General features: G+C 34.2%; 4 protein-coding genes and 2 long non-coding RNA genes across 8 annotated transcripts in view; 2 read left to right on the top strand and 4 right to left on the bottom strand.

Moving 5' to 3' along the window:
- Nucleotides 1-8,470: 8,470 nt before the first annotated feature.
- On the bottom strand, nt 8,471-9,904 carry LOC125578149. The gene is made up of 2 exons (XM_048740466.1): nt 9,229-9,904; nt 8,471-9,168 (listed from the first exon to the last, which is right to left on the bottom strand). Exons 1-2 carry the CDS (start codon nt 9,902-9,904, stop codon nt 8,471-8,473), a joined length of 1,374 nt encoding a protein of 457 aa, XP_048596423.1.
- Nucleotides 9,905-18,231: 8,327 nt separating this feature from the next.
- LOC106367114 (probable inactive heme oxygenase 2, chloroplastic) lies at nt 18,232-19,991 on the bottom strand. Its single transcript, XM_013806822.3, has 4 exons — nt 19,509-19,991; nt 19,204-19,430; nt 18,634-18,741; nt 18,232-18,529 (listed from the first exon to the last, which is right to left on the bottom strand). The coding sequence occupies exons 1-4, from the start codon at nt 19,960-19,962 to the stop codon at nt 18,437-18,439; spliced, it is 882 nt and encodes a 293-aa protein (XP_013662276.2). The 5' UTR covers nt 19,963-19,991; the 3' UTR covers nt 18,232-18,436.
- A 200-nt stretch (nt 19,992-20,191) lies between these two features.
- Nucleotides 20,192-21,887, top strand: LOC125577582. 2 transcript variants are annotated; one of them, XR_007315995.1, is made up of 4 exons: nt 20,192-20,539; nt 20,772-20,845; nt 20,945-21,326; nt 21,553-21,887. It is a non-coding gene; the product is annotated as an uncharacterized LOC125577582 (long non-coding RNA). The 2 variants fall into 2 exon arrangements; XR_007315994.1 differs by having other exon boundaries at nt 20,199-20,539; nt 21,145-21,326.
- A 1,741-nt stretch (nt 21,888-23,628) lies between these two features.
- On the bottom strand, nt 23,629-24,859 carry LOC125577583. The gene is made up of 2 exons (XR_007315996.1): nt 24,462-24,859; nt 23,629-24,126 (listed from the first exon to the last, which is right to left on the bottom strand). It is a non-coding gene; the product is annotated as an uncharacterized LOC125577583 (long non-coding RNA).
- Nucleotides 24,860-41,240: 16,381 nt separating this feature from the next.
- Nucleotides 41,241-42,987, top strand: LOC106363131 (crooked neck-like protein 1). Of its 2 annotated transcripts, XM_048739026.1 has the most exons (4): nt 41,262-41,574; nt 41,660-42,316; nt 42,413-42,469; nt 42,555-42,987. In XM_048739026.1, the coding sequence occupies exons 2-4, from the start codon at nt 41,997-41,999 to the stop codon at nt 42,643-42,645; spliced, it is 468 nt and encodes a 155-aa protein (XP_048594983.1). In that variant the 5' UTR covers nt 41,262-41,574; nt 41,660-41,996; the 3' UTR covers nt 42,646-42,987. The 2 variants fall into 2 exon arrangements, with proteins under 2 accessions (XP_048594984.1, XP_048594983.1); XM_048739027.1 differs by lacking the exon at nt 42,413-42,469 and having other exon boundaries at nt 41,241-41,574.
- Nucleotides 42,988-63,466: 20,479 nt separating this feature from the next.
- The window catches only part of LOC125578148, a 4,652-nt gene continuing 3,756 nt past the window's right edge, over nt 63,467-64,362 (bottom strand). Inside the window, exon 5 of the mRNA XM_048740465.1 lies at nt 63,467-64,222. Within this exon, the coding sequence (XP_048596422.1) occupies nt 63,467-64,222 (756 nt within the window). The remainder of the gene's footprint in view (nt 64,223-64,362) is intronic.

Below are 64,362 nucleotides of genomic sequence, written 5' to 3'. Positions count from 1 at the left end.
CATGTCAGATTCCTCGTTTTTGCTACATAGATGGTAATCAACTACCAAATAAAATGACACATCTTCTTAAAAGCTGTTATTCTCCAAACAAAGGCTTGTAGGACGGTGATACTAGGCTCGTAATAGACTTTCCTATCTCAATTTTTAGGAAATTCCGAGGTTCGTCGATATCACTTCTCTCAATCAAGGGTTTCTAAAGAGGAAGAAATCAAAGTTGGGGATTTTTGTTTTTGGGTAAATAATTAATATTGGATTTAAATCGGGTAATAATGAGTTAAATCCTACTTTTTGTTGGATAATTTTGGTTTAATTATCTATTACATTGGTAAATAGTAAATTGTGGTTAACCCACGTCTGTGTGGAAACTGGTTTTAAACGACTAATATCTAGGGAAATGGGATTCGAACATTTATTATATGGGGAAGCTAGATTCAAACTTTGTTTGATGGGGAAACAGAACTATGATTAAAGTCTATGTAGATTTGGTAATATATGATAGTTTCAGTCGGAAAATAGAGCTTCACCCCTAGAAATTTTATAGAAATAGTGAAATACTTTGAATACATTAAAAATTATTTTCAACTGTTGATTACTTTTTAAATCACAAAATATTATTTTGCCCAGGGGCCCCAAAATATTTTGAGCCGGCCCTGGGTGGTGGAAAAGTTTTAGAGATGGATTTTGCACTCTATCAGTATTCAGTCCAATTTAAGGAAAAGTAAATTTCATTTCGAGATCCGAAAAAGGTTGTAGTGTGTATTTCATGGGAACACAAAACCTGACAATGAAAGAAACGTTTCGAACATGAGCCCATGCTCCTGATACCGCCCACCATGGAAGCGTGCTCGATAAGTCAACAAGTACATATGATACAGTCTGACAAGCATTAAATGTCTTAAGACGAAGTAAACTGCATCTGCATCACATAGAAATATATGACCTCATCAGTCATAACTTAATATGTGACCTCATCAACGAAGGACGACTAATTATGTTTTGTGATATGCCATTGATTTTATATGCCCTATTTGGAGTCCATTATATGTGTTTGGAGTCTGCTTTATTGTGTTTTCATGTTCATGTACATTTTGAAAACTTTGGTGATTTTGAAGTCTTTTGAGGAGCAGAACTGCAAATATGAGTTAGAAGTTTAGCTATGGATGAAGACCTTTCCACGGTGCACTGAGCCCAGATTTTGACACAAGATAGAGCTTTAAGTTAGATTTCCAATGCAGCAAGTTTGAGGTCCATCTGGCGGTTAGATCTAAATTTATGCTTGTTCTACTACAGAGTGATACATCTGCCTCACGAAAGGAAGCTATCGAGGATTAGAAGGAGTGTGGATAGAAACTACACCCTTGGTGTCGCTCAACACTGATGCCATAATACGGGCCGAGTCTATTTCAAGACCGATATGGGTCCACAAGTCACCACATATTACCAGAATGCCCCAGGCCGACTCAAAATCCTATATATGTGTTTTCTAATCCATTGTTTAGACAATGCTTTTATTTTATTAGTTTTTTTCTATTAGGGTTAGGAGAGAAGAAAGGTACTTCTTCATATTCCTCTTGGAACTCCTTTGGTTATTTTGTTGGTTTTATTATATATATTCATCTATGATTTTTGTGACAACTATCATGTTTGAGTAGATCCATCTGTTAGATTTAGGTTCTCTAGGGTTTTGATGTTCTTCTGATGATAGATCTCCTAGGGTGATTATTAGATAATAACTGATCATATTTCTTGGTTTTAGAGCAGCTAACTAGAATCCTGAACTTGGGATTATAGACAATCACGAAAGTGAGTTCATTACATGATAATAATTCTAGCTAGGTTGTTAGATAACATGCGAAAGCTGGTATATGAATCTAGTGAACATATAGAATATTAGGTCGTTAATGCTTGTCTAAGGAAGTATTGTTCGATACCTAGTCATTAGTATGGATTGACACTCGATCCTTGTTCACATGGAGAGCTGGAACAAATACTTAGGGCCCGTTTGTTTCTCCATCCGGATGAGTCATTTAGATGAAGATGAGAGTTTTGTTTGTTTAGGCACTAAAAGTGCAACTCATTCAGATGAATCATCCGAATGACTTTTGGAAATTTGGGCTTAATTTTAAAGTTCATTCAGCTGAACCAATTTAGATAATTTGAATGGAGATGGTTCATTCAAAATGTTATAATGTCTATTATGCCCCTTATGTAATTCACAAACTACAAACCTAAAAATATATAATTTTTGTCACATACGAAACTGACAAAACTACAAAAACACGTTTTCCCGCGAAAACCTAAAAACTATTTTTTCACGCCAAAACCCCAAAAACGCAATTTCCTGCCAAAATTGCAAAAAAGTGTTTTCCCGTCAAAATTGCAAAAACGTGTTTTTTCGCAAAAACCGAAAAAGTGTTTTCATGCCAAAATCACAAAAAACATGTTTTCACGCTAACACCTCAAAACACATTTTTCCACCAAAACACAAAAACACATTTTCCCGCCAAAATTGCAAAAACGTATTTTTCCGCCAAAACAAAAAAAAAACGTGTTTTCCCGCCAAAACCGAAAATCTCGTTTTCCCGCCAAAACCGAAAAATCTCATTTTTCCGCCAAAACCGAAAAATCTCGTTTTCTCACCAAAACCGAAAAATCTTGTTTTCCCGCGAAAACCGCAAAAACGCAAAAACGCGTTTTCTCGCGAAAAACGTGTTTCCCTGCCAAAATTGCAAAAATGCGTTTTCCCACCAAAATGTGTTTTTCCGCCAAAACCGTAAAAACGCGGTTTCACGTCCAAACCGCAAAAATGCATTTTCCGGCCAAAACAGCAAAAACACATTTTCCCGTCAAAAACGTGTTTTCCCACCAAAACCGCCAAAACGCATTTTCCCGTCAAAACCGCAAAAATGCGTTTTCCGGCCAAAACAGCAAAAACGCATTTTCCCGCCAAAAACGTGTTTTCCCGCCAAAACCGCAAAAACGTGTTTTCCCGCCAATAATGAAAAAATCTCATTTTCTCGCCAAAACCGAAAAATTTCGTTTTCCTGCGAAAATCACAATAAACGTGTTTCCCTCCAAAATCGCAAAAAAAAAACGCGTTTTCCCGCTAAAAACGTCTTTTCCGCCAAAACTGCAAAAACGTGTTTTCTCGCCAAAACCGAAAATTTATATTTTTCCGCCAAAACCGAAAAATCTCGTTTTCCCGCCAAAACTCAAAAATCTTGTTTTTTCCCACCGAAACCGAAAAATGTGTTCTCGCTAAAACCGGAAAAAAAAAAATTTCCCGCCCAAATCGCAAAAAAAAATCATTAATTTTGAAATAATTCTAATGTAAATATATTAAACTAAATAGTTAAATGTAATATAGTTAAAATTAATATCAAACATATGATTAAACCAACACAAGGGTATTTTGGTAATTTATTTACTAAACTCATTTGAATGGAAATGAAAATAAAGAAACAAACATAAGATTCATTTAGATGATTCATCTAGATGAGCCATGTGGATGGACAAACAAACAACCACAAAAATGTGAATGAATCATCTGAATAGATCATACAAATGAATCATTTGGATGGAAATGACAAATGGTGAAACAAACAGCCCCTTAGTCATCTAATTAGTAATTTTATGCGAGTGCGAGAGCTATATTACTTGATTTTTGAATTTGAGTTCAAGGATCATACCCTTAGCATCTATAGACTGAGTTATGATATCCTGATTGAAACCTTAAGTCTATCACGCTTCTTCCATCACAAACAAACAACTCTATTTACGTTACTTCTTTATTTACTACTTTAATATTGTTTGACCTAGCTTGATCTGAAACTCAAGTCTATTGTTTGAGATATCGAGTCTCTGTGGATACGTTCCTCAAATACTACAATTGATTTCTTATTTCAGAGAGTTGCTCTTGGGGTAGTTGAGCACATCATTTTGTCATATTCGAAGCCTATTCGCCTATAAAAGGAGACTTCTTTTGATAGAAAGAATATCCAGTTTTTTCTCCCAGAGCTTCTATAGAGAGATTTTAGAGAGATAAACTTGCAAGCTCAACATTTATTCATTTAATGAGCTTAATTCGATAGTTTAGTTCGCATTGTATTTGTAACGCATTTTAAACCTGATTTACTTCTAAATTAACAAGACTTTCAACCTGCTTTATCTCTAATTCATTAATTAAACACTTGATCACATGCCACTTTCAACATTTGGTGCATTTGTGGAAACAAATTAGGAAACTCTCTATGCAAGAAGTACCTTGAAGACGAAAAAAATATCTCAAACCTTTCCAACCAAGTGAGACCCTATTTGATAAGATTTGGTGGGGGCGAGTTTGGCACCCAATATCCATATCTATTTTTAGTGGGCTCATGGAGCTCCGACACTAAGAGCATCTCCATCTCCACTTCATAATTTACTGCAAAATGGAGTGGAAAATGGAGTAGTGAAAAAACAAAAAAGTGATTAGTCCATAAATGGAAAGATTTTTTATTTTTTGTTCATACTCAATTTTCCACTCCATTTTTGAAGTAAATTATGGAGTGGGGATGGAGATGCCCTAACAATACAACCTCAGATGGTGATTCCAGTCTTTTCTTCGCCATCGATCTGCACAAGAAAAAAAAAGCTATGGCGTTCACACAAGATTAGATTTACTCTCTTCTCCAAAAACGACAAAAACATGAGAAAGGTGAGATTAGTTTTCTTTCAGTTAGATCTTCAAAGGGTTTATCTGCAATTTGTTTATATATTTTACATAACTTAGGTATTATATTGAAAACTAAATGGTTAGTCAATATTTACTTATGTGTTGTGCTTTGATGTTTAGTGTATAATGACTTGGCCTATGGAGCAAAAAACAAGAGAGTGAGAGTGAACAGATAAATAATGAATATTGTTCCCTATGTAGTTTAGGAATAAGGATTATTAATGTTGATATTGTTTTGTGTTTATATCGGTTTACATTTGTTCTGTTCTAAAGCAAGTATGATATTGTTCTTGTTATGTTTTTTTTTTGCAAATTTTTGCGTGAATTGATAAGACATTGCGTGAACTAAAATGGCTTGTATTCATCAAAATTATATGAACTTTGTTGTTTGTTCTCATCATGTCAGTTGTCTTTTAATGTTCTCATGACATGTGATGACTGATGAGTCGGAGTTGTAGTTTGGAAGTCAAGTCTGTAAATACATGTGATGACTGATAAGTTGGGTTGAAAGATGCATTATTATGTGTTACTTGTTATGTTTTGTTGTTGTAATTTACTTGTTTTGCTGACTAGAATTCAAGATGCAATGTTCTGTTAAACATGGATGATCCTGATGCTTGTATGATGTACATTTTAGCTAATATGGTCGCAATGTTCTGCATTTTATAAAACTCAAGATGCAATATTTTGTTCTTCATAAATCCGATCGTTTAGGATGCTTGGTTTTAAATGGTGATTGCAATGACTACCATGGCGTTTGGCGAGTGAGTTACATATGGCGATCGCTTTAGCTCGCTTTACCTGCGTACAATGTGTCGACCAAGGTGTCGCCTCGTTTTTGACATACAAACTAAATTGGTTTCACATAATTTTGGTACCTAAGCCGACAATGGTTAAGTAAAAGAGGCAATACCGTGTAATATACTCTAAATATTCTCTAATTATACTTTAACATGATCATACTCCATCGAAAAATCCTATGTCATTTTTACTATATAATAGTTACACACAGCTCCAATAGTTCTTCATGTTTTCTCCTTAACTATGTTCACATCATAAGATTTCTTTTCTTTTACTAGTTTGTCTTTTTTTCTTTTGATCATAATTTTTTTAATTAAAAAAATATCATTTTGACAATGTTTCATAGTTATGTTAGTTTAAGTGTTTTGTTTTTATCACATACCAACCATTCATCTTTGTTTTTCTAGTTTACGTGAAAAGAAAATCATGTTTATCTGATAACATATCAGCTGGACGGTGTGCTCTGTCCACCATTCAATAAAACGGGCATAACTTATGATACATGATGCTGATTGACCTCAGACCGGTGGCACTGGAAAGCTAACTCAAAGCTATATCTTGTGTCCAAATGTTGGCTTAATCAAACCATGGAAAAGTCTTCATCCATAGCTAAACATCAGCAACTTCAGTGTAGTTCTGCACCTCAAAAAGTCCGAACGAACGAGTTGGACTGCTTCTTTGGTTCTGTGATCAATTTCTATCAAGTCCTTTGCTCAGGAACTTTTGTCGAGAGTGTGTCGAGAAAGCTTTCGTATAGAAATGCAATTTTTGGATGTTTATTTCGAGATAACCGTTTTTGACCCCAACAATGTTTGCTTCTTATTGCCGATAAAATAATTCTAGAACGTCGTACAACCATTTCAATAAAAATTATATGAAATTCACAAATCGACAAATATTTTCCGGGGACTTTGAGAAATTGATTCCGTCGTGACCGATTTTTACTCCAACAAGAACTATGAATTAAAGAAAGCTTAGATAGCGTAGCCGTCAACAACGCCTTAGAAATAACATAAGTAGGATTTCTGGTCGTCCTTGAGTATTTTGGTAACTTTGTGTGGCTTCTTGGTTTCAGTCGGTCTTGAAATAATGTTTGGCCCACGTTCTGGCATCACCGTCGATCGATGGCAAGGATGCACCATCGATCGACGGCAAGGATGCACCATCGATCGACAGTCCTTCATCTCCTCGACAGCTTCCTCTCGCGAGGCAGACTGACTACGCTTCGGTAAAAGAGGCATACCTTCTTCTATAGGATGCTGATTGACTTCAAATCAGTGCATTGGAAAGCTAACTCACAGATATATGTTTTTTCAAAATATGGTCTCAATCTAACGGTGGGAAGGTCTCCATCCATAGCTAAACATCTGACGCGTCTGTGCAGCTCTGCATCTCAAAAGGCTCTAAAATCACCATATTTCTCCAGAACGTACCTGAACCTGTAAATACTCTAAAAGGACTCCAAAACATAATAATTATATCTTAAAACACTTTTATAATATGGCTGAAAGTGGGTAAAATCTATGGTATATCATTGTAGCGCAAAGACCTGTGAAGTGTCCCTAAGCCGACACAGACCTAAACCACCTTCTTCTTTAAGATAACAAAAATCGTCCCATGAAACCTTGGCTTTGTTAGTGATTGTCGATGATCCCGACCATAAGGAAATAATACACATACTTTGTATACACTACAGGAAATGTGGGTATTAATAGCTGGCGATAAACACTATTAGTACATTTTAATAGTGTTCCCTAAAACGCTCTGACAGTGCCCGTTATCGTAGGTCCGACCCTTTTGGTAGCGAATCTGTTGTATGTTATAGTTAAGTAAGTAACGATAGCGTTATTATCTATGCAATTGTTAATAGTTATAATAACGTGATATAAATGTTATTAAACCCATCAATATGATTTTACATATAGCAATTTGTTATACATAGATAGCAAATGTTTCATGTTATTAAATTGTTTTAAATTATCCGAATATTTAACTAAATATAATTACGAATGGATTTTATTTATTTTTAATTAATTTTTATTTAGAATATTTTTAATAAAAACAATAAATCATATTATAAAAATTAAAAAAATATTCAAATGTTTAAAAACCCATAATACATTTCCTTGCTTACACAAACCATCAACACCTATCAAACATACTATCAATCTACCACTAACAATCCTTCAAAATCATCCCTAACATAAACACTATCATCATCAGAAGCTTCACCACCCAGATCATCGACTTCTTGGACACGCACATGTGCAGCACCTAAATCCTTTTCTGTTTCCAACTCATGATAGCCTCTAGGCGGTGCTCTCATAACAACATACCAATTAGAATTATCATCTTCCCCAGAGTAGAAAAACCTGTTTTGCTTGAGAGGGCAAAATGAACGGATCTTTCAGATAAGCTGCTTGGTTCATGTAAAGGTTAACAAGAGTGAAGCCATCTTCTTCCTTCACACTATGCCCTGTGTTCGCCAAATTGCATCTAAACAACGGTACTTTGAACATGTGATAGTCCAAAATTAAAATCTCCTTTATCAGTCCATAATATGTAAGCATATCAACAACTTGTCTCATATCTCAAGCACTTGATCTACACATGATAAATGCTTCATAAGTTACTCCACTGTTTTGAGTCTTCCGCTTAATTAACCACATCCGTATGAAACCGCTGCCTCGTGATGATAAATCCTTTATGTGCTAAAGCAACATTTCTTGCTCCAAATGCCAACCACCTTATCTCCTTCGAATGACTATTTTTGAGTCTGAATGTACCTGCCGCATGAAATCAGAAAATGATCATCAAGCTAAAGTACTTCATGATAATCACAACATAATCATGAAGCTAACAATCTATACCAAACAACCAGTCATCAAGCTACAAGCTAAGCAGTACTCATCAAAATACAAGCTAAGCAGTACTCATCTGGACATGTTCATCAATCTAACATCCTCCTAAGTATGTCCTTGATTCCTCGCACTCTTCTTCTTGAACCATCTCATCATCTTCCAACTCTGATCCTTTTCTTTTACTTTCCTTATCTAGAGATCTTCCAAAATCATTCCTAAAAACTTGTAGTGTCTCATATATTTCAGCGCCAGTTTGTATTCTATTGGCATTCCCTTCCTCAACAGTTTTGTCAAACCAAGCTTTTTTATATCTGTAACGATGGCCAGGCGGTAGTTTATTTCTATTTCCCATGTAGACAAACTTACGGCTGAACTTAAGCCACCTAGAAGGTGTATCCTTTCCACATACATTGCAGGCTTGTTTCCCGTTCACTTTACATCCATACAATGTACCTAAGCCTGGATAGTGACTGATACTCCAAAGCAGCAAGGCTCTAAGTGTGAAATTCTCCTTCGTAAATGAGTCATAGACTTCAATACCCGCAGCCCACAAATATTTCAAATCGTCTATCAATGGTGCTAAGTAAACATCTATGTTATTACTAGGATCTGTTGGACCAGGGATCAACAAAGTCAACATTATATTCTCAGCCTTCATACACATAGTTGGAGGTGTCTTGTAGTTCACTAACAACACTGTCCATGTGATGTGATTGGTGTTTTGCATAGAGAAAGGGTTCATCTCATTTGTAGAAATTCCAAGTTGAAGATTCCTTGGTTCTGCAGCAAAGTCTGGTCATTTACCATTTACTTGTTCCCAAGAGATAGAATCAACGAGGTGTCGTATTGTACCATCTTCAGTGGCATTGGTATAGTGCCAACACAGATCTTCAGCCATCCTTTTTGATCTAAAAATCCTCTTAAGTATGTCCTTGATTGGAAAATATCTAAGGACCTTAGCTGGAATCCCAACCTTTAACTCATTGATGTTCTTATCCTTTTCCCATCTTGAAACTTTGCATCTTGGACAGCATTCTAGCTTCTCAAACTCCTTCATATAGAGTATGCAATCATTCTTGCAAGCATGAATATTGTCGTAGCCGAAACCAAATATCTTCAAAAATTTCTTGATTGCATCCATACTCTTCGGAAGAACATTGTCTTCAGGTAGCATGTCTTGAAGAAAAACCAATAGCTGATCAAAGTAGTTCTCAGACACACCACTTTTAACCTTGAATCTGTAAAGTCCCATGATTGCTGAAACCTTTGTCTGCTTGATACAATCCGAGTACAATGACGTTTCAGCGTCTCTTAACGTTTTCCTAAATTCAGTTTCCTCTGCTGCTTCATCATCATCATTTGTCTCCACCGCAATGTCATTCGTCTGATTCGGACCACCTTCATCCATAGAGAATGATGTCTTAAACAAATCAAATGCCTCCGTATCATATTGAAGACCACTGTCTTTTGTAGATTCTCTTGTCTCACCATGAATACTCCAACAAGAGCTCTTATACTTCTTATCCATACCCCTAATCATTAGATGCTCGACTATTTTAGCGAGTAACAGATGGCTTAAATTGCGGCAGTCTCTGCAAGGGCATAGCATTTTAGACAGGTTTCCCAATCTTCTTGCTGATGAATTTACGAAATTAGTTGCTCCTTCTGAGTACTCGTGACTATTCCTACATGGTAAATCAGACAAAAGAAGTTAGCTCGAGAGATTTTAGGTTATACCTTGGCAGCCAAATCCACGTCTTATCCATATGCTTTCTTTCAATCAGTGAATGGAAGTAGGATTCGTTGTGAAACGAGTTGCTCGAATCAAAGCTCGCTAGAATAACATGATTTGTTCTGAAAGAAAACACAAATTGGTCTGAGTTGTGTTCTGAATTTTTGGCCGCGAAATGAGACAAAAAAATGAACAACTCTGATCAAAGTTAGGGAGATAAATCAAACGGTCTAGGATTAATCAGTCTTCAATCTTAGAGGTTACTCCTCATTGGCTCAGAACAAGAACGGCCTAGATCAAAGCTCACGAGACAAATCAAGGGTGTAGGATTAATACTTCTGCAATAAGAAAGAACGGCTCAGATCGAATTTGGCGAGACACATCCATCGTTGTATGACTCGCCACGTCTGTTATCTTGGAGGTTGCTTATCATTGGCTTAGAGTATTAATTTCGTTTTAAATGGGAAAATTACAATATAAAATAGGTTATTAAGCAAAAATATAAATTAAATCTTAATAATTTAAATATCTGAATTCCAATTTTTCAAATATTATTTTGATAAATATAAAAATTTTATATGAGTTTTTATAAAATCCAAGAATCTAACTTATATGTTTATAAAACTATCAACAAATGAGTTTTATAAAACCAAGATTACAGTATCATTTCTTATAAATTCAAAAAAAAACTGAAATCAAGAACAATTATTACAAAGATTTGGGATCAAAGACTTTAGGGTTTAGGGTTTGAACTTTTAGGGTTTTAAATTTAGGGCATAGGGTTTTAATTTTTAAAGTTTATGGTCTAACTTATGTTACAACTTATTGTTTTAAATTTTAAAATTTTGGATTTATTACACAATATTTTACTACACATAAACCTTCATAATATTATACATAATATTTGTCTTTTTATCTGTGAACATACACATAATATTACACATATCTTAACATAAGTTCGAATTAGAAATACATAACGGACAATATTATACATTGCTCCAGAGCATATATAAGTTGTAACACCAACTTGACATTGTTTCACATGAACTTGAGTTTATCATTTTGCCATGCCACAACTGAACATATTGCATCATATATGTATTCAATCTCTGAATTTGGCCTCCAGACCTTTGCATTATCAATCTTAGCCACTTCAACCCAAACCTTGATTGCATTTGGACCTAGGGGTACAAAGTAGCACAGCTCTTTCGGATCCGTCGAAACTACTTTTCCTTCAGCTACCTTACGTCCAGAGTTGCTGCAATATAAGAGAATACACATCTGCTTTTCACTTCTGGTGGAACAAGTGCTGCATGGACTCTACAACTCAACAAGTTCCAACGTCAATCAACAGACAAACAAATAAAATAACTTCATGTCAATAACATACCACTGCTTTTTTCTTGGCTGGTTTCGTAGGTGATGTTGTTTTCTTGGCTGCAGTTTTTGTAGGTGTTGCATATGTTGTGGTTGAAGCCATGACTTCAAACTTGAGGATTGGCCATGCGATTTTCTCGTTAACTACATCACCCATCTCCGCAGTTGGCCTCCACAAATGAGCATGATCTTTAAACACCTTCACGACTTCAATGCTAACAGCATTTGGACCCAGAGGTATATTGTTAACCATATCTCTAGAATTAGACGTGCACACGAGACCTTCAGAAACAACCTCCTCCTCTTCAGTAGTCCAATCATAGATTTTGCATCTTCGAATTTCACCTTCCTTGGGTTGCTAAAATGTAAGAAGCTAATGATTAGAGACATATACTTATGCAGAAACAACAAGATTGGCAAACTTTACCATGGATACATCTTAAGAAGCAACTGGATTCCTGTGCAAAATCACTTTATTTATTGGCAAGCTACTTTGTAGCCCACAGCGTCCTCAAGAGATAACACATCTGTTGGAGGTCTCCTGAGAGAAGCTTCCGAACTTAATGCAGACGTCACAATAACAGCCGCTGCATTAGGACCAATCGGTACACGGCCAATTTTGTACATCGGTTCATCAGGAGAAAAATTCTCCTTCACCAACAACTACATCTTCTGCCTCAAACCAATCCAGTATTTGTACTCTCACTCCTTCTTTGAATCCAGCACTAGTCTCGGATGTTTCAGTCTCACCATTACTTTTCTGTGAGAAGGAAAAAGAATTATTAATGGCATAAGACCGGTTGAGTAAATGTAAGGAAAACAATAAGCTTCTTTCCAGCTAAGTTTCAGACCATGACCTTTAACTCTTCAATCTCACTAGCCATATCAGCAATCTTTGCGTCTCTAGATTGCAGGAATGCTAGCTTAGTAGCGGTAACCCCTCTACCAAACCCCCTTACTCGTCCATTTTTGTCTTTTCCCAAAATCTTGGTCACAGCATCCTTCCTTATGTTATCAGCAGCTGATGTAGAGTCCATTTGACTATCAAGTGACCGTATACACAATATAACATATTGTATAATCTATTAATCATACACAATATAACAAGTTCCAGAATTCTTACAATAGTCTCCGCAAATTGAGGCTTCACGGGTCTACCATCATCATGAGTATGTCCCGCAATCCATACCTTACTCCTACTTACCTTACTTGGGTCTTGGCTCTTTTTTTTCTATATAAAATACAGACATATCTCAATACCAGTTTATTCTAACAAGCTATACAATATATAGATGTTTGAGGTACTCATTTTACCATATCATAAGCTAAACGAAGCATTCCTTTGCGGCTGGTGGTATGAGGAATCTGTTTTTTTCTCAGCTCTTTGTACATGTTACTTATTTCCTACAATATAAAAATGAGTGTGATTAAATCTATAAGACATGACATATAAACAAGAAAGTTATCACTTAGTTGTGGATAATTTACCGTGAAAGTTGTGGTCGTCTTGCTCCTTACCCAAGAGTTCCACAATTGAATGGATGGGACGTTGCTGGGTTTTAAATTTAATCTCTCAGCAGCAGTCTTCGCAGCACGTACTTGTGACACTAGCCTTGACTTCCCAGCCCTCCACAAGCTTCCCAACTGCTTGAAAATACAAGCTTTCTGCCACTCTTCTTGAAAGTTAAACCTCCCCTGCATCAAAATAAGCAAAGGTCAAACATGTTTATAGTTTCATCTTGCGGCTCAACAAAACATATATATACAAACCAGGATTTCTTCCCACATTGTTGTTTTAGTCGCTGCTTCAAGTTTTCTCCAATCATAAAGTGTTACCGGAAAATGTTCCTCACAAGAGGACCAAGAAAAGATGACAATGTAACTGAACCAGGTTCATCATGATCACCAAAGTCATTGAATGTGACCACAACCTTTTCATTAGGATTTTCAGCCACTCTACGCATCTTTGTTGGTCCTCTTCTATTTTTTTTCTTTCACTTTATCCGCTGGTAGCTGAATTCCGTCAGTACTAGGAATCTCATCATCTTGAGCATTGGTAACTTCATCTTCTTCCATATTGAGAGCTTCTTCTTCGTTTCCTTTCTCATTGTCGTCATTCTCATTCTCTATGTCTTCCTCTTGCTCTTCACGTCCAGTCAAACATGCTTCTCCGTCTTTCTCAGAATCTTCTTTATCATCTTCCTTATCTTCCCCCGCAACATCATCATCTTCCGGTGTTACATCTTCCAGTGTTACATCTTCTACCTCATCATCTTCAGGTGCTACAGCTTCTACCTCATCATCTTGAACAGCCAAATTCTTGATTCTACTACTTCTTCTCGTTGGCGTTAGAACTAAATTCTTTTTTGGGGAAGCCACTTTCTTTGCTGATCTTTTATTCACCTTAAGTGTTGTTGCAGAAGCAACTTGTACCTCCAACCCTTGAGTACGTCTACTAGAACGACGAGAACCAACTCGTCCTCCTCCTCTTGTCTTTGCCATTTCTGAAATCAATCAAGGTAAAATCGAAACCCAAAATAAAACGAAGAAAATGTTCAATCAAAGTAAATTTGAAACCCCAAATCGAAATAAAAACCCAAAATCAAACATCGAATCCGAAAATCACAAACTTCGACATGCATGTTCACACAAACAAAGAATCGAAACCCAAAACCGATACCCAAATTCACAAACTTTCACATGAATGTTCACACAAACCCAAATCAGAATCGTTTTTCTTTCTTTTGTTGATAATTAACAATGAAACGATCGATATCGATGAGATTAAACAAATAAGCTAGGATTGAATAAGATCATACCTATTGAAGCTTCAATTCAAGAGCACAGTCTCGATTTTCTGAGAAACAATGAAGAAGGAAGGGTTTCGAGTCAAAGAACTCCATGGATTCTCGGTTTCGAGTAAAAAGAACTAAGTGCGAAGAAATAGAGGAATCGAGGAGTATTTTTAAACTTAATAGTATTTTTTTGACAAAAAAATTAATATATTTTTAAATTTACGATAGCTATTAATTTGGGATCTGCAATAGTAAGGCGCCTACACTTAGCAAATTAACGCGGCTAAACATAGTGTTTTAAATACAAAAACGCTATTAGAAAAGCAAGCATTGGTATACAATAGCAGAATTTTTTTAAACGCTATCCTATGATGCTATTAATACACACATTTCCTGTAGTGATAGCATCAAGACACCCCTTAGGCAAAATGAACACTGAGCTCCAGAAATTAACCGTACTAGTAATCACTAATTTGATCAATTGAAGACGACCCGCGTATATTAGAGCTCTTTGGGTCCCGTACATGAACTTTTTCTGAATTTAATCGATCAGAGGCTCGTAGTCTGTCCTGCTCCAGACCTTTGATGTCAAAGGCAGTCCAAGATATCTAATAGGTAGTGTATCTGCCTTCAAACCCCGAGCAGTAGATGCCTGGTTAAGTCTCAAACTATTCTTCCATGCTGCAAAAATTGACGACTTTGAAACATTTATATTAAGTCTCCACATGTCCGCGAATCGAGCAATAACTTCCAGAACTCCGTTCAATGACTGCTCATTGCCATCGGTAAACACCAGTATATCATCTGCGAAGCTAAGATGGGTGAGTTACACCTCCTTACACTTCGGGTGATGGCCAAACTTTGCTGCTTCAATAGGTTAGATAGAGAGCATTACTCACTATCACATATAGATATGGAGAGAGGGAGCACCCTTGACGCATTCCCCTGGCAGTAGAGAAGAAACCTGCCAATTCCCCATTGATAGCAACTGAAAAGGAGGCAGTGGAGATACATAGATAAATCCAACGGCTGAATTGGCTTGGAAATGTCTAACTTTATGGTGCAGCGATCTGAGATAAACATGTAACCAACTCCGTTGCACGTAATACATTCTCCAATAGCAATCTACCCTTCACAATTGCACTCTGATTTGGCTATATAGCGGAAGGGAAGAAAGCTTTAAGTCTTATTGCTAGAATCTTCTATATTATCTTATATAAACAAAGTTATACACCAATCTAGAATCCTGCTTTTGTGAAAGGGCGACTTCTGGTAGAAAATGTGCTCCTTGCCACTGAAATGGTACATGGGTTCGGTTCCAAGAATAACTCTCCGCGAGGCTTGCTGAAAGTTGATATTAGGAAAGCATTTGATTCTGTTAGCTGGCCATTTCTCCTCCAGATTCTTGAAGCGGCTGAGTTCCCGACCTTCTTTGTAAACTGGATAAGGAACTGCATCAGCACAACCTCCTTCTCTGTAAACGTAAACGGTGAGCTCTGTGGGTATTTCCAAGGGAAGTGCGGTCTCAGGCAAGGGGACCCTATTAGCCCAGCTTTGTTCATCATAGCCATGGAGGCTTTCTCTGTCCTTCTCTCTGAAAAATATGATGCTGGGTTAATTGGGTACCACCCTCTAGGTTTTAACCCAAAGGTCTCTCATTTGTGCTTCGGCGGATGATCTTATGATATTTTCGATGGTAAAGGTAGCTCGCTCAACGGCATTGTAAAGGCCCTTGATGACTTTAGAGATCTCTCCGGTCTGGGGTTAACCAAGGAAAATACTTCCCTATTCCACTCGGGTCTGGAAAGAGAGGAGGAGATTGCGCTATCAGACAGTGGCTTCCATCAAGGTACCTTACCCATTAGATATCTTGGCCTCCCTCTCCACAGTCGGCGGCTCAGGAAATCAGAGTACTCCCCTCTCATCGATAACATTAAAAAGCGGCTGCAGAGTTGGCAAGTTAGACTTCTCAGTTATGCAGGCAGGCTGCAATTGATAAAGGCAGTGATCTATAGCATGGTTAATTTCTGGCTCTCTGCTTTTGTTTTCCCAAAAAGTTGCTTAAAGGAGATTGAAAGCTTATGCCGGAACTACTTGTGGTCTACAAACCCAAATGCCCATAGCAGTGCAAAAGTTGCGTGGAAGGACTTATGCCTTCCAAGAAACGAAGGAGGGTTGGGTCTGAGGAACTTCTATCTCTGGAACAAGGCGTTAATGCTGCGACTGGTTTGGTGGCAGTTAGGCAAGCAAGGATTATTCACTAAATGATATGAGAAGAGTTTTCATGATGACACATAAGTAATGACAATCTTGATAATAACACATGAGACAAAGGTTTATTATTTAGAATGCTTCTCAAATAATAATAAAGATATATTAATCGCCCCTCCATATTTACCGTAAGCTACGTTGGATTTCGTCAACACTTATGTATGTTTGGAAGCTATTAGTTTTGATCAATATGATTTGACTTATCTACAACGAATTAACTATTATAAGTTTATAAACCATGTCGATTTTACCAAAATACATTAGAATCAGTTATTATTTTTTCTTAAAAGAATCCATTCGGTTTATATAGTGCAATATATGTTGTTTAACTGATATATGCATAACTTCTGTTAATGTATAATTTATATGTTTTACATTTGATCATACAATCTATTCTGATAGAAGGAAGTTTGTTGATATTATAATAAAATACAATTATAGAAATTGAAAAATGTTAATTAACTTCCATTTCAAAATGTATTTTGATAGGATGAAGTTTTTTATAAGTTTTTTAATATTATTTTTAAAATGTATCATGTTTTAATAGTATAGATGTTTTACATTTGGTCATACAATCTATTATGATAGGAGGAAGTTTGTTGATATTATAATAAAATACAATTATACAAATTGAAAATGTTAATTAACTTACATTTCAAAATTCATTCTGATAGGAGGAAGTGTTTATAATTTTTTAAAATATTACTTTTAAAAATGTCTCATGTTTTAATAGTATAGATACATTTAATAAAATTAAAAAGGATGATTCAACTAAAAAATCACACATGAAAAAAATTGTGTACTTCTCTTTAACAAAATAGATTTGAAGTATTATTCATGATTCATGGCATATATATATATATATCTATATAAGGAAACCCAATCGATTCTTATATGCAAAATCTATAAGCCCGAAAAACCAAAATCGAATAGGTACTTAGTATTCAAAATATAATAAAATATTAATCACCCAAATTCAGGTTTTTTGGATATTCATAAGTAAAAATATCTAAAAGCCCTGAATAAATTTTTTTCGAGTTTTCTGGATTTTAATTCGGGTTTTTGGGCGTTTTTCGGGATTTTGGTTTTAAACTTGAATCAAACCCAATCTATTTTTAAGTCAGTTCCACTTCGGGTTTTTAAAAATAGAAACCGATCTAAACCTAACATTATCCAAACCGATCCAATCCAAATAAAACCATTAAGTTGTTATGTTTTGAACATTTCTATAATTATCGAAAAACAAACACTTGTGCGGACGCGCTGGATCAAAAACTAGTTATTATTATTATCATTTCATCTCATGGCTGCACTTGGTCATTAAGAGACTCACCAAAATGCGAGAAGAAGGGTCTCCGTTGTTGTTGTCTCAAATAAACAAAACAAAAATCATCACAGAAACAGAAAAACAAAGAAAAGGAGGAAATTGTAACCGAAACAAGAGATTGGTGGTTGAGAAAGACCTCGACTTTGAGTTTAAAAATTGGATTCTCGATCTGATTTACAATTTTTGCGGTATATTCATTAGGAGAGAGGTAGACTTAGTCACATGTTTAGATTTAGTTGAGGAAGATAGTTTAGTTTGAGAGAGTTAAGAAGAAGGGCATAAGGGACAAATAATATGAAAAAAGTATCTTTCAGGTAACAAGTGACTCCACATGTAATCAGAAAGACAAAAAGTGACGATGAATGTTAATTTTTCATGATTAGATTGTTACTGCAGTTGGTGCTTGGTTTCAAGTGCAAAAAAGAACTTAAACTAAGCAACAACAATATCTCATCAAGCATTCCTGAGAGTAAGGCCCACAGACTCTTTGCCTACGCCTTGACCATAGTGATTAGTGAACAGAAGTCCTCTCTGGTACTGGGAACGATTTTGTTTTTCTTACAAGACGATCAAGCGAACTATCTGCCCCATATACTTAAATGCCTTTGCAGTTTCCTTCAAGCATTTGTTTTTCTCGTCCCGAGTCCAATGCTTCATCATTGACCAAAACGTATAACAAAAAAAACAAATTGAGAGAAACTTATTATAGTTTTATCAGATGGAAGAGTTGTCATAATAGCATTTACACTCCTCACCTCCCCGAGCACGTTGAGCTTCTCACGGACGCCTTTAAGCAAGTCTTGCGCATCCCCTTCCCACCTAACAAACTCCAGCTCTTTCCCTTCTAGAAGCTTCTCCGACACCTTTAACAAATCAATTTTCTCTGTTACATTTTGAAAACCACACATATTCATATATACTGAAGAGCAACCAAGCAATTACTACGAACGATTAAAGTCGAAAAAACTAGATATCGATTGATAGAAGTAAAAGCAGGAATATGTTCCCATTCATTTATGTAATATAACCAAAATAACCTAGGATCATTACATATGTTCAGAACTGAAGACAAAAGGAGCAAGCTATGTCTTGATTAGTTTGAGATCTCATTTTACTTTTGTTAGTCATGTCTCAGTGAAGAAGAAACAAAATATCTTATCGCATTCTACTGTTCTCCCTCTCATTCATACCACAAAACTCTCTCGATAACCCCAAGCTCTCCTGATTCCTGAATTTACTTATATCTATACTAATCTTTAACTTTAAAGAAAACAGTTAGACATATGAACACTTTTATCAGATAATTCGATTCTCAAGAAACTTACCCGTTTTATTATAACTTGACCACCAGCGATGTGTGAGAAGTAGATACTGTAAAAATGAGAAAGAAACAAAGCTGCATTCTCTTTTGCCTCTTCTTCCAAGTACTTTGCGTACGATACTCCTACCTGGCTTGGTTCCGGTATTGCCAAACCTTGTGTTGTTCTAAACCATTCTAGATCTCTCTCAAGACTTTCACATCTCTCTAACCCAGTTCTCCTAAAGTAAGCATCTGTACAGTTGCCAAAACCCCATAAGCCCAAAATTCATTAACAAAATTAAGAGGCTGAGAGAAGAGAGATTTTCTTACAGGACACATCCTCAGATTCGTCTGCAATTCTTTCGATAGTGTCGAAGACAAGCTTGCTATCCACCAAGAAGTTAAGAAAGCCTTCCTTGCTCGGACTCCAAGTCTCTGCCTCCAATTCATCACCATCTTCTCCTTCTTGTTCCTTGTCGTTTGCGGGGTCCACTTTCTTTCCATTAGCGTTGCGTAATCTCATGGCGACGAATCTCATTTCCTCGGTTATCCCAACGCTCTCTCCTGGGTACTGTTTCCTGTACTTTGTTCTCTTCTTCTTTGGGCTGCTCGGCACGGTCATGGGTGACGAGCAACGACAGAGACTGAGAGTAAGATTGGTTGGGTTATTTCTCTGAGTCGGGAAAGATATTATCGAGGTGAGAGGATGGTGATGAAGAAGAGATAGAACGAGCTTAGGAGGTGAATAAGGTGTCTCAGGCGTTTGCCTCATGAGAGAAGCCATGGATTCTTCCGACCAAACAAACAAAGATGGATTGAGTACTTTATATTTTCTTGTCTCCCTTACGTTACTGAAAATTAAAGCCCATATGGCAATACAAAACTGTAGAGGCTAGGCCCAACACCATCTATAATACATCTAACCATTAGCATATTATCCGGATCCGAGGATTGATCAGGGATCGGTCCGAAAATTTGGGTTTCACCGAATATACCCGATCTATACTATTATTTTTGGGGAAATTTTACTTGTACACTTTCTTTGGTACCACATTTCAAGTATACCACTAGTATGGGGACATTTTCACAAATACACTTTTCATTAATGACCAAAAGACCATACTAACCCTAACTTTATCTCTCTCTCTCTCTCGCGACCATCTTCTTTTCCTCTCTCTTTCTCTCGATCTTTTTTCTTCTTCTCTGCCTCCGATTCACCGGAGATCCACCGTCTCTCTCTCGCGATCTTTTTTCTTCCTCTCTGCCTCCGATTCACTGGAGATCCACCATCTCTCTCTCATTCCACCGGTTCTCTGCGGTTCACACTGTCGACTCCTACTTCTGTACAAGATTCCCAACTGGTATGCATCTAATTTCTCATTTTTTTGTTTGTGTCGATTAATTTTGCGAAATTTCGATTTTGTGGTTACTCTAGTCGAAAAATCAAACAAGGTTGCTTTAGACTTCTAATATGTACAGGTCGATCAAAGATAAACAGTTTTGATTGTGAAAACATTGAGTTTTTGACAACTTAAGACCCTTTATAACCCTTTGTAAATCTAAGTTATTTTGTAATGTAATTGATATGTTCAGTTCCTGAGAAGCTGTGTTCAAGCTTATACGAGAGCCACAACCCTGCCAGCACACATTTGCTTCGATGTACAATGGTAATCACCATTTTCATCATTGACTCTTGTTTTTCTCTTAAATCTTATTGAACAATCATTGAGATTTTTTTTTGTTTCTTCTTGTGTCTAAAATTGCAGAATATGTTCCCTTTAGCGAACTAATCTCCTCTGATTCCTTGATTGTGAAACCTCTGTTTCTCAGTTGTTGATTTTGTTCCATTTACTTTTTTACTTGCTCTCTCTCTCACATACAAAGACCATAGCTTTTCCACAAGTTTCGTGGCAGAAAATTTTCAGGCATTCTATATCAGATTTTGAGTGTTTGGTTACTTTAACAGCCTGCTTCTGCTGATGGATCTGGAAACTGAAAATCGAATAGCTTCGGTTCTGTTGAGAGAAGCAGCAGAGTTGAGGAGACAAGCTGAAAAAGATGGTGTCCGAGCTTATCTTGAGAAGCCTAATGTAAGGCATCGACCTAACTCGAGGTTTCTCACAGCAACTGTCCTTGGTGTTCAACAATGTAATGCTTTTCTTTCCATCTTTTACTTATTTTCGTTTTACAAAATTTAAGATTGAAAAGGATAAGCCTTTGCATTGCTATAGTGTGTGATATTTTTTTGTTCGTTGAAGCAATAGCTGTATGTTTTTGGAAGAGGATTATTTTAATTTTTGGTGAATGGTCAATTCACAATAAGAAAGTTGGCAGAATCTGAAAGTTTTGTTTTGGGTTCTGCGTTTCTTAACAGTTCAGTGTTGGAGAAGTCTCCGGAGGCGGCTTTAGATGTGGATCAGACGATCTTCGTGGTTGTGGCGGAAGACGTGGAGAGGAGCAAAACAACGGTGTTATGGGCGGCAAGAAACTTCTCCAGCAAGAAGATTTGCTTGCTTTACGTCCATCGTCCTGCTCGGCCTGCCTCTTGCAGTGAGAATCTTTTGTTTCTCTTTCTCTCCGACTTAACTGTTTTGTGGTGAATTATAGAATATTTATGGATGTTGAATTGTTCTTGAGTGTAGATTTGCTCATGAATCATGATTGAATCTTACCGAGTCTATATATATATCGTTTAGTTGATTGTGGATGATGTTAATGATGTACCTCTGTTTGCTAAGAAAATCTGAAAAATGATATAATTGTTTTATAAAGAAGAGGCAGAGAAACCATATCAAATTATATCATCATAATAAAATCCTTATAAGGCTTTATAAAGATAATTAATAATTTATAAATGTTTATAAATCATTTATGAAAATTCAGAAATCATTTATAAACATTTATCAATAGTTTATATATATTCCTATAAATGATTTATAAACCTTTATAAAATCACTTATAAGTATATACCAAATATTTATAAGGTTTTATAAAATCATTTATAAATATTTAGAAAGGTAATTTCATTTATAAAGTCTTAAAAATAATTTATAAGATTTTATAAATCTTTACATTTAGAAGTAAAATATTCATAAAGCTATTATAAGTTTAAAAAGTTTAAAAAGTAAAATCGGTGATATAAATACATGATGATGCTCGTTACTAATTTTCTGAAAAAAGAAACTAAAGTAAATGTAAAGTACAAATGATTTACAGCTTACAATCACTTATAAGAACACGTGTTACACATATATATTACAGAAAGACATGTGTCTTGTTTCTCTTATATGTGTCAAGAACATATATATTACATATAAAAATACGTGTCTTCTCTCTCTTTCTGCAACTCCAATCTTCTTGAAAATTGTGTTTCCCTCTGAAAACATAAAAACATAAGACTAAATATATATATATATATATATATATATATATATATATTTTTTACGGTTTCTTTTATAAGGCTTTATAAACATAAAAATTGTAATAAATACCTCAAGCGGATTACCTTTATAAAATCACTTATAAATTTTATAGGAGCTTATAAAACCTTGTATCAACCATCTATAAAGTTTTTAAAACATATATAAATATTTATAAGATTTTATAAATCTTTTTCAAGAGTTTATAAATCTTTTGCAAGAGTTTATAAATCTTTTATAAGATTTTATAAATCTTTACATTTAGAAGTAAATATTCATAAAGCTATTATAAGTTTAAAAAGTTTAAAAAGTAAAATTGGATATATAAATACATGAAGATGCTCGTTACTAATTTTCTGAAAAAAGAAACTAGAGTAAATGTAAAGTACAAATGATTTACAGCTTACAATCACTTATAAGAACACGTGTTACACATATATATTACAGAAAAACATGTGTCTTGTTTCTTTTATATGTGTCAAGAACATATATATTACATATAAAAGCACGTGTCTTCTCTCTCTTTCTGCAACTCCAATCTTCTTGAAAATTGTGTTTTCCTATGAAAACATAAAAACATAAGGCTAAATATATATATATATATATATATATATATATATATATTGTTTTACGGTTTCTTTTATAAGGCCTTATAAATATAAAAATTGTAATAAATACCTCAAGCGGGTTACCTTTATAAAATCACTTATAAATTTTATAAGAGCTTATAAAACCTTGTATCAACCATCTATAAAGTTTTTAAAACATATATAAATATTTATAAAACTACTTAAAAGGGTTTATAAAACTATTTACAAGAACTTATAAGCTATTTATAAGAGTTTTTACATTTATTTATAAGTGTTCATAAATTAATTTACAAGGTTTATAAATTTATTTATAAGAGTTTATAAATCACCAAATTAACCAATTTCCACCATTTCTTTGCTTATTAAAGAACATCATTCTTTTACAGTTTATTTTATAAGGCCTTATAAAAATGTATAATTGAACATTGAGATGATTGAGCATTGAGAGATACTTGGGGTTTCTGAATTTATAATAGTTTATAAAAATTTATAAAGGGTTTACAAAACCACAATGTTAGATGAACGCCTCAGTTCTGCAGATGCACATAATGTATCCAGACCAGATATATAGCCTTCTAGGACTTTTCTCACAGCAATAGCAAAAGCCTGATTAACAAGAGTATAGCAGCTCTTGTTATTGGCTTCTTCATTTTCACCTACTTTACAGCTCTCCCCTGTCCCTCAACTTCCAACTTGAAGTTCATGAAATGGGTCTACAAAGTTATGGAGAAGAAAAACCAAAGAACCAAAGCATCATATGTTTCAAAGAATCTGTCCCAAGGCGTCAGTGCTTGATAACTGATGCCACAAGCTCAGACTTTGGTGGGTTGTCCTATCGGCTGGCTCAGAGCATAATACATAAGAGAGCTTATGTATGCTAATAAGAGAAGACTCAACACCTTGCAGAACATTCAACGCCAACCTAACCAAGCTTTATTCCTATTAAAAAGCAACAAAATTGTCAGAGAATGTGGCCAAAAGTATAAGTAGTCTCAATAAACGTCTTTCATCTAAGCACTAAAGATATTCCATTGTTCTGCAATTAATTACTAAGAATAGAAATCTAAGAACATCACATCTTAATATTCCCTAAGATAATGATTTCGCTGTAACTCAATACAGTACATCGAATACTAAACTCAAATCAATAAAATTGATACTTCTTTTTCCCCAAATCATTCCCTATTAGGTTTCTGATCCTAGCCACTCAAGCAAAATGCAAAGCTCATGTGTTCCACGCATACAAACATGAAAAACGTAAATGGTGAACTTACAGAGACAAAGGAAGAAGATAGAGGAGAAGCACGAGTTGGTGGAAGGTAAAGCTCCTCCTGTTTGAGCTTCTCCAGAAGCGAATCAACGCTCGACGCCACCGTCCTTATTTCTCAAGTAAGAGATCGTCTCAGCTTCGTCGGAGAATTCGTCAGCGCCGTCAAATCCGCCGGAGAACTCGCCAGCGCCGTCCGGAGAACTCGTTAGTGTCGTCGGATTTGATCACCGTCGAATTCGAAATCAATTTAGGAACTCTCAGATTTGGAATTAGGGGAGAAAGAGAGATTTAGGTTTATTTATTCAAGGGTATAATGGTACTTTGTCTATTAAAATTTTAATGGTAAAATTGAAAAGTGTAAAGTTGAAAAGTGGTATTAGTAAAATGGTATTAGTGGCAATTCCCCATTATTTTTGAAGTGATATAGTTTATGTGTTAGTTTTTCCATGTTTTTAGTTTTTTTTTTCATTTATTAATATTTATTTATTATATTATATGGTATATATATAATATATATTACATAGAACTTAAATGTAATTTTAGATATAATATCACTAAATCTCATATTTTTAGGTTTTTTTCATTTATTAATATTTATTTATTATATTATATTATATGGTGTATATAATATATATTGCATAGAACTTAAATGTAATTTTAGATATAATAATACTAAATCTCATCAAAAATATATTAAATGTTAGGCTTATGTATCAGCTTTTTCATATTTTTAGGTTTTTTTCATTTATTAATATTTATTTATTATATTATATGGTGTATATAATATATATTGCATATAACTTAAATGTGATTTTAGATATAATATTACTAAATCTCATCAAAAATATATTAAATGTTTAGAAAATATAAAAATAATTCCATTGTGAGTATAAAAAATAACAATAATAGATTCTTACTTATATAAAATATATATACAAATAAATTATTAATTTATAGTATTTACGGGACTATCTATTTATATAGAATTTTCTAAAAAAATATTATCTTATTATTTTAATAAGATAATAAGATAAACATGTTCACACGTTTAAAAAAAATATGTAGAGGTTTATAAAATTTTAATACAACAGCAAGCATATATTTTTTAATAAAAATATTTCATATATAAATAATTTTATTTTTTGATTAATCGTTATGAAAACATATATAATTATTTATTTGGTATTTGACTTAATAAAACATAAACTAATAACTATTCGTGAAAAGATTATGCCCGCATGTGCGGGCAAAACACCTAGTTGGATATGTATTTCAAATTAATTTGGATACCTATTCGAGATCCGATAAAGTACTTGAATATATCCAAGTGTGACATATGCCCTTAGTAACTACTAGCCTTAAATGTCTTTATTAGTTCTAATAATCTCTATTCACCTTGTTTTTTTAGAGGTGATTCCAATCCTGACTTTTGATATTTTCAGTTTCTATTCTACTTTTGGAGTATAAATTCGTGAGAAATCATGCTTGAAACCCTAAAGAAATTGCAGTTTCTGTATCCACCTTTAGAGACTTCGAGACATTGTTTTGAAGTAAGAAATCAATTTTTTTTTGTTGTGATAACTGATTTGATTTCAGTTCTTCTTCTCTTGTTATTCTTGATGTTAGAATCGTCTCTTTCACTGGTTATGTTGACTTGTATCGATTATGTCTTAAGATAGTATTGTTATGATATGATATAGAATTGTTATGAATTGTATATAGGATTATGTCTTGATATCTATTTTGATATAAAATTGTCTCTGTCACTGGTATTTTCTTGTTCATCTTCTTGTTTATTAGGTGATCATTTTGATTCATATTAGAATTTTGATATCGATTCTCATATGTTAAGTTCCTGCACTTATGTATCTCACTGGTTATGTCTTACTCTCATGATTCTTGTCTTACTTTTTCATGTGTATATGAATATTTTGTCATTTCCATATAACATTGAGATTGAGACAAATGATGAAAATCAAGAAGAGTATGTGTGTACTAATAACTGAAAAATGGAAAGAAGGTTCAGGGAGGAATGCAAGCATGTTGCATCCACCTAAATCAAAGAAGACAACTACAAGATTTCATATATAGGAACACTACTTAGCAGAAAATCACATGCTACCATTGTCAGTGTATGTTTGGTTCTGCATCTTTAGCAGGAACTTCAAACTAAGAATCATCGATTGTTATGTAAGTTCTACTTGGTGTGGAATCAGAGTCAAGCTTCTGGTGCAATAACCATTAACAATGAAGGATGTCTAATGAATGCACAAGTGTATGAAGGTGTGTGTAGAGATGCGAGTAATGAGCTGCTAGTGTTGGCAGAATTTCAACTTTCATTCTCTGAAAGTATTTGTTGGAGACACTTTTATAGCCATTGTAGCCTCTTCAAACCTCAAGAAGAACTGCTATAATGGACTTTTTCCAAATGTATGAGAAAGAAGGCGGCTTTTTGAGGGAATGGTTTAAGGTTTGTAAGTAGAGAGTTTCACTTACAACAAACATTTGAGTGGCACAAACTACAAGAGCGAGCTACATGGTGGTTATAGTTCATTTTGTTGATGTGAATAGGCATTTAAAGAAGCTGATAATTGGGCTTAAGCATTTATGTAACCATAAAGGCTAGACAATTGATATTGTTCTTCTTGGCTGTATTGTCGAACGGGGAATAGAGAAGGTATTCACCATCACAGTATAATGCTACTACTTACACATCTGCCCTAAAGCGGTTTCAAATGGAGTTCAAATTGGTTGGCAATAAGGCATTGGTGTTCGATGGAAAATATATGTATATGAGGTGTTCACCTCACATCATCAATATGATAGTAAGAGATGATATGCTTCAAATAAGTGAGAATGTGGAAGAAATTAGACAATGTAGTATGTAAGGTATTCAACTCCAAGACAAAAAATCATATGAGCTTACAGTTGAGTCGGGAAAAATGGCAAGAGCACAGTGTGCTTTTTAACATCAAAACGAGGTGTAATTAAACTTATCTTATGTTGCAAAGGGCTATTAAGTTTAAGGTGGCACTAGATAAAATGAAAGAGGTTGAAAATGGAAACAAAAGGATATGACCTCTTGGTAATGGTACCGTTAATTGAAATGTTGTGGAGATGCTAGTGAAGTTTCTGATAATTTTCTACATTAGTTGTCCCAGGTTCCATGTCTATTTGCTCGCATAAGTGTTATATTTAGACAGAGAGTTGACAAGAAAAGTTTATGACACGAGATCTAAGTTTGAAAAGTATTGGAAGGGAATGAAGAACATCAACAAGTTTCTAGTTATTGATTTTGTCTTTGATTCGAGTAAGAAAATGCAATTTGCTAAGATATGCTTTCAGGAAATCTATGGAAATGAAACACCTAAAGCTAAGGATATGTATCAGTCAGTGCATAATGTTATGATTGATATGTTTAAGGAGTACACTACTCATTATAAGAAATAGTCAACACAAATGTCATCTCAGTCCACACAAGCATCATCATCTACTGGAAAAGATCAAGGCTTAGGAGATTCGATTGATGGAATGGATGTGGCTAATGATGATTTCGGTTTCAGCAACCACTGAGATGGCTGCTGAAATTGGAGTTGAAGAAGAAAGGGATGAGTTGGAGTTGTATTTGATGGAGAAAGTAAAGAATCCGAAGACCCTTCTTGGAACATAGTATGATGTTTTTTTTGTGAAGGCTTAATAGTCCTAAGTACCCAATCCTAGAAGAAATGTCCAAAGATGTAGTTCCAATGCAAGTGTCTCTTGTTGCATCCAAAAGTGCTTTCAGCACAAGTGGTACAATTATAAATCCATCTAGGGGTTGTTTAACACACTATATGATTAAGGTCTTGATGTGCGTAGAACAGCGGATGAAAGCTGATATTAAGCTAAGTGAAAATAAGTTGTGACAAATGCTTAAATGCTTGTTGATTTGAGTTACATGAAAAGCTAGAAAAAGGTAAACAACATTTACTTGGCTTATAAATTCTAGTTTTAAGATTAAGTTTCATACTAGTAATACAATTTTTTTATATTTTGGAGTTTGGAACTAGGTTCAATATGGACTAGAAATCTCTGAAACAGCTTAGATGCATTAAGAACATGGAGAAGAAGAAGTTAGTCCGAACCAATGTTATGCTGTTTCTGTTTTTTTTTTCGTTTTGAACTTTTGAAGTTTGAATTCTTGTTTTATTATTGCTTCCTTTGCTTGTTTGACATTTTCAATTCTGGATTTCATGCTTGTTTTGGATGTTGCTAAACTATGGTACTTGTTAATCTAGATTAATTATGGTTTCGTTTGATTTTGTCTTAGTTTAATATTGTTAATAATTGTCCATTTATAGTTGTGTGTTTAGGCCTAAGAATCAGATTTTCTTAGTTAAGCTCAATTTCATTGAATAAATTTTGACTTCATACCCGTAGAACCAAACCAAATACTATAAATTTTTGGTTACTTAGGATGTAACCGTGAATTGTATCCGAACCGATCCAATTTTTTTAATATCCAAATGATACCATTTTTTCTATATCGAAAATACATGATCCGGATCAGAATAAGTACTTGTATGCCCATGGCTAATTACATCAAAAACTAAATTATAACCAAATTAATTAATCAGAAATCTTATAAATATAACTTTGTAATTTTTGTCACAAAATAGTACTCAAAAATAAAATTTATCAATCACTCAAAATACGAAATTAACCTATATCATAAATCATAATTCTAATCTCACCATAAAAATACTAAGCTTTAAGCACTAAACACTAAAATATAATTGCTAAACCTAAATACAAATAAAAATAAAAAGTGATTTTATTTTAGATATTGCGATTTTGGTGATTTCCATTTTTGTATGTTATTTATTTGCTTTGTTTCTTTTTTTTGTCAACCAAACGATTATAATAAAACTAAAAAGGTTTTAAGCGATTACATCCGGACCTATACTCAACGGTAACAAGATAATAACCGGAGGGATCCTCGACGGTTTGATGAACACCGTAAAACAGAAGAACATAACAAGAAATAACAAGTTAATGAGAGATAATTGCTCGACAACAAGAGAACCATGGGAAATCATCTGATGCATCCCTAAATAGGTTACTAAGCATGAAATAGTCGGAATCAACGTTGATTAAACCAAATGGTAAAGTTTGGAAGGAGGCGGAACAAGCAAGAACATCTCTAGCTCCGACTACAAGGCTCCCCGAAGATACTAGGTGAATCTCAACAGAAACAAAGAGTATAAGGGTCCCGGATTTGACAATGACGAACAAATTGGATGGACCTTGAAACTGAATAGTGCTAGTGAAAAAATAAAGCTACTACAAACTATACTGGCCTATGATGGCTGGAAAAATAGTGGCCTTAAATTAAGTACAACATCACGGCTTTGGGCTAGGTGAACCATGTATACTGAGGCTAAAGTTGGCTCCAATTCCATATATATATTTGACGTTGATGGACATGATATGGATGAACTTAAGGTAAGTAGAGACCAATGGACATAACTGGTCGTGTCGGTTTTATTCATGGGTTTTAAGTAGAAAGCATGTAGTAAGACCAACAAAATTCAAAAAGAATTACGAAAAACAGATATCAATAGATGCCATAACATAACATATAACTTTAAAGAAAAAGAGAGATAACAAGTAACACATAAAGCTTCTGAAAGTAGTTGTATTACCAAAGTGTAAATTCCAGAAAGAACAATATTTATATCTTGAACTCTGAGAGAAGAAGATAACCATGTTGCCATGGCTATATAAGACTGATAATAACGGTCTTTAGTGACACTTGAAGCAACAGTAATAGCTATCAAATTAGTCTCATCATTGACCATCATTACTTGGCATTGGTAAAAACTATGCAGAGAGTATTGGATTCTTGATAGATCCTGAGAAATATTGGGAAAGGATAGAGGATCCTCAGAAATATTGGTAAAGGATAGAGGATCACTGAGAGCCCTCCATACTGTCCTCAAAACACTTTGATGATTATTATTTTGCTTGACTATCATAGCTCATGATACCCTCCACATGAATGTTTTATTTTGGGAATTGTTATGGTTTTCCATATATATATATTTCCAAAGCATTATTTCCACTGGAGACAGACCTTGACCATGTAGAGTTTCAGAAAATTTATAACCACTTCGCATTATAAATACCATAATTTGAAAAACACACCCTTTCATCTTGACATGAGAAATTAAATTTCGTATTCGAGATCAAAGTTATATCCTCATCACAAATGATTTCTCTGATCAACTGCACATTCCAGCCATCTATGTAGGGATCAAGCAAATCATTTATAGTGTGAGTAAGGTCAACAACAACATCTTGATCGTAACCAAGGGACGAGGGCTCTCACCCATAATCCAGTTGTCAGTCCACAAATTTGTCCTTTTTCGTTGCCAATCTTGTAAACCAGAAAAAATTTCACATGCGTAACATAGGAAAAGTCAAGAGAATTTCATATTAACTAATTCATCTAAATCACCATGATAAAGGCGTTGTGCATGTCCATTTGATGAAGGTATCATTTCTTAGCAGTAGATACAACCATCAGAGTTTGAATTGTTGTCATATTAACATAAGGAATAATGTTTTCTTGTGATCAATTATCTTTTCTTAATGATAATCAAGTATGACGACACAAGCTTTATATCGTTCAATAGAGCCATCCAAAAAATTCTTCTTAAAAATCTATTTGCTAACAGTTACCACTATTTACGGAACAATGTCTCTAATGTCTCAAGTGTGTTGTTTTTCTAATTACACAACCTCACTCAAGTAGTATCCCAACACAATTTAAACTTTACAACATATTTGAAGTGAACCATATCATTATTAGAAAGGAGAGTAGAAAGAAACAAATGTTAATAAGAGAATAATGATCGTATTACACACATATGTTACCAAAGAAAATGTATCATCATGAACAATAACATACAAGAGACAAATGTCTAACATTGTTTAGCGTTACCACCAACAATTCCTTTTGATCCATTGGATGACAGAGAAATAAGAACGGTCATTACGATTCTTGAACGTATCCTTGTTTTGTGATTCGCGGTGGACAAAACTAAGAGTATCAAAAGTACGAGGATTATCATTTCTTTGAGCTTGTTTTTGATGTGTTATGTCTTTTTACAGTATAATTTAGCTTGAAGTGATTCTGCTTACCATAACCATAACAATCAAATTTTTCCCTTGTTTAGATTTTGAGGTGTCTTTGATACTAACTTGCCTCTCTTACTGCATTCCCCTTAATTGATTAAAACTTACATAAAATCTATCACCTTGAAAATTGTCTACCACAATAGTATTAGTCAATTTTCATAATAAGATTATGGTGGAGAACAAAATGACTCTAATCCAATAGTGTTTTTATCGATTGTAACAATTATCAATAAAATATCATAATCGGATGGGAACACATCAAGATTATGGCCTTAACTTCATCATCAATTTTCATATCACACTATTCAATTGATAAAGGTCGTAATGCCTCCCGATAATCTTATTGAAGTTGTTAACATGAACAATAAAGTTACCAGATTCTGACATCTTTAACTCATACAAATTCTGTTTCAAATATAGCTTATTCAACAATATTTTCGACATGTACATTTTTCTAATTTACTGGACATCACACTAAAAATTGTGATGTATATTACTTGATTGGCAAATATCATTAGATAGACAAAGTCAGATAGTAGAAACTACCTGATCATGTATCTTTCAAACCATCCTTCAAAATTTGTTATGGATTGGTCTCAAACAACACTTTATTCTTCTTCTCATGGTTTGTTGGCAGATCTAGCAAAATAGATTTTAGAAAAGAAAAGTAAATAACCGCAAACATGACAAAATCAGCCCACATTTTAAGATCTTACCGTTTAAATACCGAAGAAGTCACCCTGATCAGGAGAACAACCACCACTTGGATCTACACAGAGACCAGAGAAAAAAATTTGGGACATGAAACCCAGATTTGGTCCCTTCAGATATATGATAATGAAGTTTTTAATCCTGAAACTGCCGAAAACCACCATAAACTCACTGTTGCATCGTTAGCCACCATAAATTTGAACAACTTCAAACCTAAGAAACAACAGAGAGAATGCAAAGCGAAAACTAGAAAACATGGAAAAAGGATTTTTGAACGACTAGTTTACAAATTGGCCACCAGAGAAAAAAATATTATATAGTTTTGAGTAATGCTATCTGAAAACTAACACTCAATTTATAAAATTTGGATAGAAGGAATATCATGTAACTTTTTTTTCTATCTCTCGTATTGATTTGCTTCTAAGAAAATGGAGTCTTGTTCTCGAAAAATGTAAAACTTTATATCATCCTTTAAACAAGATTGGTATTCTTCTTACTCCAAGGCATTGTAGTTTCATATTTGTACAGAAAACCGTGGTTAATACTTAATAAGATAACCATAACTTGTTCATTGATGGTCACTAACGTGTTAGGCGAAAAATATGGACGCCAGCCACGTGCATTGTCCCTTCCGAGTTTTGATTTTTTTTATTTGGTGTTTTCTTTAAGGAGTTTTGTGATTTTCTCTTTAATCTCACTCGACCGTCTCTCTCACTCAAAATCTCTCCAAACTCGTGTTCTCAAATCTCAAACAAAAACTCAACACAAACTTTCTCCGACAATGGGTTGCGTTTCCTCCAACCTCCTGAATCAAAGCGATGACTTCTCTCAACTCGCCGTCTGCCACCACCACTTGGTCCAGCTTACTTCCTCCACTTACGGCCTTCTCAATCTCGACCCTCCGCCTCCTCCTTCCTCCTCCGTTATCTCCGCACCAGCAACACCCATGACTCCGCCTGAGAGTGTTGAGGAATTGAGCTCCGTCAATTCCACTCCGATCGATTCCGGCGAACTTCACAAATCAAGAACACACTCGATTTCACCCGGTTCGCGGTGTTAACGAACCGCTACGTCCGGTTAGGATCTTTCGATCCCCAACTTCCATAGATGAATCGGAAACCACCTCCGACGGGTTTATACACGAAGGTCACTCACCACCGATCACACTCTAATCGGTTTACAAGGTTAAGAGAATCCTAAAGAATGAGACTACCCAAGACCCCAAGAACATACAACCTCTCTGTATTTCTTCTCTCTTGATCTCTCTCTATCTCTCTCTTGAAGCCCCAACGAAGAAGACGATGACTCTGCGTCTCTCTCCGTTCTTCGCTCTCTCTTCATGGAAGAAGACTTCTGCTTCTTATAAAGGGTCAACTATTAATCCTTGCACATGCCTGTCACGTGCTCATAATAGATACCTCTAATAAGACCTTCTATCTCAGCTAAAGTGTTTCCCATACTTGGCTAAAACCAACGTATCTTCCACAATCTTCAAGCTATTCTTTATAACTTCATCAGGTTGAATCACCATCTCACAATCTCCACCTTGATTCAAGCTTGAGAACTTCCTTGTAAGAGCTGCCTTTCGAACCCAATTGACCAGGCTCTAAACTTGGCATTTTTATCTTCATGTACCTGCATAAGTCCCACTTATACAACCCAAACACATAGTAAATTTAATCCCTAAACTTACTGCACTATCAATGACACTAGAGACATTAGTCAAGCTCAATCTCAGTGATCACCAAAGTAATCACGTCCATTCTTGAGTTCCTGACTTCCCTATGTCTCCTCCTGAGTTTTACCAGCTTTGACACATTCTTTTGCAAAGCTAAACTCTCATTGATCCTGTGTTTTCATCACCTGGATACCTGAGTTAAACCACTCAGAAACAGAACATTAACAAGCAAAATAATCATCTCAGGCTTGTTAACATCCAACAGAAACCTTCCCTAAGCATGACTGCTTATTAGGTTAGCCAACCACACAGTTACCACTATGGTTTCTGTCACAACCATCAGCATGTTAAAGTGATTGAGAAAACTTAACCTTTCTTCCTGCAACATGATTCTTGTGCTATAGCCGTTTGTTTCTTGTCATGTGCACTGACCTTAGAAACAAACTCCCATGAATCATTTGCAATAGGTCCTTGAATCACACATGCTTCAACCTGAAGCAATCCTTGATTCATACCTGCAAAACAATCTCAACCAACTATATGTTAGTTTAATTCAAACCTGAGATTGTACTTACAGTCACTTGTTTGAACTTTAAGCATCACTCTGCTCCGCTATTGTTTCCAATAGAACACGCCGTCTAACTCCACCTGGCTAGAAAGACTTTCGAAACATTGATCTTTGCTTAACCTTGTCCAAACCCCTTTCTGTCTCAGACTTGTTTGTATCAGACTTGCTGGGAAATCTTCTTTGTACCACCATTAGTACAACGAAACCCAACGTCCAACTGTTAACCTTGCTAGACTGATTCTGGATGTACCTCCAGCTCAAGCAATCTTCCAACAGACCTGCATCAACAGCTTAAACCTTCCTGCTGACATCTTCTTTCAACCTTGTCTCACACCAACTGCCTCTTGTAGTGTTCCTGAGACTTCCCTGTGCATCAGCCTTTAAGATATCTTCTCTAGAACCCTGATATCTTCTCTCTGCTATGCCATCCTCTAACACCTTTACATGTAGAAGAAAAAACCACACCAGACTTGGTGTTTGCATCACATTCTGTCTCAGACCGAATCCATATCTCATTCTGATTCGCTTCAGTCTTTGAACATGCCTTCAAAGCCTGTAAATCTCCCGTGAGTAACAATCCTCTGTTATCCCTGAGCAGAAACTTTCCTTCGCTTCTTTGTGATGCTCCCAAAGACACAAGTAGACCTCACTTGTTCTTAACCCCAATGCAGTTTTACTCCTCTGCATTTTCATTCAATTATGAATGCCTTCAGTTGCTTAACCTTCTGAGATGACCATACTTCCTTATCCGTTGACCCTGACTTTGAAGCTATCGTTCTTGCAGGCCCTGCAACAGACCCTGCAACTAGCCTTTCTTCAACGTGTCCTCATCTCAGATACTCAAACCATCTCCTTATCCTTGAGATGCCTGCAACTGACCACTAGATGTTCTTACCACCATCAATCACTCCACCAGACTTGAGCAGCCTCCACTTTTACCTCTGATGAAACCAACCTGTGACTGAACCTGTTGACATCTCTTTCTGACCTTGGAACTTTGTCTTCTTCAGATACCAATCACCATGACTCCTAACAAAACCAGTGACACATTCCCTATTAACTCCTTCTCGCTGTGAGCTAACCATCCTCTGAAACCGTCTTGACTTTAGTACTCCACCTGCAGTTAAACCTCTTAAATGGCTTATACTTTATTTACTTGCAGAGACTCCACCTGAAGCTTGAATCCTTCAACAAACTCCAAATATTTCTCAACTTAGCTCCACCTTGAGAGTTAAACATCACTGTCTCGTTATTCAACCATGGATCATTGCTTGATACTGTGTCTCAGCCTCATGACACACACTCATTGTCTCTGCAGCCACTGAAAAAAAAAAAATCGCTTATACCAGAAGATCACCACAATGCTTCCATTTGCTTCTTTGTGCCACTTAACTTGAACTGGCTTTCACTGCTGCAAGCATTCCCTCTTTTGAATGTGTAACTTGTGTCAATCTTTGAGACATTTCTCATGTTGTATCTCTTTGACATCTTGACTCTTCCTTGTCACTGAACTCTGACCATTCAGAACAGAACTCCTGCTGCCATCTTCAAGTACTTCATTACACTAACAAACCGAGCTTTTGGCCGTTAGGAATGTACCATTTTAAAGCCCACTGTCAAGTAAACTAGAAAATACTTCCCTTTCCATAGGTTTCTATACCACTGATTCCACCATCAGTTGCACCAAGAGTAATCATCTTCCCAGCCAAGTTAAGACACTACTTCCCTGTGTCACAACAGCTCTGACCTGAGCTTGTCTCAGTTAATGCAATACACCACAAGAGCTTCTTGCTTCAGCTCCCACATGAGCATTTATGTTTCAGCAGATAAGACTGTCTATTTGCTTTACACACATCTATTCTGCTCCAAACTGATTCCCTCTTGACTTTGATAACACTCTTTGCCTCCTTCTCGCTACTGATCGAGACCTCCTTGAGTTTGTTCAGCTTGGTTATCCCCTCACACAGCTCCACCTCGAACTGTGCTTCTTTCTTGTTTTGACTCTGCCTTAATGTCTTTGTAATTCATATCCTCTATGAAGAACCCATGCTGACTGCCGACATCCTCTTCACATATGATAACCACACGCTGAAGCCTTCATCTGATGAGACCATGCTGAACCTTGAACTCGTTGATACTCTCTGGGCTTTCTTCTCAGAAACTCCTCTGAAAATAACACTGCTCCACAAGTTCTTCTTGCTGCCACTGAGAACTCCAATATGATCTTGCCTCAGTCTCTGTCCAGCCATCTTTTGAGAACGTTCACGTTCTTCATGTTCTTCCCACAGACATGAACTTACCCAGATGTATTCTACCTCTGGAGCTTCCTTGTGTGAACTCACTTCTGGCCTTTTACAATTTTTCCTTCATTCCTGGATCATATCTCCAAAGCTCATCACGCCTCAGAACTAACCATCTGAACCTCACAGATTTCATGATCAACCTCTTGACCACATTCACCACGTTCTGTAGACTTCCCAGATTTTGAGCTTCTGATCCTTACACCTGAGACTAATCAAACACACAAGCTTCCCTCAAATCTGAACCATAACTTGAAAGCCTTCAAAGTTATTTCCCTGCTCTCATAAACTGATTTTCTGATCTTGATCCATACTCAAAACACCATATACTTCTCTGAATTCTGAAAACCAAAACTGATGTAAAAGCTTCCACCAACACACAATAGTCAAACCACCTAAGGCGTCCCCTAGTTCTTCGATCTAAATGTGTTACCTCCTGCTTATTTCCTCAGCAAACACTTGAACACAAGCAGCATGTACTCCTTTCACACCAAGAATTTAACCAAAGAAAACAACTTGAACCTAGTACAACTTTGGCTATCTCCTTATGCAAAACCAGTATGCTCTCTTGTGTTCCAAACCAGCTTTCAATTCCTTGAGAATCACCAACCATGAGTACCAAGAACATCAACGAAATACATCACACGATGTACCTTGTGAGTGCAGCTAAACTTGACAAAAATCCCTGATTTGAGCCTTACTTTTGCTTGATTCTTTCTTATTGCATAACCCTGCGTCGAAAGCTCTCAGCGTTGAGACATCCTCCTCTCGTTAGCTGCCATGATTTCACCTTTTGAAATCATCACCAGGGATGAGTTTATTCCCTGAGACTCTGTCTTTCTTCAAGACCTGTGATATCAACATGAACCCAGCTGATACCTTCTCCTTCCTCAGCTCGAGACGTCTCCGTAACAGTAAACCATACGGCTCGTCTTCTTTGAAACTTGACGAAGAGTACGTTATCTTTGATTCTCCTTCCTCTTTCCAGAACCTGCAATCTCCATCACATAACAGATTCCAGACTCCATAATTAATTGATCCAAGATCAATCACCAACTTAGCTCGTGATATCGCAAACCCGTAACGATTCATCTTTCTTCTTCCTCCGGTTCGTTTCTTGAACGAATCACTTGAAGATCCGAAGCTAATCCACGCATCGCCATAACCTTGCGCTCTGATACCACTTGTTGAGGAATTGAGCTCCGTCAATTCCACTCCGATCGATTCCGGCGAACTTCACAAATCAAGAACACACTCGATTTCACCCGGTTCGCGGTGTTAACGAACCGCTACGTCCGGTTAGGATCTTTCGATCCCCAACTTCCATAGATGAATCGGAAACCACCTCCGACGGGTTTATACACGAAGGTCACTCACCACCGATCACACTCTAATCGGTTTACAAGGTTAAGAGAATCCTAAAGAATGAGACTACCCAAGACCCCAAGAACATACAACCTCTCTGTATTTCTTCTCTCTTGATCTCTCTCTATCTCTCTCTTGAAGCCCCAACGAAGAAGACGATGACTCTGCGTCTCTCTCCGTTCTTCGCTCTCTCTTCATGGAAGAAGACTTCTGCTTCTTATAAAGGGTCAACTATTAATCCTTGCACATGCCTGTCACGTGCTCATAATAGATACCTCTAATAAGACCTTCTATCTCAGCTAAAGTGTTTCCCATACTTGGCTAAAACCAACGTATCTTCCACAATCTTCAAGCTATTCTTTATAACTTCATCAGGTTGAATCACCATCTCACAGAGAGATTCACCTTCGTCGGTAAGGAGCCAATAACCGTCAAGTCAGAGCCGGAGGTTATTAACTTCTGGGAGCTGATGTCCGGTCTCGACGCAGATACTTGCCGGTTCTCTCCTCTTCCGGTGAAACGCAATGTCTCCTCCGTCGGAGTGAACAAAGAGAACTCGGATCCTAATTGGAAAAACCCTGGAACTCAATCCAACAACGACGCCGTTCTGAAACCGCTAGATCCGAAAATTGCGGAGGAGGAACCGGAGAAGCTGTGTCCTCCCGGCGACGGCGGAGATAACCGCGTTGTGATCTACACAACGTCGTTGCGCGGCGTACGGAGGACATTCGATGCGTGTAACGCCGTGAGAGCTGCGATAGAGAGCTTCGGTGTAGTAATCTGCGAGAGAGACATTTCCATGGACAGAGGGTTCAGAGAAGAGCTCACGAGTCTTATGTCCGGAGAGTCTGTGCTGCCGCCTAGGGTTTTTGTGAAGGGGAGGTATATTGGTGGAGTAGAGGAGGTGATGAATTTGGTGGAAGAGGGTTTGCTCCGAGATTTGCTCAGAGGGATTCCGAGGAGGAAAGATCGAGGCGGCGGTTGCGACGGTTGCGGTGGTTTAAGCTTCTTTCCCTGTTCTGAGTGTAATGGAAGCTGCAAAGTGGTGGACGGATGGGGAAGCGACGTTGTAGTAGTGAGATGTAATAAGTGTAACGAGAATGGTCTTGTTCTTTGTCCCATTTGCAGCTAAATATAGTTATTATCTCTCAAACTGGAATCGTTAGCTAGTACTACTTCTGTAAGAAAACTTATCACCCTCTCTCTGTTTCAAGATTATGCTGGATCAAGGCAAAGATCTTGCTCCGGTAGAGATACCTTCTTGTTAGATGGTTACATAAAATCAATACAAAAGCCTTTGTCTTCTTTGTTAAGGGTAGGTTCCAATTGGTGAGACAGAACGGTTATAGAGTTCTTTTAGCAAGAAATATATATTTAGCTGACGAATGGTTTGGAGGGAAACTTTACAATCTGGGAACGTTGTACTCTCTAGTCTAGGAACTTAAAAGCCAAAACAATGATCATTACTTTAATCGAAATGAAACAAGACTACCTAAAGTGAATTGATTATATCGTTTATGGTAAAACATGAGTGTAGATAATGTATTGTATGGAGTAATATTGAAGAGAACAATGCTCTAAGTCGATACTAGACATTCCTATTTACGAGGAATAGTAGTATAAGTGTCTTTTCTAAACCCCTGCAATATGAGCGACTGGTAAAGAATCTAATCTTGGAATTGCGTTTTCCAAGTAGCAGGTCGGGGTTTTAAGTGTGTCAGCTAATTAGTCTTTTGGAAGACACATAGGAAGCCCAAAGGAAGCAAGACTGAACAACTGATAAACAAAGTGATAAAATAAACCTACATGTTTAATACGAGAATAGATGACCTGATCAGCCACATTAAGCTGAGCACAAGGAGGGATACCTACCTATCTCCGTCATCAGTAGCATTGTCAGCAAACAACCGATACTGCCTCCATTGAAGATTGAGTCGAAGTTATCTACTTCTTAAAAGACCAAACAACTTTGACCAAAAAAAAAGACCAAACAACAGGATGCGAACCAAACCAAGATAATGTATACCAGATCGTTAGCACAACTTGAAATAATCATGACCATTGTGTTAGAGGTCCCCGATTCAAATGATCGCTAAAAAATTTAATATTACATGTGGTTTTGGATCGGGAGGGATTACCTGTTTCGACTCCAAACCTTTTGATATCCAAAAAAATGTATGCCTGTAGAGTTTCCAGTCCAATCAGCATATGAGAAAGCATGTAAATTTAAGTTGTTGCGTAGGAGAAAGATACCTTGATCTCGAGTGCCTGAATGAACACGTGCTTATCAATGATATTCATGGTAGTTCATGAACTGTAATAACTTGGTCACCGCAAAGGCCACATCTAGCCTCATGGAATGTAGATAATGTAAGCTTCCAACAACAGTTCAATATTCATGATCATCCACAAGAGGTGAATCAGAATGAAGCTACAAGTATAAATTTAATGGCATATTAGTGGACACATGATTTGCTTACATTATGTTGGTGTGAACTAGTAGATCAGTTATGTAGTTCTGTTAAGTTAAGAAAAGGACCTCGTTAGTGCGATGTGTTTCGATGCCCAGAAAGTAGCCTAGTGCACACATGTCCTTGATGATGTTTGATTTCCCAATAACTGAATAAATCGCTTGATCACATCAGAGTCGTTTCCGGTTATGACTATGTTATCAACATATACGAGGCCTTGACGATTCAAGATGAAGAGAGATGCACCAGAGAAGGGGTTTTCAAAACCTGAATCCATAAGAAATGTGCAGAGATTTTCGTAACATGCCTTTTGAGCCTATTTGAGGTTGTACAAAGCTTTGCGGAGCTTACAAACATAGTGTGACAGTGAAAACTTATGTTTCCATTTTTAACTCTACTAACTCAAAATGGGTAAGCATTTGCGACGTCAGTAAATAAGGTAAATAGAGAGTCATGTGTCCCATCATTTTACAACGATGTGTTTCATTAACTTACTCCCGCAATATATGTGGGCTTTGTTGTGTGTTGTTAGGGGTCGATAATGTTTTCAAGTACCCAGCCTGTTATCGTGAAACACTGAGACCCTTCATCCGCACCGTTTTGGAATTTAGGGTTCATCACAATCTTTGATCTCAGCCATTAGAGAAGCTGAGATGGAAAGGTCGTCGTTACGATTCCGTTTGTTGGTGTTTGTTCACGACCTTTCGCCCTCTTTACCTCCATCGAAACGAGACAGCATCCAGATTCATCACATTAAACATGTTATTAACTATTTCAGCCACGATCTACACTTCAATGTGTGTGAATCTTCTTAGAGGCAGTGTTTATACGGATATAAAAAGGTATGTTTTCCTCTTCTCAAAATCATCCTCTCTCTCTCCTTCGAGGGTTTCTCTGAGATTCTAAGTTCTTGGTGTTGCTGTACAGAATGGTAACTGTTTATGTATCTGAGCATTCAGAGCTAGATACGGCGGTTTTGGGCCATTCCACAAAGCAACAGGTCTTGAATCCTTCATCTCGGCGGTGGCATCTTCGGCAACTAACGATGCTAACGATGCATTTTCGGTGGTGGTTTCACTGTCGTTGCTTGAGCTTCCACCTACACAAGCAGTGGAGTTTCTCCATTTCTCTGATTCGTCGTCTTCGTCTTTCAAGCACTGGCCTGTACCAGAATCGGTTTAGATATCTCTCCACCGCAGCTTCTGGACATTGACTTTTCCTTCTAACTCAGCCCTCTTGGAGCGAGCATCTCACTTCTCGGTACATGTACAAACGCGCCACTAAGAAGCTTGCAGAAGCCGAGACGCTCTTGGTAGCATTTACTGAGTTTGAAGAGCGATTCAAGGAGTCGGAACGTGCTAGGTTTATCTATAAGTTTGGTCTTGATCATATTCCTACATGGAGAGCTGAGGATTTGTATAAAAAGTTTGTGGCGTTTGAGAAACAGTATGGTGATAAGGAAGAGACTGAGGACGCCACTGCTGGGAAGAGGAGGTTTCAGTATGAAGATGAAGTGAGGAAGAACACTTTGAACTATGATTCTTGGTTTGATTACGTTACGTTGATCATACTACGCATAAGAAGGTTAATATGGGTTTGGTGTGGTTGATTTACTCAGATATTAGCTCTTATTGAGTTTTAAGCTGCACATTCAGGTCACAAATTGATCTATTGAAACAGATTGTTGCATTTTGTGGAAAGCTATTGTTGTTGTTTTTTTTTGAAACAAGTGGAAAGGTATTGTTGTTTGTTTATCTTTTATTAGCATATTTTGCTCTGTGATTTACTGAAACATTGACACAGATATAACTTATTGGTGTAGGATTAACTATGCATTGTATGGAGATATTGAAACAAAAGATGTGGAGCGTACACAAGATGTATACATGTACACCAAAGCCTACCTGTTCTGAAACTTGCGAAGTTACTTTCATTTATGTTTCACTCTAGCATTTTAGTTTGACTGTCTGTATTCGTCTTACCAAACATTACAGATAATGTCTCGAGCTTATCCCCCATTCTAAATTCTCCTTTGCCAAAATATGGTTGCTTGCTGCTCAGTTTGAAATCCGGCAATTGGATCTCGCCGGTGCTCGGCAGATATGAGGAAACGTGCCAGATGTAACTTTAAAGCTACACTAGATTTTGACCCGCGCTTTGAAAACGCGGGTTTTATGGGTTATATACGAAGTTGGATATGAGATATTATTTTGAGTAGATTGTGTATTATTATGTTATAAAGTCGTATTATATCACATATATATATTTGGTTAAAATTATATAACTTATGAATAAGTTTATTCGAGATTTTTTATATACACTCTTATGTAACGCTTTCTTAAGTATAAAATTTTTACGTAAATTTGATAAATGAACCAAACCAATACGAAATACAGGCTCATGTTCAAGATTGAGAAAAAGTACCTATTAGATTTTTTTTGGACCTGCGGGTCTTTGTTGGACTACGGGTATCCAAAGTACCTAGAATGTTTTGTTCATATTATGCATATTTGAGTAATTCATATATGTTCTCAGTATAAAAATATTATTGTAAATTTTGGATTCGCGTTTTCTGTTATAGTTTCAGGTTTTGGGTAAATTTTAAATTGTAAAAATATATTTAAAATATTGGATATTTTTGGTTCTCGGGTAAGATTTTGGTCTTTTAGATATTTAGCTATTTTTGGTATATGTTTGATTTTGAGTATTTTCGTGTTTTGATTTTTTTGGCTTTTAGGATTCTTTAGATTTTTTTGTCCTAAATACTCGAACCGAGCTAGACTCATTACGTAGCCAAATTACATAGTAAATTTTACAAATACTTGAATATTGACTCAAACTTACCTGGAACTAAAAAGAACAAATCTGAACAAAAAAATATATTCAAATACCTAGTTGGATATAAATGCCAAGACCCAAAGAACTTGGACCTGAAAAAAATCGATTTATATTTGACCCGAAGACCCGAATGCCCAAATCTCACATTTCATTATATCTTTGTGCATTTTATAAAAGTTACTTTTGATTAGTTGGTGAAACTTAAAATTTATTTGAGAGGTTTTTGGCTAATTTAACAGTATAGATTTGTAGGTTTTTTGTTGAGCAGAAGATTTGTTGAGTTTTTGATAATTTTAAACTTATCTTTAATATTAAATTGTTATTTATCAATAAAATAAAATTAACATAATATATCATTTTTAAACTTATTTTAATTATGAAGTTAATGAGACATGTTTAGAGAAGAGTATAATAAAGTGTATGTGATAATATTTTCGTGAACCAAATTTATGTGATCGTATATATATGGTATAATCTTTTCGTTTACAAAAAGATATGGGTCCAATAAATAAAGTTTTGACTAAATGATTGTTAGAGAAATTTAAGGCAACATATTGTTTGTCCAAATAATGTAAGACCAAAATATTATTAGTTAGTGAAAGGGTCCAAACAACTTTTTAAGTAGATTTATTAAAACTCCTTCCCTTTTAATAGTATTGATGTTATATGAATTTTGATTATAACCGTGAGACATGTTTTAACTATTTCTCTCTCTCTCTCTCTCTATTTTCTTTCTTCTGCTCAGCTATTTTCGAGAGAGCCAACAGCTACTACAAAGATTCCGTCACAAATACAAATTTCTCCAGACCTTTAACCTCAGGAAATTAGTCATCTTCATATAAGAACAAAGACAGCATTCCGTGCGAAGCGCGAACCGACCCTAGTTTTTAATAGTTTTTTGGAGAGAAATGAGACATTTATTCATTTGAATGCAAAAATTATTTACACAAATTACGAAACTAAAAGACCCCCTGTTCCAAACTACGCTAGGCGCTAGTCGGGCGGCAATTCCGGGCCTAGCGAGTTACCCAAAAATCGGGGAGTAAGCGGGGAGTAATCGAGGATTTATAGGGCATTTTATTGTTTTGTGGTTATAGGCTATATATATCAAAAAGAATTTAATAAAGACTACACGGCGTAGTGGCTTAGTGGGCTTTTTAAATGCCTAGCATCCTAGGTTCGAGCAGTCTAAGGTGCATTTTTGCCTGTTTTTTTAAGTTTATGTTTAATAAAGGGTATTTACGTCATTTACCGGCCGTCTTCTTCCTTAGATTCCTAGGTTTTCTGCGATTGGAACTCGACGGCTCCTTGGTTTTCTACGAGTTTTACACCATGTTTCATCGTTTTTTTTTTGCTGATTTCGTGTAAATTTCATGAATCTTACGTCTATCAATCGATTATAGGCTGAACTGAGTTAAAAAATTAAGTTTTTAAGAAATTCCCGATTTTTTGAGCGAATCACCCCAACTCGTCACGGTTGATGGCCGTGTTACGATTTTCCGGCGACTATGCGGTCCTCGGCGCCGCGTTTTCGAACAGGGAAAAGACCCTAGGTGGCTGTTGCCTTTATTCGTTTTTACTTTACACCGAGAGACCATCTGCCTCGACAAAAGAAACTAGATTTTAGCCATGCATCTGCACATATATATTTTTTAATTTAGAATAGGGAAATTCTCTTAAATAACCGTTTTAAGTTTTCGTCACAAAAATAGCCCTCAAAGAAAGAAAATGACTAAAATAGTCCTTTTTATTTTGTAATTTTTAATATTTTTTATTTTTATAAAAACTTTGAAACCATATCCTTAAAACTCCACCCCTCAACTCTAAACTCTAAACTCTAAGTCTGAATTAGTTAACCAAAAGGTAAAAATATATTTTTCCCCTTTAATAAAATTTATTTTAGTCATTTTCTTCATTGACGGCTAATTTTGTGAACATAAACTAAAAATAGTTATCCTAGGGAATTTATCTTTAGGAATATGCAAAATTTATTAAATACTCAGTTTAAAATTTGGTGTAAGATTGTGTAATTGTATATTTTTAATTTCTATATGTCTTGTTCTTTGTTGTTGATATAGACTTTTAATGTTTTATATATAATAAATAATGTCATTAGTTATTATTGAGTTTCAATTTATTCTATTAAAAGGGAAATACAAATTAAGACTAACTCTTAAATTTGCATAATATTTACAACCCAATGCCATTGAGAATTCAATAAACTTATCCCCTATATATTAATAGAAAAATATTTTAAAAGTTATAACATGTAGTTTGTACTAATTAAAAAAATGCTCAGCTGAGTTTTCAGTTAATTAACATATCAATTAGTCTGACGTGGCAGTTTCATATTCAATTGAAAAACAATGTTGGTCCAAAATCTAGGTAGTGGTTTTGCTAGGGATATATTAAAATCGTACTTAGGGTAAGGGTATTATTTATATCTTCGTGAGTTACGTTAAAAATATAAATACATTCGACTAAATTGGAAGATTGTCTTATTGAAAGTAACTTAATGCACCATTAGTTAAGAGAAATATTCGCTCATGAATGGGGAATATCTATTGTATACAAAATTTTAAGGGAAAATTGCCAAAAGAGAACAAATAAAAACCAGGTTGTTGTCTCTTTGGTATAAAACTAATTTTGTTATTTTTTTCTCCTTTTTACCCTTTGTATTTCTGAAAACTAATGAAATAAATAATTTTGAGAATAAAAAAAAATTATTAAAAATATAAACATAAAACATCCATATACACAAGCTGATAATTTTCTTTTGTTCAAAAACTTGGTAAATAAGATTATTAAGATACGTTCTACTAAAAGTAGAATGCGTCTTCAACGAAAAATGGTATAGTAGAAAACAATTTCTAAAATAAACACGTTCATCTACTTTTTTTAGAACGCCCATTTTACTATTTACTAAATTTCTAAAAAAGAGGAATGCGCATTCTACTAATCGTAAAGGTATCCACTTTCCTTCCGAATGCATCTTCTACGTTTATAAAGTATTCTAAATTTCGAAGAATGTGTTTTCTACAATGTACTCTTACGTCTACTCAAAGTAGAAAGTGTATTCAGAATTTTTATCATTCTTCTAAACTTTTAGAAGTCGCCTTCTACGGATAAGAATACTTGATTTTTTGCGAAAATTAATGAAATTTCAGTTAAAGAAATATTCTTAAAATGTCCTAAAAATATTTAAACTTCCTAAAACGTGTTATGGTCGATTTTACTTGAAAAAATTAAAGAAAAACCAATTCTCCCTTTTCTTCTTCATCAATCTATGGTTTTTCCATAGTTTTTCTTTTGATTTTTCTCACAAACTCTTGTTCTCTATGATGCATATCTATAGCTTTTTTCTTCTTTTGTTTTCGATTGCCTTTCAATTTTTTTTTCCTTTTTTCCATTAACTTCTTTTTTAAATTCAAATTAACTTTTAAATTGTGTTTAATTAGATTAAATATAGGGAAAGTTTTGGGATTATGAGAAAAATTATACTATTGAAACAACTTCATGTTGGTTTTATGCCAAAGAGACAACAACCCTGTTTTTTTGTTCTCTTTTAGCAATTTTCCCAAATTTTAATATTCCTTATAAGATGAACCTCATAATATTAGTTCCCTTAAGAGTATACTAGATTTTAACCCGCACACCCGTGCGGATAACATTTCATTTATAAATATAAAATTTTATATTATTTTGTATATAATAATTTATGATAATATATTACTGTCATTTTAAAAATAATTAAATAGATTATATATAGTTCTAAATATTAAAATTTAACATATGTTAACAATTTTATTTTTTGTAAACATTATTACATAATTTATGAATATTAATCATTTTAAAAGGTGAATGATATTTTCGTCACTTTAAACGGTGAATGATATTTTATTTATTTATCTTAATGAAAGTATTTTTTCAAAATATATTGGTTTACCAATTCAACATAATTTTAATATGTTTGCAAAAAAAACATAATTTTAATATGTAATTCATTAATTACTTCTATTTTAATATAATGTAGAATATACTTATAAAATTAGCAAATAATTTCATTATTAAATTTATAAAATTAGCAAATAATTTGATTATTTTATTTATAATAAAAATGCAACTAAAATTAATTTATAATAACATTATACTACTAATTACGAAATTAATCAGTGCATTAATTAAAATAATATTTAAAATTTTAAAAAGATTTTTTTAGATTTTTTCTCAACAGATTTTGTTATTCCTAAAACTAAAATTTAAATTTATAGTTAAAATGGATTTGTTATTAATATCCTTATAATTATTTAGAAATGTTATACATTAAATAAACTAATGTAAACAATAAAAATATTATTTGAATATATAGATCTAGACTTCTAGTATGACTACTTTGTAGTAGATAAAATGGTACTTCTCAAGATACGTGTTATGTATTCCATTAAATGGAAATCTCATCCCTTTTTTTTTTGTCATCAGCATAGTATTAAAAGGAATTGGGTTGTATAACCTTTAAACAAATTATAATTTATTAGATAACTAAAATTCCTAACTTTTATTTTATGTAATAACTAGGTGGATGCCAGCAATTTTGCGGGTTTGAATATTTTGTAACAAAATATTTATTATAGTTTGTCAAATTATGATATTTTTTCATCATCAAAAATTGTATATGTGTTTACTGTTAAATATTTTTAAAGAATAATTATTTTTGAAAAAGATGATTATGATTATTTTAAATATCTGTTGATATTTTGTATTGGACATTTTTACTAAAATTAGTTATAGATAATATTCATAATTGAGTTTTTAATAAAAATGAGTTTTGAAGGTATGTAGTTTTGAAACATTTTATTTTTAAATAATTTATAGCTAAAGTCATATGTCTTTATTAAGATTAAAAGATAAAACAATATGAGTGTTACACATTCTCTATATATTCATATTCAAATACATAGGAATATAAACTACTATATCAATTATATAAATTACTTTTGAAATATATTATATAGTTTATAAATACTTGAGTAATAAAATGATTTTATGAGAATTACATATATTTTATATAAATCACATATTTAATTACCATAAATTATACTATGAAATATATTTATATCGTTTGGATACTGATAAAAATTGATTCTAGAAGTGATTTTTTTACTCATAAAATAAATAAAACAGAAAATCTATTAATGAATCAAATTATAATAATTTTTCTAAAACTCAAAGACACCTAAGAAAAGATTAATTAAGTGAGTTCTCATTTAATATAAAATAAATTTTCAAAATACATTTTATAAATTAATATATAAGCTTCTATAAATGACTTAGAACCTCTTATAATAATTTAAAACATCTGATAAGCCAATATAAATAATTTTATAAATTTATTTATAATTTAATAAATGATTTATAAAGCATGCATGAAATTTATTAGACAATAATAGTTATTATGATATTTTATATAAAAATATAAGGCTTTCTATACAAATATAAAATCATTATATCAATTCAAATAAACATTTTTTCTTATTTTATGTGATTTATAAATATATAAAAAAATTGATCACATTATTACTCTTTCATAGTTTTAACAACTAGTTACCATAAATAATTATTTCTAAAATTATGTAGATTATTTGGAAAGTGATAATTGAATTATCCTTTCCTTTTAGATATAATTATAATAAATAAAATTAAAAATCATCGGCCAATCGAATTATAATAATTTGAAGAGTTCATTTATGATCAACACGTAATAAAAAATCACTTATGTGACTTATTAATCAATATATAGTAGGTTATATTTTTATAAATAATTTATAACATTTTATAAATTAATTTAAAATTCTGATAAATTTATTTTTTAAACACCGATAAATAATTTAAAAATAATATTAATAAACATGTTTGTATTTTGTAATATTTAAAATAGTTATTCTATTTTTATATTCGAATACAATTCATCAAATAGAGTATAAAACTATTATAATTATCTTATATAAAATTTCGTTCATTATATTTTATAATTTATAAATATTAAAAGTAATAAATAAACATTATTGATCTTTCTATAATTTCGAGAATTAGTTTCCCTAAATTGTTATTTGTAATATTCTTTAGATTATATGGCAAGTGATGTTAAATGATTTTAGACTTACCTTAAATTTTTAGATCTAAATTAAATAAATAAAAATTAAAAACAATCGACCAATCAAATTATAACAATTTTTTGAAACTTCACCTATGAGCGACACGTCACGAGAAATCACTAAAGTGACTTCTCATTTAATATATAGGGGGATGCTATATTACCCTTCAATTCAATCTGTGTAACCTGCTGAGAATTGTTTATTAACAAAAATATTAAATAAATGATTTAATAAATTGTGGTTATCATTGGTGCATATTTTTTTCTCTTCTTCCTCTTCTCCTCCAATCTCTTTTTCATTTTCATACATACGAATACAAACCACTTCATCTCAAGACGAAGAAAAAGCATGTTGGGCTTGTGAAATTGAGTTTGGAGGAGAATATGGTACCGTAGAGAACGACGAGGTGACGTCACAATCTCTTTTCTTTGAGTTTCTCTAATGTTGTTGATCTTGATTTTTTTTCATTGTTATTTAAATTGTTATAGTATGTTGTATTGATATGATATGGTGAAAAATAATGAGAAAAGGACTAGAATAGCATTAAACCAAGTTTTTGTTCCCAAAGTAGCACTCAAGGCTCAAAGTCACAAAAATAGGTTTCATTAAAGAGGTAAATATACACTTATACCCCTTGGGTTAATTAATCCAAACCTTAGGGTTTAGAGTTAAGGGGTGGGGTTTTGGAATTAGGGTTTAAAATTTTATAAAAAATAAATACTAAAATAAAAAATAAAAATTTTAAAAACAGTTTCAAAAAATATTTTTAAATTATAAAAAGAAAATTTGAAAAAAAAATAAAAAAAAAATTCCGAAAAAAAAATTTCAAAAAAAATTTATAAAAATTTCGAATCTGAAAACATGTAATCTGAAACTATAAAAAAAATTTCTTTTTTTTTATTTTTTTATTTTTTATTTTATTTATTTTTATTTATTTATTTTTGTTTATTTAATTTTAAACCAAGGGTATTAGGGATATTTTACCCTTTAATGAATGTCATTTTTGTGACTTTCTCCTTCTAGTGCTATTTTTGAGACATAAACTTCAAAAGGTGCTATTATTGACAATTGCCCAAAAATAATTACTCTGGACCAGTGAATGCGTGTATCACCATGTCTGCAAAAAGAGAAAGATGTGAAAAAGATGAACTCGCCGACTATACTATATGTAGTGAAAGAAAATTATAGTCTAGTACGATTCTTATATTTTTGTACCGTTCACAAGTACTAAACTAAATAGTATGCTATGGTTCTTGTATTATTGTACCCTTGATTGTTTGATAAATTCATTATTTATCAATTTCTAGTTTACAACTATATGTACTATACTATGTATTTTGTTCTATACTATTTGGGTTTAGAGTTTATACTTGGGTTTAGGGTTTAGTGATTAAGATTTAGGGCTTAATATTTGGAAGGCGGGCGTTGAGGTTTGGGTTTAGTAAATGTATTATGTATGTTCCATTTGACGATTAATAAAGAATGTTCTATTTACTCACCAATTTGTACTATACTATGTATTTTGTTCCATTATATTTGCGTTTAGAGTTTATACTTGGGTTTAGGGTTTAGTGATTAGGATTTAGGGTTTAGTATTTGGAAAGTGGGAGTTTAGGTTTGGGTTTAGTGATAGCATTTTTGGGTTTAATATTCAAAAGTTAGGTCTGAGTTTAGCATTGAGGAGTTGTGTGTTGGATTGGAGTCATATACTTTTCAAAAATTATGTCTGGATTTAGTTTAATATTATATACTATTTTCAGATTTTGATAATTGGGTTTAAGGTTTGTATTTGAGTTTGTGGTTCAGTAATTAGGGTTTAGGGTTTAGTATTTAGATGGAAGAGTGATGTTTAAAGTTTAGGGTTTAGTATTTAGGAGTTGAGGTTTGGAGTAAAGTTTAGTATTTACTAGATGTGAGTGAATTTTGAATCCTATTATATTTCAGTGATATGGTATAGAAAAATCAGATGCATATTTATGTGTTAAACAAAAGTGTGGTGTTCGTTGTATTACGTGTGATAATTAATTATGGAGTGTCAAATTGTCGAAGTTATCAATTTTCTCTCTCTATTACTCGCAACTTGAACAAAAAATGGGTAATACCAGATAAAATTCGACATTTTTTTGGTAGGACCAAATAAAATTTGACATAATTGTTATGAACTTAATTATGTCAAAATCAATGCTTTGCACATAATTTCTTTTTCAAATTTCGTCATTTGGTAAATTCTTCCTAGTATTAGTCTCATTCTTATTAATCCCCTATATATTATTTGAGAAGCATTACAACTTCTTTTTGTAGCCACATGTCATCACTAGGATGATTCTTAGAATCATTAGAGAAATATGTTGGTCCATCTAATTATATAATAATCTTTTTATTAAACTAACAATAAATTCAGCATTAATGTACTTTATTATTTTCTTAAATAAAATTTACGGAATTTCCTAATGTGACTAAAGTATATATGGTAATTAATGATTTGAATAATATATATTTGATAAAAATTAGTGTATCTTCTATTATATTTGTTTAATTTTAAACTATTAAATAAATTAAACAACCACAATTACTATATAATAAAAATTTAGATTTTTCTGTATAATTTATATTTTGAATTTTTACAAACGACTATAAATTACTAAAACTGTTAAACGTTTCACATTCAAATTTTATGATCCTTGGTTTAAAATTTTTGTTATGACAAAATACAAATGATTACAAAATCATATAAGCAAAAAGTCTAATTTAATTAATTATTTATATTAATATATACATATATATATATATATATATATATATCATTTTAAATTAAACAATAAACCATATAAAATACAATATTTAAGTTTCAAAATTTACTTTGAACAATTTTTTTGATAAAAGTTTTGAACGAACATTGACAACTTATTATTTTTTTAAATGATAAATTACTAAAACTATTAAGGGCTATTAATCACACAATGAAAATTTTGTTATCATTAAAAAAAATTTCTATAAAAGATACAAATGATCAAAACGACTATATGAGTAGAAATCATCATTTAATAGACATTAATATTTAAAATATACTATGTATGTTAGCATCATTTAAATTTAATTACATTTCCTATCAAATTTAATTAAATTTTTTCTATAAAAGATACAAATGATCAAAACGACTATATGAGTAGAAATCATCATTTAATAGACATTAATATTTAAAATATACTATGTATGTCACGTAATTGAAATGTTAATTTTGTTTTCGTGGCAGTTTGAGAATCAATTGAGAATTTTGTTAGTCCAAAATTAAATTGTTAGAGATTGTTATATTATACTGTATTTCTATTATGGACCATTCATTTATCAAATTGAAATGATTATATATTATTTCCTTAAATAAAACCTTCGAAATTATCTAATGTGATTAAGATATATATGAAAATTAATGATTTTAAATAATAAACATTTTGCTAACAATATGTATACTTTCTATCATTTTGTTTAATTATTTATTACTAAAATAAATTACACAATTACATTAATCATATAATAAAAATTTATATTTTGTTTTGTATTTGTTGTATTTTGAATTTTTTTAAATGAATATAAATTATTAAAACTGTTTAAAGTCTCACATAAACTTTTGAGATCAAAGTTTATATTTCTATAATAAGATACAATGATTATAAAATCATATGAATAAATAATTTTATGTTAATAGGTGTTTATGTTTATATATATATATATATATATCATATCGTTTAAATTACACTATACATCGTATGAAATATATACTTATATATTGATATCTGCATTGAACATATATTGAAAAGTTAATATTTTAATTTTGAAATATTCATTGATTTTTTTAATGATTATATATAATTCTAACCACTAAACATTCCACATTAAAAAAAATCGTTGGTGTAAAATTTTGTTACAAAAATATGCAAATAATCATAAAATCATATGGGTAGAAACCTCATTTAATAAATATCCATATTAAAAGTATACTATATATCTATGTTAATATCTTTTAAATTTAATTATCTATCATATACGATATATAAGATTAATTGTTTTGATTTATTTATCCTAAAATGATTGCGAATAAACAAGAGATGTCGTTTTATTTATATGCACACACCAATTTATTACATAATAGTAACTGATTTCTTAGTTATTTAATATATAATTATTATTTTATTATTTCATAATATGCAGAAAAACATAAAATAAGTAAGAAATATAAAATATTTATTCTGCACAAGGCGTGGATCTTAACCTATGTATGTATCTCTTTAATAATTTTAAATCTTAAACATTTTCTAAATCTCAAGCAAAAATAAAATAACAAAATGAGAATAAACTCAAAAATCAATATTTATGTAGAGCAATAACCAAAATAAGAAAGCGACACAAAAATGAGAAAAATATTGAAGATAGATAGGATTGGCACGTGAACGTAAACTTCTCATAACCATAATTAACTTTTAAATTGTTAAATCATGATATACAATCGAGCTGACATAGTTTTATTGTAACCAAATAGCAGGCCTGAGATTCTTCAGCCTAAATGTTAGGTTCTTATGCGATAAGTGATTTTTTAAACTAAAACATTTTTAAAAATGAATCAGCTCATCAGTAAACAAATTATGTAATTTACATTAAAAAATTTAAATTTTTTTAATTGCCAAAAAATATTAATTCGATCAAGAATATAAATTTTATATTTCATACGATATTTCTTAAATAATTTTCATAAAATTCACCATGCAGAAGACAAAGCTCTTATCCAAGTGAAATAGTAAATTGCGACTTTGTATACTTATTTGGTGTATCACTTAATTCTAATTATTTGGAAGTTTTATGTTGATTTTAAATATATACTAATGTTCCGACTAAATATATATTTATGTTTATAGATTTTTTTAACGCTGGATAATTATGTTCTTACAACTATGAGAAATATTACAGACGATTTTACAGCCGACAATTCTATATGTCGTATGAGGATTAACGCCGGACTGCATCACCTGGCCGCCCTATGGGATCCACACTCGACAGTACTCCTTGCGCCATACTGCAGATCTCTTGTATGTTTATTCTCCTTTAATTTGCATAATTTCACGTTCTCCGGGAATTGAAACCCAGATCTCTTGATGTAGAAGCATTAATGAACTTTTACTCAAACCATTGGACCAAAAGGGCTTCCACAGTGTTACTATGAATCACATCAGATATATACTTATGTTCCCAGTAAATATATACTTATGTTCCCACTAAATATAAATTTATGTTTCTATGTTAAATAGGTAACTTGTAGGTTATCACCTAGATATAGTTACTATGAATCACATCAGATACAAATTTACGTTCGTTTCTAAGTATATGATAATAAATTGGAAATAATGATGTTTTTGATAAAGATCATTTATCTGAGTTGTAATAAAGTACATCATTTTATAAGAGGTTTTTTAGCGTCCTCTCTCATCAATAAATCACAAAATGCTGCAAGATAAATAAAAAAATATCAGATTTGTGTTAAACTATTTTTGTTTTCGACTGATTAGTTATATAGAGTGTAATAATAATAATAATAATTTGTGATATTAAACCAGTGTTTTGAAAACTGGATCAGACCAGCCGGTTGGACCGGACCGGCAGTTGGACCAATCGGACTGTAACTTGTTATAATCGGTTTTGGATTGCACTAAAACTGGATTTCAGTTAAATCGGCAAACTCATTTAAAACTAGTCAAACTCACCAAAACTGGTGAACGGATTCGATATTAAAACTTGATTTTCTTAAATTCAAATTAAAAGGTAAAAAATGTAAATTTTAAAAAGATTTCATTAAAAATTAATATTATTTTTAATATTTATTTAAATTAAATAATTTTCATTATATTATTACATTATCTTTTAAGTTATCATTTTATTTTCATATAATTTTTAGATTCTAACAATGATATAAAGTTATATAATTTTTTAGTTATACAATATATATAATTAATTAATTTAAAATTAGATTAAAACTTAAAATCTGGTCGAAAGAGTTGGACCAGTCCAACTGTTGACCCAACTACAGTGCCGAGTCAATGTCCGGTCTGTTTTTCAAAATATTAAATGTTAACCTAGCTACAAGTACCGAATCAATATCTGGTCAGTTTTTCAAAACATTACACTAAACATATTTTTATTATTAACGTTAGCAGCCCATCAGATATAGTGAGTTCGTCAAATTTTTAAAATAGTCTAGTTCATATCAAGCATAAATTCAAAGTGGACAAAAAAAATATTTTCTTTTTTTTATTTTGAAAAAAAAAATAGATTTTCTTTGTAATAGAATTTTTTACTATAGTTTCTTGTACATTATATCATATATGTTATTTAGTAAACTCATCCCATGCAAAACACGGGTTTCAATCTAGTTTATTCTTACAAGACTTGTTACAAAAGGATCCTAATGTATTAACCATGACACCACATTTATTAAAAAAAAAACACTGCATATATTTAAAGTATTCTGAAAACTATATTAAAATGTCACCGCATTCATACACATCTAAAGACCCGGTTCAGGTAACCAAATGTACAGTCAAATTCGAACCCAAATCTAAATAAGACAATTGTCCGAACACCTAAATCCAATATCTTTACAAACTAAAGTAATCTTATCTATTAAAAAAATGAACATTCCGTGACTAAGCGAGCGAGTTTGTTAACATATTATTAGTATATTATTAGTTAATACAAAATATATTTAATAAACTTTTTGAAAAATAGATCAATTTAAAAAAAAAGTCACGCATGACTTTTATTTTAATAGGTTTAGACTAGATTTTGATCTGCGTTTTTAAAGCACATAATAATGTTGAGTGAAAATTTTATATAATCTTATTTTCTCTTTATTTAAAGTACATATAGACATAAAATTTGTAACCCAAAGTCCAAAACGAACCCAAACAAAAAAAAGCCGATCTATACCCAGTCTGCAATGTAGGGTAGTACAAAAAAATCCGAACACGAAGTGCTATTGCCTGAACACAAAGTGTTATTACCCGAACACGAGCGGATAATCAAAAAAAAAAAAAAAAACAAAATCCATAAAACAATTCTGATAACCAAAATTAATCACAAATATAATTATTTGAAACATAAATATGTACTTCAAATATTCAATTCTAGATTTATTTTGAAATGATATCTAAAAATAAGTAATTAAGTTTTAAATAAGTACCTTAAATATCCAATTATATATAAATAAGTATTTATTTCTTATATTTTCTTTTAAAATTTGGATTTGACTTCAGATATATCCCAGCCGAACCAATATAATCCAAACCATATATGGTTACACTTTTTGTTCTAGTGAATTTGAAAAGAAAAACTTGTGTGTTCTTACTTTTCTGCACTTTATTACTCTGACATTACTTGAAGAATCCCGTATGAGGATATCCTTTTTGTCCCTGATTCTTGAAGGAAGATCTGTTATTTTGAGAGAGAAATGGTTTGAGTCAGTTCGTGCGTGATTTGTTTTGATGGGATGAACTTCTGAAATGATCTATAGATTGATCAGATCTTGTGTAGATGATGAGTCTAAGATCAAGAGTGTGAACTCTATTTTGATCAAAGACAAGTTTTGCAATTAGATAATGAACCCTTTAGCAATGAGTGTTCAAAGATGAACAAGGGATTCACAGATTTGAGCGAAAGTTTTTAATAAAAAGAGTGAATAGGTTTTTCAGAAAGAAAAGAGAGTTTAAGTAGCAACAAAGAAAGAAAATAAGTTGAAAGGTCCAAAACTTAAAAAAATCAAAAATAAAAAGTATTAGAACTTAGATTTCGAAATTAACATTTAGACACGTCCAAAGACTGAATAACTGAAGAGTTGGCTCAGTTCCTTGGCTTGATTTCCGTTTGGTTCAAAGTAAACCAAAGCAGCATTGATTTTTTTCAGTAATCTGGTTTGTGATCTAGTAATTGGGCCCTTCGACAAGCAGAATGGATCCTTGTCTTGATTGGTTTGGGGTGAGTAAAGTCCATCTGATCCATGTGAAAGATTAGGTCGAAGTGTTCCATCTCCAGCTAGGCCCATCACGTCTTAGGTATCGATCTGGTTCAGCTCATCATGCTCCTCTTCAGTGTCACTCTCATTCAGCTCCTTTCCAGCTCATGGTTCCATATCAGTCTCTTTCAACTCCAATTCAGCTACTGGTTCAGTCATAGTTGCATCATCCCCTCCTTTAAAAGAATTTGACCTCAAATCTGATTCATCTACAGAAAAAGGGATCAAGTCAGCAACATTGAAAGTAGAGCTAACAACATACGTACCTTGAAGATCAATTTTGTAAGCATTGTTGTTGATGCATTCCAACACTTTAAAGGGTCCATCTGTTCTTGGAAAGATTTTTGACTTTCTTTAAGCAGGGAATCTATTATTTCTCAAGTAAATTGACATCAAATCTCATGGTTCTAGTATCAACTCACGCCTCTTCTTATTGGCATGCTTCTCATACTCTTTAGTCCTTTCTTCAATGTTCTTTTTAACTTGTTGATGCAAAGAAACCACATACTCGGCCTTGGCCTTTCCATCAAGGTTAATCTGCTCATTAAGAGGTAAATGCAACAAATCCAGAGGAGTCAAACTAAGGACTAAAACCATAAACAATCTGAAAGGGAGAGAACTTTGTAGCCCTATGCACTAAATGATTGTAAGCAAATTCAACATGTGGCAGACAATCTTCCCAAGACTTAATGTTTTTCTTAACCACAGTTCTCAAGAGCAGATAAAAGTCATATTCACTATTTCAGTTTGCCCATCAGTTTGTGGGTGACAAGTAGTTGAGAACAAGAGTTTAGTGCCTAATCTAGACTAGAGAGTCTTCCAATAGTAGCTAAGGAACTTGGTATCTCTACAAGACACAATGGTTCTAGGCATTCCATGTAAACACACTACTTCCCTAAAGAAAAGATCAGCAACATTCCCAGCACTATCAGTCTTATTGCAAGCAATGAAGTGAGCCAGTTTAGAAAACTTGTCTACAACAACAAAGATAGAATCTCTGCCTCTCCTAGTTCTAGGCAATTTAAGCACAAAATTCATTGAAAGATCAACCCATGGTGCAGTAGGAATGGAAAGATGAGTGTACAAACCTTGAGGTCGGTTTTTGTCTTTGGCTTGAGTACAAACTATATATCTGCTGCAATGCTTCTCCTCGTCCTTTCTCATGCTTGGCCAGAAGAAATGTTCTTTCAAGATGCTGAGGGCTTTAGCTACACCGAAGTGTCCCATCAGGCCTCCTCCATGAGATTCCCTGACATACAATTCCTTCAAAGAATATTTAGGCACACACAAACGGTTTTCAAAGAATAGAAACCCACCTGCTTGATAGAACTTGCCACTGGTATGCATCTCACTTTTTTCAAAATACTCTTTGAAATCAGGATCCTCGGCATAGTAAGTTTTCACTTGTTCAAAACCTAACAACTTAGTTTCCATTGAAGACAGCAAGGTATATCTTCTAGAAAAAGCATCAGCTACCCCATTTTCTTTACCTTGCTTGTAATGGATAACATAAGGAAATGTTTCAAGAAACTCAACCCATTTGGCATGACGCTTGTTCAGCTTGTGTTGACCCTTTAGATGTCTGAGAGACTCATGATCAGTGTGTATCACAAACTTCTTTGGCTAGAGATAGTGCTGCCAAGTTTAAAGAGCTTTGATAAAAGCATCGAGCTCCTTGTCATAAGTGGGATAGTTCAGCATAACTCCACCAAATTTCTCACTAAAATAAGCAATTGGCCTTTTTTCCTGCATCAGCATTGTTCCAATTCCTACACCAGATGCATCACATTTAATTTCAAATGTCTTAGAGAAATCAGAAAGACCAAGTAAGAGAGAATTAGTCAACTTTTCTTTCAGGTTTTGAAATGCTTCTTCTTGCAATTTTTCCTATTTAAAACTCACATTCTTCTTGATAACTTCAGTGAGAGGTGCTGCAATGCTGCTAAAGTCTTTGACAAACCTTCTGTAGAAACCAGGCAGTCCATGGAAACTTCTTAATTCGCTCACACTCTTAGGACTGGGACAATCTCGGATTGCTTTCACCTTTTCTTCATCAACCTTGATTCCCTGGGCTGTAATAACAAAGCCTAAAAATACAAGGAGATATGTTCCAAAAGTACGCTTTTTAAAGTTAGCAAACAGAGACTCTTTCCTAAGCATTTCAAGGACAGATTTCAGATGATTCACATGCTCATTAAAACTCTTGCTGTTGATCAAAATATCATCAAAGTAAACTACAACAAAGTGGCCTATGAATGCTCTCAGGATGGGATTCATCAATCTCATGAATGTACTAGGTGCATTGGTGAGACCAAATGGCATAACAAGCCACTCATATAACCCATGTTTGGTTTTAAAAGTAGTTTTCCACTCATCTCTCTCTTTCATCCTAATTTGATGATATCCATTTTTTAAATCAACTTTAGAGAATACACATGAACCATGCAATTAATCTAACATGTTATCAAGTCTAGGGATGGGATGTCTGTACTTTACAGTGATATTGTCGATGGCTCTGCAGTCTACACACATGCGCCAACTCCCATCTTTCTTTGGCACCAAGAGTATTGGAACATCACATGGACTCATGCTTTCTCTTATGTGGCCTTTGTCCATCAACTCATCAACCGGTCTCTGCAGTTCTTTAGTCTTTTCATGGTTGGTTCTATAAGCTGGACGATTGGGAAGAGAGGCTCCAGGAACAAGATCTATTTGGTGTTCAATTCCTCTGATTGGTGGCAGTCCATTGGGACTCTCTTCTGGAAACACATCAGCAAATTCCTGCAAAAGAAACTTAAACTCACTCGGTAGCACCGGTTCATACTCAGAAGAAGTCATTAGTGCACCTTTAAAGACAAACAAAAGCATAGACTGTTGGAGATACATAGCTTTCTTAACCTCGTTATTTTTGGCCATGAGGTGAATTTCCTTGTCTTTCTTTCCATCATGTGATTTTTTTTTTGTCTTTTAGCTTCTTGTTTCCTGAGCTTGAGTTTAACTTGGTCTTGATAAACCACCTGAGGTGATAAGGCCACCATTATTGCGGAATCTTAGTGGGGTTCTAAAAAAAATATTGCATGGACCCCACAAAAACCATAAGAGTCGGTCACAGAAGTTATGCAATAAGGACCAATTTTGGAGTCTTTCTTGCACTGTTCACGGGTCTCACTGACACGGGACGGCCCGCGATAGATTCGTTTTTTGAATTTTTTTTATTTCAGAAAAAATAAAATAAAAAAGGTTTCCTAAGAAACCATGCCACCGGTTTCAGCGATAATTATACTCTAAGGGAGCTAAAACTATCTTCTTATCTTTGTGGGTGAAGTATTGGCAATTTGTGAACCCATCATGACTACCTATCTTATCATACTGCCAAGGTCTTCCAAAGAGGATATGGCTGGAGCTCTCCACGCACTGGATAGTCTACAGCTTCTTCCTCAGTAACCTCATCCTTCTCGTCTTCAGAGATCAGTTCACCCCTCTCAAGCAAGATCATGACTTTCTTGTTAACGCACTCGCTGGTATAGTAACCAAAATCATGGCATTTGAAGCACTTCACATCTCTGGTTCCTGTGGCTGGTGCTTTTCCTTTGTCATTCTGACCAGACACTTTTGATTCTTTTTCTGGTTTCACAAACACTCAGTCCTCTTTACCATAAGATGGTCTGGTGGTGTTACCATAAGAGCTTCTAGTATTCGGTTTCCTCTTTATCTGCTGCTCACTGAGAATTGTCTTCAGGGGCGGACGGAGGAGAGGAGTGGGTGTGGCACTTGCCCCACACTCTCTTTTTTTTCTTTTCTTAATAGTAGATAAAACTTTTTTTTAACTTGGTTTAAGTTAAATTAATGAAAAAAATAAGAAAAGTGCCCCATCCAATTAAAACAAAAGATTGCTCCACTTTTTTTTTTTTTTTTTTTTTGACATCAATAAAAAGAAAACAGACTCATATAGACTCTGTTAACCAAGAGGGTAGCTCTGCATCCATGTGAACGACGAACGACGGTTGGATTCTTGCACTGCGTGCTAGTTTGTCCGCCTGTGTGTTCTGTGTTCTTGGTACATAGATGATCTCCGAGCTCTGAAATCCCGTGCTAAGGGTCTTGATATCTGTCAAGTAGTTTGCAAACGCTGGCCATTCTTCTGGTTCCGAAACCATCTTCACCAATTGAGAACAATCTGTTGCAAATGTGACCCGAAACTGCCGCAAATTCCGCATACATTCCATTGCCCAGATTAGTGATTCAAACTCTGCATGGAGAGGTGAAAGACTGGCTCTTGTGTTTCTTGCACCCATCAAACCGTCAAAACCTGGTAAGGTGCTATACCATCCTTGTCCCGAGAAAATATCGTTTGCCTTCCATGAGCCATCAGAGAAGCACCACCTGCCCGGTCTCACCGGTATGGGAGCCATATCTCTCTGGTGTGCATCATGCTCAGGAATCACCTGTGCATCAGCCCACAGAACAGATTCTGTCTCGGCCTTCCCAAGAGTATCACGAGGATCAATATCCAGATCACTAAATACCTTACTATTCCTTGCTTTCCATATGTACCAAAGTATCCACGCAAATTGATGATCATCCATCTTTGGAGTAACGCGCCAAAATAGATGATCTATGTTTGCGTAGAGTGATTCCGTTGGAAAGATTGCAGGATTAGATGGAATCTTAGAAAGCGCCCATGTCTGAATTGCCGGTGGACATTCAAAAAAGACATGGTTTATAGATTCCTCTGGAGCCCCACATCGAGCACAACAGATATCTCCTTGCATCCCTCTTGCCTGCAAATTTTTCCTAACCGATAGACATCCAGATAATATTTGCCACAGAAAATGCCGGAGTTTCGGTGGGCAACGAAGTTTCCAGCAGAAGGCCTTGAGTGAATCTACCGTGGGTCCGTAGGTCTCTGCCTGAGATTGCTGATCTGGGTATACCCGTTCCACCTGATAACCTGATTTAACCGTATACCGTCCATTTTTCGCAAAGTGCCATCCATCTCTATCTGCCATCTGAGACCTACTCAGTGGTATACTTGTAATGATTTTCACGTCTTCAGGATCCACCAAGGTGTGAAGAGCATGTAAATTCCATGAGCGTGAGTCTGGATCTATGAGCGAGTCAACTGTAAGGTCTGGGTAAAGAGAAGATTGGTTTTGATTTGCTGGTCTCGGGCGAGTGGTTGGGAGCCATGGATCATTCCATACGGATATGGTTGATCCTGATCCCACCCTTTTAATTAGTCCTTTGCTTACCAGAGATCTAGCAGAGATAATACTCCTCCACCCATAGGATGGAGAGTAGGAACGAATCGGATCCAGGGGTGATGCATTCCTGTAGTACCGACCCTTAAACACGCGGGCAAACAACGTGTTCGGCTTCTCAATGAGTCGCCATAACTGTTTACCCAGCATTGCTGTATTAAAATCCATTATGTCCTTAAAACCCAGACCACCCTGGTCCTTAGGCGCACAAACTTTATCCCAGGATTTCCAGTGCATACCTCTTGTGCTTCCCCCAGGGCTCCACCAAAATCTAGCCACAACACTAGTAATTTTCTTCGTATTTGCTTTGGGCAAGCGGTAACACGACATCACATGATTTGGCATCGCAGTGACTACCGATTTAATTACCACCTCCTTTCCCCCCTTAGTAAAATATCGAAAAGTCCATCCATTAACCCGAGAGCTTACTCTATCCTGTACAAATCCAAAAATTTGGATCTTTGATCCTCCCATATTCTCTGGGAGACCTAAGTAAGTACCCATACCACCAACATTTCTGTATTCCTAAGATATCTCGCATCATCTGTCTTCTTGAATCCTCAATCTTATGTCCAAACTGAATGGACGATTTTTGGAAATTAATCAATTGTCCAGAAACTGCAGCATAATCCTGGAGGATCCTAAGAATGGTGTGACACTCTGCCTCTTGTGCTTTGCAGAAAAAGAGGCTATCGTCCGCAAAGAGAAGGTGAGATATCGAAGGACAAGCGCGAGCCACCTTCATCCCAGTCAACTGATTCTCCCGTTCCGCTTTTTTAATATTCGCAATTAGCGCCTCTGTGCATAATATAAATAAATAGGGGGATAACGGATCTCCCTGTCTTAAGCCCCTTTGTGGGATAATAAGACCCCTTGGTTGACCATTGAGTAAAACTCTATATTGAACCGATGAGATACAGGCCATCATAAGTTTAACCCAATGAGTATCAAATCCCATTTTCAGCAAGATTGCCTGGATAAAATCCCATTCAAGCCTGTCATACGCCTTACTCATATCTGTCTTGATGGCCATAAATTTACCTTGGCAGGCCTTATTGGCCCTCAAACCATGAAACATTTCCTGTGCTATAAGGATATTATCCGAGATCAGACGTCCTGCCACAAAGGCTGATTGAGTTTCTGATATAAGCGATGGTAAACATATCTTCAGCCGTTGGCATAATACCTTAGAAATAATTTTATACCCAACATTACATAGGCTTATGGGCCGTAATTCCGTCATCCTTGTCGGCCTCTCTGTTTTTGGAATCATACATATATTAGTAATGTTTAACCGTGTATCCAGTTCCCCCGTAAGCAGAAATT

Source organism: Brassica napus, chromosome A9, assembly GCF_020379485.1.
Source record: "Brassica napus cultivar Da-Ae chromosome A9, Da-Ae, whole genome shotgun sequence".
Lineage (NCBI taxonomy): Eukaryota > Viridiplantae > Streptophyta > Magnoliopsida > Brassicales > Brassicaceae > Brassica > Brassica napus.
The sequence above is the reverse complement of the archived record's forward strand: the minus strand, read 5'-3'. Positions and strand labels throughout refer to the sequence as shown.

Bases quoted from the DNA above. Each gene is read 5' to 3' on its own strand.
- LOC125578149 (XM_048740466.1), bottom strand. From the start codon at position 9,904: ATGGATAAGAAGTATAAGAGCTCTTGTTGGAGTATTCATGGTGAGACA. The intron at 9,169-9,228 runs GTACAATACGAC...GTAAATGACCAG, and splicing joins TACCAATGCCACTGAAGATG to ACTTTGCTGCAGAACCAAGG.
- LOC106367114 (XM_013806822.3), bottom strand. From the start codon at position 19,962: ATGGCTTCTCTCATGAGGCAAACGCCTGAGACACCTTATTCACCTCCT. The intron at 18,742-19,203 runs GTAAGTTTCTTG...GATTTGTTAAAG, and splicing joins GTCAAGTTATAATAAAACGG to GTGTCGGAGAAGCTTCTAGA. The intron at 18,530-18,633 runs GTGAGGAGTGTA...TCAATGATGAAG, and splicing joins AGCTCAACGTGCTCGGGGAG to CATTGGACTCGGGACGAGAA.
- LOC106363131 (XM_048739026.1), top strand. From the start codon at position 41,997: ATGTACAAACGCGCCACTAAGAAGCTTGCAGAAGCCGAGACGCTCTTG. The intron at 42,317-42,412 runs GTTAATATGGGT...CTATTGAAACAG, and splicing joins ATCATACTACGCATAAGAAG to ATTGTTGCATTTTGTGGAAA. The intron at 42,470-42,554 runs GTATTGTTGTTT...TTATTGGTGTAG, and splicing joins TTTTTGAAACAAGTGGAAAG to GATTAACTATGCATTGTATG.